At 32.0% G+C, this 72,089-nt stretch overlaps 1 protein-coding gene across 1 annotated transcript; it reads left to right on the top strand.

Moving 5' to 3' along the window:
• Positions 1-26,498: 26,498 nt before the first annotated feature.
• On the top strand, positions 26,499-48,860 carry LOC123703077 (Down syndrome cell adhesion molecule-like protein Dscam2). The gene is made up of 30 exons (XM_045650956.1): positions 26,499-26,543; positions 32,062-32,156; positions 32,392-32,483; positions 32,816-32,967; positions 34,092-34,182; positions 34,869-35,247; positions 35,999-36,134; positions 36,474-36,593; positions 36,925-37,101; positions 37,819-37,963; positions 38,355-38,503; positions 38,964-39,135; positions 39,915-40,054; positions 40,483-40,632; positions 40,901-40,991; positions 41,397-41,479; positions 42,154-42,288; positions 42,582-42,734; positions 42,994-43,120; positions 43,200-43,366; positions 43,734-43,913; positions 44,218-44,418; positions 44,862-45,062; positions 45,601-45,761; positions 46,150-46,327; positions 46,586-46,703; positions 46,894-47,063; positions 47,368-47,478; positions 48,129-48,206; positions 48,756-48,860. Exons 1-30 carry the CDS (start codon positions 26,528-26,530, stop codon positions 48,782-48,784), a joined length of 4,197 nt encoding a protein of 1,398 aa, XP_045506912.1. The 5' UTR covers positions 26,499-26,527; the 3' UTR covers positions 48,785-48,860.
• The last annotated feature ends 23,229 nt before the right edge of the window (positions 48,861-72,089 follow it).

The following is a 72,089-nucleotide window of genomic DNA, read 5'->3' as shown; positions in this document are numbered from 1 at the left end:
CAATAATTAGATATTATTTTTTTGTACAATCGTCCAAATGTAAATTAACATAACATTATTTTATTTTATGTGTCATTTCAAGTTACAATTAAATGTTCCTTTTTAATATCTACGTAGTAGGTCTTTAATTAATATGTACTTACGTGTGAAATTCACACCTATAATAATTACTTTATTCAACAATACTTGTATAATATTTTAAAAATATCACTCACGCGTACACTCGTTTACAAACACCCTACACATTATAATATGACGACTCTAATAAAAACATTCAACTATACTCTCTATATTCATATCTGTAAAGTCTACTATTGCTTGCACTATTTCTGACGTTAATGAGGAACAAGAGATGCCATGTGAACTGGTGTTCATTATTATGATGGATTTTATAATGAAAATAGAGAGAATAGTCGTATCACGTATTGTTGCTGTTTTCTAATTATTTTAATATTAATTAAGTGTAGTTTTAGTAACAGTTGTTTTTCGTTAATATTTTGACTCAAGTAGAAAACATAGGTTAGAATATTCGGCCTTGATATACGTCATATGAATCCATACTTAATATTATTATAAATGCGAAAGTAACTCTGTCTATCTGTCTGTTACTCAATCACGCCTAATTACTGAACCAATTATATATGAAATTTGGTATAGAGATATTTTGATACCGATACGAGAAAGGACATAGGCTACTTTTTACCCCGGTATATATAGGATATGTTTTATCCCGGAAATCCTACGTGAACGGGAACTATGCGGGTTTTTCTTTGACTGCGCAGGCGAAGCCGCGGGCGAAAAACTAGTTTAATATAAGTCTGTTAATCAGTTCCACTTACATTGATAAATTGCTGAACTGATATTGAAATAATTTACCATGGAGATTTGTTTTAATATTTGCAAAATTATTACGGATAAGAGAAAGGCGGGGATTTGAATTCTGCCTGACGATCAATTATTTTTACATTTTTAAACATATTTCAAATATAAGTTATAATTTCGGAGAGATAAAAAACACGAAGAAATAAGTCCTATATGTTACGTCTAGAGAAAATCAAATTGAGACTAATATAAATACAAGCTATTCTACTAATCGAAGTATTGAATAACTACCTATGTTATAATATTAATTCATTCTTTTATTTTTACAGATCCAAAAGTTGCTGTGTAGAAGGTAAGGTTAATTTTAACAAATAAATATTGTTAACAAAAAACACGCACTTTAATTGTAAATAAAATATATAATATCATAAATATAAATTATTGTTTCCTCACCGATCCTTCATAAGTGTACAAGGTTTGAATTAAATCTGTCCATTTAAAGTGGGTCAAAATCGAGTCAAAGTCATTACTCATAAACTGCAAACAGATAGATCAAAAGGAAATGTGTGCGTGTAGCAGTGTACACACGTAAGAAGTGAAACTTCTTTATGACCATATTTTTCAAAAAATAATTTACTATGTGCAACTTTACAGAAATACGTGTCGAATCACGCGTGGAATAGAAGGGATAAGAAAAGATGGCGCGTAACGGAAAATGTTACACTAAATTTTTTTCCAACCCCGATAAAGAAGTTTCACTTCAATAAAAACGTTAAAAATGAACGAAAAGAAAATGAATTTAAAACGACAACTAAATTCAGAGATAGACAAACATAATTAATCTCAAAGTGAAATTATTAAAACATAAACACGGTATGATTTTAATGAAAAACGAAAAGAATTTCCACTAGACACTGTGAATAATAAAAATTGAAAGGCAAATCTTTGATAACTTTGATTGCGTAAATTGAACCTTTCTCCCTCGTCTTATATTTAACGAATTTTTATTAAATTCCACAATGTTGAAGGTTCTCTAACTTGAGAATTGCGCGTTTTTAAGGGCTTGTTTGTTGAACGCCTTTTTGCTTTTTACACGGAATTTTCGAATTTGTAACATCTTAGGGATATTTTTTATCCGTATTTTGTGTACAGGTATTTATTAGAAATGAGCCAGTCAAAAATACTTTGGAATTGAATCTATACTAATATTATAAAGCTGAAAAGTTTGTTTGTTTGAACGCGCTAGTCTCGGGAACTACTAGGCCGATTTGAAAAATTCTTTCGGTGTTAGATAGCCCATTTATAGAGGAAGGTTATAGGCTATATATCATCACGCTACGACCAACAGGGGTGGAGCCACGGGGGTGAAACCGCGCGGAGCAGCTAGTGAAAGATAATCGGACTGTAACTATTGAAAATTTGTATACATCTTCATATCGAATTGAATCCTTTATATACTTAACTTATACTTTTATATACTTTTCAAATACTACTAACCTACTTTAAGGGGGGTTAGGCGGTCAGCGAAAATTCAGCTATTCGGGCCTGAGGTAAGCGGTGAGGGGGTCCGCGTTTAGTATGGAAACAACGTGCTCGAAACTAAAAATCGTAAGCGCCATTCACATTTTTATCAAAAAGTGAATGAAAATATTTAGTATTTTCTAAATCTAAAACAGTCACGAAATCGAGAAGGTAAATATCTATGTATTTGTGATTTTATACGAATTATTATCGTAAAGTACGGTTGTAATGAGCATTTATATGATATTTTAGAGGTAACTTCAGGATTTTTTTTTATCGAGCAAAATTTTTCCAATCGTGTTTTGGAAACAGTCATCCCATCACACATACGTTCTGTAATACGTATTAGAAATTTCAGTGCGAAAAAACTTCAATATTTTCAGTTATAGCTCATAGAAAACAGTCCATTTTGCCGAGTTCACCTACTAAGGGCCCTTAACTTTAATCAGTACATAGTGTTAACCTCAATAATTGTGCCCTAGAAGATGACGATAAGCTTTGTATAAATATTATAATAATATTATTGAGTATCTTTTTTCTAGAGAATTGAAGATGATTGATTAATTCAATGAATGAGAGAAAATTATGAAGGTGTTCATCAATTTATAACTGTATTAAAATTCCTTTTCATTACAAAATTGTGCTTATCATATTTACAAGATGGGTTATTAGGTGATATTCATTTTGATATTCTCGCCTATAACAAAATAATAAAAAAGAGCATGCGTGCCGAGCACACGTGTCAGAAGTGAAACTGAAACAAGATTCAAAGATACCAAAATCGTCGCCTTGACGTGACGGTATTGCCATGACGCAACCTTGAAATTTTATTCTCAACGAGCCTAAAGAAGATTCATTTCAAAAATATCGCTAATTACCACAGAAAATCGACAAATAATTACCAAAATGCAATAGAGCACATAATCCCATACCAACAACGCGCACCATAACAAAGCATTTCATAGAACCAATAATAATATTATCAATGGAATTTCGATCTTATTGTTCTAATGCATTCAGCGAATAAATCCGAGGCTGTGGCAAATGCGAGCGTAGAATCAACATGGCGATTGTTCGGGTTATCGTCATTTGCATATTAATTTGAGCTAAAATTAAACGTTGTTTTAATTTACGAGTAATTATTGTATCTATATAGAAAGCTGAAGAGTTTGGATGAACGCACTAATCTCTGGAATTACTGTTCCAAATTAAAAAAATGCTTTTTTGCTGTTATATAATATTATAGTCTTGATTATGGCTCTATTTTTAATTGACTTTATAAATCAGTAAAAATAGAAGAATATAAGAAGTTGCACGTATAAGCTAGTTATCTATAGCTAGTTTACAAACAAATATAAAAATCAGAATTACGTATGTTTGTCACTGAAATCCTCCTAAACAGCTGGACCAATTTAAATTATTGATTTTCTGACTCTCTTTTTATCAGAGAAAGGTTTACAGAGGATAAGTAAGATCACAGATAATATTATATTAATATACTAGTTTTACATTCATAATTCGAACCCAAGCAAAGTCATGGGTCCAGCGTGTATATTTCATACAAAACCATCAAACAAAACTAAAATCATAAGTCCAAACATATTTAGGTTTGAGGTTAATAAATAGAAACGGTACAGGGAACAGATACAGGCCAAAACGATAAATTTGAGGCTCAGACTGTCACAGTCAGCTTGTAAACTTAATCCCGGTTTAATGTCGTAGAATTTAATTATTTTAAGTGATAGTTGTTTTATAATAGTATAGAAATATGTTTTATTTGCAGAGAAGAGTATTTACTGATTATATTTATCATTCGCCTATCCAACTAATCCTATTAATATTATAAATGCGAAAGTTTGTGAGGATGGACGTGTGTGTGTATGTCTGTTACTCTTTCACGTAACTACTGAACCGATTAAGATGAAATTTAGCAATTTATAGCAAAGTTTTTATCCCGGAAATCCCACGGGAACGGGAACTATGCGGGCTTTTCATTGAAAACGCGGGCGAAGCCGCGGTCGGAAAGCCAGTGTAAAATAATTAGACTAATTTGCTTTCTATTTTAATATTTGCACACCCAATCGATGGGTAGAATGAAGCCACATAATATTGTAATTAAAAAATTCGTAATTCGTAACTACATTCTTGCAAATAAATATTATTTGAATTTTTTACGTTCCTACTGCTGGGAGACGATTGTATCACAATATATGGTCATATTGACTATATTTGTGTGGTGTCTCTCAATGTCAGAACGGCTTCTTCATTTTAACGCGGACGCGTGGGTGTACTGAAGGTTCACCCTGGTAGCGACATGCGCAAGGGCGTCCCCCCGCCACGTGGATCTCGATCCTCAGCTTGGGCTGTCGCTTGAGTGCAGGAGGCCGGAAGGGCCCTAGTCAGACGGGGTATTGACTATAGATGAAAAAGTTATGATCTACAGCTTTCTCTCTATATTTTATATCTCTAAATTAAGCACAATTTCGGCCATTCAGGACAAGCTAGTAATAAATAGTGATGAAACTATGATTTCACTCCGCCATAGTTTTCAATACACGTATTGCTGAATCTTCATGTATGTAATTCATGGTATGTTAAAGTCAATTCAAATACAAAGTGGATGGGATAAGAGTGTGGTACAAGTTGTAAGCTGTTGCGATTAATTGCCTTTTAAATGTATTGCTCAAAGATACAAAATGATTAATCACCAAAAATATTGCTTAGAACGCATTGCACTATTTAAATAGCCACATAGCGAAAATTTTGCTCTGGATCTAATGAAAACGCTATCAATGCGTTGTGGCAATGCGGATATGCCATGGCGTCTTCTGAATATTAACTGGTAAATTACTTAATGTACTGCAAAATGTAAATTATTTGATGATAATAAACAGCTGCAGCGTCGTCAAAACAATGTTTGTTTCACAATGTTTGTAAACCATCAAACTCTGTGACACAAATGACTAACCCATTTTTTTTTAATTAATAGTTGATAGTTCGTAATCAATTTTCAGACCCCTAGCAGAACAATGATATCTAGATCTGCGTGTTGCTACAAAATATTATATTATGAAACGTAGCTAAACTTGTAGCGCTACGAACGTAGAGTTACTACGCCAATAGCTACGTCGTAGATGCAAGCTCTACGATAGCTTCGCAGATGCATGAAATACGCAGTCTTCGTTGTAGATGCTAGATGGTTATTAATTTTCGAAGGGTATCATGCGATTCAAACGTTCAAATATACTTTATATCATACTATGTATATAGTATCAAAATACCACCTAGACTTCAATAGTGAATAAACAGAAATGAAGCTAATAAATATTTATAAAACTCTTGTACCTTGCACCACACAGTATACATAATTCATGTTCCACGATCTAATGTATTAGAGTCGCTAAATATTTATGATACACTCACAATTTCGTTTCTGAGTAATTGGGGTTCAGACATACGTAATGTTTGCTCGTAATTAGTGTTTGCTGTTTGTTTTATTGCTTATTTCGAAATTAGCTTCATAAAGTATGTAGGTAGTTACTAAGTAATATTCGATGCTAAAGTAACATTTGTGAAGATAAATATTTAATGTTATTAAAAAACGTGTATTGTTTGCACATTAACCAAGTTATTAAGGTGACTTATATTAATTTTATTCATAACACGTTTTTATTAGCTTCACCTGTATATTTTATGTACCTAATGTTTTAGTGTATTTAGTAACATTCAAATGCCGTAATCCTGTGGGTTATAGAGGTAGAACAAGTTATATTTAGCTTCAATTTGTTGAATTATTTGCGTTTAAAATTTCAATGTATTTTACAATTGGACAGGTTCTTTTATAAACGTTTTTACATTCAACCAGGCGAAGTGTATATGCCATTAGGATGAATACTAAAACGAATAAGTTAACTAACTACTCATTCTTTAAATATAATAAAAAAAAATATTACATCTTCTTTGTCCTAATAATAATAATATTAGATGCGTGGGTCGAGTTTTTTATGCCACACACTATCGAAGTGCCTTTTAGTCCAAATAGTTTTAGCAAATGGGTTCTAGAAAGTCGTTTTTACAATCTTATAGAAGCTTGTCTTCAACATATTTTCGTTTGATTTTACGCGAATATACATTTAGAAATATACTTTTAAAACTAAAATCAATACGATGCTCGCTGAAGACTGTCGTTTTTGTTGGGATAAATCTATAGTTAATAAATTGCTTTTATAATAGGTACGTAAATACTCTTTAATTTATTTTATTTCTTTGTATGTTTTTTATAAGATTATTATGGTACCATATTTAATCACTGATCATCATGGCGGCGAAAAGCTGAAGACCGAGCTCTATGGCGTGCCTTAGGAGAGGCCTTTTGTCCAACAGTGGACGGAAAAAGGCTGAACAGAGAGAGAGAGAGATCATTTAGTTATTCTTGCTGAAAATTATACTATTTTATAGTTTCAACTATTAAAGTGATTTATTAGATGTAAATTATTTTGTTACCTTTAAGCAGTTATGCAGTTTTTAAAATAAAACGTAACGACTAAACAAATAGGTAATCAAATCTTTTTGCAATTTAAAGTTTATGTTTTGATTGTGTAACAACAACTGTTGTAATAATACAAACATCATCAATTTATTACAATAATATAACTAAACATCTTATAATTATATTGATATAAAAGCAATATGAAAATAACGTGTCAGAAAATAAAGATTTATTACAAAACACAAAAACATTCCACAAATTACCTCTCTCCTCCAATAAAACCCTAACCAATCAGACCTAAAACGAAATACATGTCAAATCAATATAACTCTAATATTATAAGGTAACTATCCCAAATATTTCGCATGGTAATACAACTTTTTGCTCACGAGATGTATGAGACTTGTACGAAAAGTGACAGCTAGTTTGGAAAGGCATAAGTGGAAAGTTTTTGTGTAGGCTTTCGTATAGTATAATTTAGTTCATATTATGAAGGTTAAAGTGTGTTCGTTTGTTGTCTACAAACTGCATGTGACTAGCTTCCCGCCCGTCCCGCGTTTTCAAAGAAAAATCAGCATAGTTCCCGTTCTCGTGGGATTTCTGGGATAAAACCTATCCTCTGTGTTAATTCAAGTTACCCTCTATGTGTGCTAAATTTCATTGTAATCAGTTCAGTAGTATTTGCGTGAAGGAGTAACAAACATCCACAAATCCACCTTCACAAACTTTCGCATTTATAATATTAGAAGGAATGATAGGAATGATAGGATATTCATATACCTACTTAATTAACAATTGAAAACACATCAAGATACATTAAAAGATTCATTCATTTTAATGATTTTTCTACAGACTTGAATAAAAATTTGAATACGTCACAGGGATAAAAGCAATCTTTTCATTTTATCCTTACATTAGCATATCAAAGAGTAACCGAATTTCACTCATTTTGAAACTCTGTATTGAATTTATGATTACTTAGAAACCGATGCAGACGTTTTCATTGGGATGTTTTTGTTTATAATGTACCTATTTATAAATCTTTCTGAGTTTTATTTTAGTTTAGTTTCGTTTATTTCTTCTTTGTGGAAGCTGATAACTCAAAGACTCAATCGCTTTCGATAACTACTAGCTTTCCGCCCGCGGCTTCGCCCCCGTTTTCAAAGAGAAAGCAGCATAGTTCCCGTTCTCGTGGGATTTCCGGAATAAAACCTATCCTATGTCCCAGGGTAAAAAGTAGCCTAATATTTCCTTTCTCGGGTATCAAAATATCTCCATACCAAATTTCATGAAAATTGTTTCAGTAGTTTTGGCGTGATTGAGTAACAGACAGACAGACAGAGTTACTTTCGCATTTTTAATATTAGAAAAGATTTGGCGATGCGATGAATGCTTCTTCAAAGAAATCTAGTTGAACAAAAAATATTAAAGTTTCAGTGTAAGACTTTTTTGTATAATAACTATATTGTTTGGTACAAACATAAGTTGAATGCAATATCTACGAATTATTGGATTAATATCCAAAAAATAACGATTTTACACGTTGTCAGCAGTCTTACACTCTTACCTTTTTAATAATAACATATTAGATAATAAAAATTCAAAATATTGATATACAGGGTGTCCCACTATTGGTATACTAAGCGCGAAGGGACGTGTAGTTTTGCATACACTGATCACGTAAAAAATACTTAAACAACAAAATTACGTCAAAAATTTTTTACTAATTTTTTCCTGAAAATCCATGTTTTCTTGTCTAGCTTCGCGCAGCCAGCATATACCGCTTCGCTAATGTGAGCATTTTGTCTATGAAAATCTAATCTTAAACGATAGCTCTGTCTACACATAGAGTTTTTAGAATTCATTTATTTCAAAATAAAATGCGTCGGGGATTTTATAAGTTTTTTTTTTACGTACTTAGCGTATGCAAAACTATAACCTCCTTTGAGCTTAGTATACCAACAATGGGACACCCTGTATAGTGCAGTATTCGAAATTAACTTTTGTTTTGGAAACATTACAAATAATATATATAGTACAATCTTACAATATTAAAGTTGCTCTGAGAGAACAATACATATTTTAAAGCAAAAATACTAGAAAAATATTGACGCGTATTTTTTTCAGAACGTTTTTTCCTTAATACGTCCGTCATTATTATTTAATGTCACGTAGATACTTACGTAATATTGCCATCAGAATAATATCAATTCATATCACGTTGAAGCATTAAATTTAAAAATATTTATTGATCGTTTTTCCCGATGTATGAACAATTTTTATTACATTTCTAACTTTATCATCAGTTCAATTACTATTAAAATGATTGAACATAAATGTTATAACTTTAAAAAAAGACTAACTTCTTTTCTATTACATTAAAAGTAACTACAAAGCCTTCTCTAGGACGTGTAGTTAGTAATACATACATAAATAACGTTTTTTTATGAACTGTTCAGACATTACTTTAGTATGCATCGTTTGAAATTTAATTATCTTTTTGTTTACAGATATCGTTCAGAACGAAGTACCAACATTAAAACATCACAGTTCTCACAGGTAAGATTAATTTTAAAACTATTTTTGAGATAACGAAATAATATTAAATCAAAATATGCCTGAGACCAACCTTAGACTTAGTAATATTTCTTCAATAACCTATGACGACCATAAATTGAATTAATCGAAGCAAATGCATCTACTACGTCACAGGCTAAGTGCATCAACTCAGTTATGTAGCTGATTTTACTGAAGCAATACGTGAAGTGATAAATTATATTATTATTAATAATTTATAATGTTGAATAAAGCAGTTTTTCATGTGATTTCAGGCATTAAGTATTCAACAAATAAGCAATTTAATATTATAAAAAGTAGCTGATTTTAGTTCCAAATCGATCTATTTTACTCACGAACTGAATATTATATATCAAAGCCCTTCTGGATTTCTTCGGGAAAAACCAAAGAATAATCCTATGTTACACTTTCACGCATAAAATTGTTTTTAATGTTTTTATATTTTTTTTAATCCGGCAATATCACCTATGTCCTATTTGATATAAGGAAAAATGTCACAAAAATGATTACTTCAATAATGCGGTATGCCCTTGCACTACACTTGATAGCAAAGCATGAAATAAACGGACAGCACAGCATCTCAACCTATCCTAAAATGTCAACCTAACTAGTAACTACCAAAGCTCTTAAAACTCAGTATCTTTCTAGACAAAAGCTTTACAAAAACTACGAGCCGGTAAGGTTAATGTTCAATAACCCTGAGTGCTCCGCGGTTTATTGAAGCCCTCGTGCCGTGCGTGAAATTTTTTAGAAAGGTTTCACTGATGTAGGATATGCATTATGTAGGTGTATATAATATTTTATAATACTGAATTATGTATGTTTATTAATACGCTTTTTTGGGGATATTTTCAATGCTTTTAAGCTATCAGTTATTCTATTTTATGATATGTAGGTCATACTCGAACTCAGAAAACGATCATTCATCTTAATAAAAGCGGCTTGTTTCGTATTTCGTAAGAGTTTTAAAATGAGGTGTCGCTAGTGAAGTTGAAAATAATATAAAAAAAAACGAAATATTTTACAATATTTCAGCCTCTTTTGTTTATTATTAAATTAATATGACTCTACTCCAGACCTCTCACTCCTGACATTCACATCTATCACCAGTCGTGTATTTAATTCCATACCTACTTATATTATTGGAACGAAGTTCCTTATCGCTGTGAAAGGGGGCTAGACGGAAAAAATTCTTACGAAAAGTTGTCACGACACTTTGTGCGGTGTGCGGCGTGCGCGTGGTTATCTGTCTGTCTCTCTCTAACTTAACACTTCGTTCCCTCCGGATGTCCCTTGATATCGCTCAAGTTTTTCATTATTCACTTATTCATAATCCTTATAAAATTAAATCTACATAAATAAGATAATTCAAAACCCTTTCATTACAAATAAGCGAAAAGAAACACGGATAAAGGTTTATATTCTTGAGTTAAAAGCTATTAATGTCCTTAACAAATAGTTTATCACATTCAAATCTAATTTCAATTAACACAAAATTAATCTAAAGACCTCTCTTATCTTGCTAATGAAAAATACTCTCATATTTCAAAAAATTGAGCACAAAAGTTCCTCTGAAATACGGTTTTCATACATATAATGGACACAGAGTTTCGTTTTTATAATGACATTCATTCGTTGCTCGTGTTTTTTAAATGTGCTCGCGTTTTAAAGGATGTTTTCATATTTGTATGTAACATGAAAGGAACATACTGTATATTGGCTGTCGCTATTCATGAATGAACACCCCGTATATAAGTGTATTTCGTGCTCAAAGAAAGTATAAAGAATCCCTTGCTTATTAGATAGGTACCTATGCTTTTTGAAATTATGAGTGTGAATTTTTTTGGTAATGAACGAAGTAATCTATGCTAATATTATAAAGCTGAAGAGTTTGTTTGTTTGAACGCGCTAATCTCAGGAACTACTGGTCCGATTTGAACAATTCTTTACGATTAAGATAGCCCATTTATCGAGGAAGGCTATAGGCTATATATCATCACGCTAAGACCAACAGGAGCGGAGCAATGCGGGTGAAACCGCGGGGAACAGCTAGTGTTTATATAAAGGCAGTGTTTGAATGCGACTTTTTAAAAAGAAAACACACAGATATACGTTACCCCTTCACACAATTTAAAAACAAACACTTATAATATACTGGCTTTGTACTGTGGTTTTACCCGCATTGCTCCGCTCCAGTTGGTCTTAACGCGACGTGATGATATAGCCTTTCTCGACAAATGGGCTATCTAACACCGAAGGAATTTGTCAAATCGGCCCAGTAGTTCCTTAGATAAGCGCGTTCAAACAAACAAAAAAAACTCTTCAGCTTTATAATATAAGTATAGATTTCCTGTGTATTTCCGAAAAATGACGAGGCTTTCTACAATTTCAACACAAGTTTGAGGATACTACATATAAACATTTTATTCAAACAGAAAAAGAACAAATAAAAGTTCGGAATAAAAAGTATAATATCAATGGAGCAAATCAAACGAAAATAAGTTTTAAAAGTTGAATATAAATGTTAAGAAGTTCAAGATACTTTAAGAGTTGAAGCTGTTTTATCTTAGAAAAAGAAAGTTGAAATCTTACATAATATCTCTTAAAATAGGCACAGAATACGATATAATAGTAAGTAAAGGTATATATTGTGTGAACTCATGTTAAATCTATATACTCGAGGGAAATATTTAAATTTATGTACCTCTAACGAACTATGCAATGCGAGAATGTGCCATATTTAAGCAAATGTGGCATAATTTCAATGTTTGGATTATAATATTACACAAAGTGAGATAATGTTTTAAAGAGAATCAATTCTTTCATTTTGTAAAGTTTATTTTTAAGCTCATACAAACCTATGTTATTACGACTATTTTTTTTTTTCATTCAAGCCTAGCCTAATTGTAAACCAAGCAAAACTATTCAACGAAATGATATAAATTCACATAATATTGTGTGTAAAAATGTAAATCTAACAATATAGACAAAATGAATGCACGTTTCCAAACAAAATAATTTAAACAAAAACTAAATAGCCTATTTTTAACGTAATTTTTTACACCTACCCATACAAAATAATTACCTATTCTTTTACTTATTATTTGTTTTTTATAATATAACGCCTACACAACTAAACTTTGACCAGAGTAACCCTTCAATATAATAAAGTTAAATAATAATAAAACTTTATAAAAACCTTCACTTCATTGATTTACTGCAAACTAAGAACTTTAGCTAGAAAACTTCAGCACTGTATCACATCGTGGAGACTCCATGAATACTTTTAAAAGTTCGAAAGCGCTTAGTCTATGTGGCGTCATTTACAACTTTTCTTTTAAAATGCCTTCCTTGTTCAGTTTGATCTAAATCAAGTTTATAAAATACTCTTCGCTAACAGTTTTGCCCTTAAACTTAAAACCTATAACTTAACTTAACTTAAATTATGCACTAAAAGCTTCCTCTTAGTATCTATGAAAAAAAATCCCATCAAAATTTGATGTGTCATTTTTAAGAAGCATAATATAGAACACAGACAGTGAAAAGCGACGTTGTTGTATTCTACATATATGTCGTGACTAGATTTCCGCCCGCGGCTTCGCCCGCGTTTGCAAAGGAAAACCCGCATAGTTCCCGTTCCCGTGGGATTTCCGGGATAAAAACTATCCTATGTGTTAATCCAAGTTACCCTCTATATGTGTGCTAAATTTCATTGTAATCGGTTCAGTAGTTTTTACGTGAAAGAGTAACAAACATCCATACATCCATAGAAACTTTCGCCTTTATAATATTAGTAGGATTAGATTAGATTAGATATTAGCGCATAGATTTTGGTTGAGATTTTATTGCTATGAAAACTGCTTTAGTGTTTTTATTTTACTAAAAATAACACCATCTTGAAGTATGTACATACTACAATACCCGAATAATTCATATTATTAACACTTATTATTATAAACATGTTCTATACATACTCGATGATCCTACTTTTTGTCATAACGATTACTTTAAGTGTCGATAGGCATATACATACATAAGTAAGAATTATATAAAACATAGTGAACGGCAGTTTACAGATCTCCAGCCCCCCTTGTATGTATGAGATTGACGTAAGCTGTCGATACATTTATCTACAGCTTATGTCAATCTCATACATTCATAATCTATTCTATCAAACGTTACGCTAATAGAAAGCCACTTGTCTAACCCCCCAGATAATGTTAAAGTATTAAAAATGACATAGAACTAAGAAGAATAACCGACCATATTTTGAGCATATATCATACTTCCTTCACAAACTTGCATGCCTTTTCAATTTGTTTCTCTATTCAACCATACTCCTAGCTTTGCACATCCTTACGAATAATTAAAGCAGTCGTCTCTTACATCTATACTTATTAATGTTATAAAGCTGAACAGTTTGTATGTATGTTTGTTTGAACGCGCTTATCTCAAGAACTACTGGTCCGATTTAAAAAATTCATTCGGTGTTAGATAGCCCATTTATCGAGGAAGGCTATATATCATCTCGCTAAGACCAACAGGGGCGGAGCGCTACGGGTAAAACCGCGGAGCGCAGCTAGTTGTAAATAAAACATGCTATGAGCAGGAATTTCCGCGAAGTAACTAATGACTTACAGATATTCAGTGAGAAATACTTTTTCCTTATTTACGGAACATTGACGTTTCCTAATTGTATTGTTTCTGAAGTTAAATCGCTTTTGCAGTGAAAATTTCTATTGAATCTTTCTTGGTATTTATTTTGTAATCCCATTCAATATTACTGTGTTACTTTACAATGGAAAAGCTTGTTTTCATTGTAGGAATAATACATTTTTTTTAGATGAATTATACGTCTTAAAATATTTATAATTACGGATATACCTAAATATATCTAAGTAAAAAGTTACGTTTATATAATATATTTTATTTAGCGCCGATTTTTAATCCTTGGTTAAAATTTATCCGTCCGATAAAGTATTACACGAACATTTTAAAATGTCACCTGTAAACTGTTAAATACGGACAATGAAAATATATTTTTGAAATGGTAGTTTAATACGTTATTCGATGAATAAGTTTTAACCAAGGATTGAAAAATCAGCCCTTAGTAGATTTTTTAGATTCGTCTCAAATAGATCGTTTAAATCATCGTAGTATAAGTTTTAGTATTTTGAGCTATATGTGAATCTATCAAAAACAGCACAGCACTTTGCAATATCTCTGAGTCTTCTTTTGATTGAACTTGGCTTGACACGCCACGTTTTTAGATAAATAATAATTAATTAATCAAGAATCATTATTTTTCCACTTCAAGTTGTTTTATTTATAAGAATACTTTATTGTACAAAATAGATAGAACAAAGCAAAGGAACAATAGAAAAAAAACATTATTTGTACAAGTGGCGACCTTATTACTGAACAGCAATCTCTACCAGGCAACCTTGTAGGAAAGGAAATGTATGAAGTTCATGCGATAGTATAAAATAAATAAATTTATATACCTAATTCAATTATTCAAATGCACTTAGCAAAATACGTTATTTTAATACTTTCAAAAGCACTATAAAAGATGAGTTTAACAATAAAATGAAAAATGTCAATAGCACAGCGTTGCGCTCAGATTTTAATTTCCTCCGTATTTCCGTACGTTGTGTTCTCTGTATATCGATATTTATCTACCGTTCGATTATAGAAAACTAGTGGTCCGCAGGCCAAGATTTTTTTTATTACATAGATTTTTTATTAGATAATATACACTCTAAAATTAAAATGAAAATGGAAATGGAAATGAAAATGAAAATAAGTTTGTGTACGGTTTAATAAATAATCCGTTAGCAATTTGAAAGTTGTTCCCCGAATGCCTACACGTTCTCATTTGTGAACTCTGTTGGACAGGATTCTGGCACAAATCTGGTATTTATTTTACTAGAGTGTTCTGGAGATAGAACTGTCTGGTAGTAATTGGTACAATTCCTTAGAGCATTCCCCATAGCTTACGACACACAAACAGTTACATAGTAGCGTCGTAACAAACCTTTAAATTCAAAAGCACATACTTGATTTACAGAATTTATGAATTTGAAGTAGTTTAAACTGAATTGTGCGTGATATAATCGTGTAAATTGTAGTGTGATCGTGTAATTTTGAAAATTGAATTGTGTGTTCAAATAATTCGATTAATTAACTTTATATTTTAATATTTGCAAATTGCACAGCCAATCGATGGGTAGATGGGTAGAATGAATGAATGTAATTTGATAGGTATTTAGGTAGCTGAAGACCATGAATAACACAAACGTTACTTGTTATTCCGGAAATCCCACAGGAACGGGAACTATGCGAGGTTTCTCTTTGAAAACGCGAACGAAGCCGCGGTCGGAAATCTAGTTAACTAATATTATTAAGTGCGACCCACCCAAAACGGTCGCATATTTTTTTCGTAAAAAATGTACATTTTTAAAAAGTTTCCACGTCCAATCCCCTCCGATAACAGCTTTTGTAATTAAAACTGTTTTCGCCGCCATTTTGTGATGTGTCAATAGAATCGAGGTAATGAAAAGTTTCCTGTGATTTTTGGCGGGAATTAAATTGTTTACTTGCGTTTTAATATGTATGCGTTATTTGTGTGGTTTTGTGCGGCTTGATTAAAAGTTAATAAAAGAAGAGTAATGTTATTTTAATGTTTAAGTAAATAATGTTATGTGCTTATTTACATGTACACTAATATTATAAAGAGGAAAACTTTGTTTGTTTGATTGTAATGAATAAGCACATAAACTACTGGACCGATTTTAAAAATTCTTTCACCATTCGAAAGCTACATTATCCACGAGTAAAATAGGCTAGGTTTTATCCCGGAAATCCCATGGGAATGGGAACTATGCGGGTTTTTCTTTGAAAACGCGGGCGAAGCCGCAGGCGGAAAGCTAGTATCTAATAATATGAGGTAGATCTTCTTTGGTAGACAATGCTGAAATTAAAAGCAGTTTTTGCTTATATTATAAAGCAGAAAAGTTTGTTTGTTTAATTGAATGCGCTAATCCCAGGAACTTTTTGCTAATGTCAAGTACATTACAAAAATAATATATAGTCCTTACTCCTAAATACATATAACTACGACGGTTAACGTTGACCAAGATGTAAAAATTAAAAAATCTGACTTCCCAAAACAACTACTCTTTAAGCTTTTAAAAAATAGCACGCAACCACAAAGATAAATATTTATGAACAGTGCTGAAGAAAACATAAAGTCACAGTGTCCTCTCTCATTTATATGTAGATTTCATGTTTTAAGTCATAAATGTATATTTTCGTATGAGGCGAACAAACTATGAGAAAAATAATAATAAATATAAGTTTCGCAGAAATTTTATCTTTTGATGTTTCCAAATGGTAGGTACTGGTGGGTACTGTTGGTATATGGGCTGGGTAATAACTCAAAAATTCTTTAAGAGCCGATTTTTCAATCCTTGGTTAAAATTTATCCGTCCAATAAAGTATTACACGATTGCCCTAAGTTGATTTTCAGTAAAACTATTTCGTAACTCATAAATAAATATAATTTAAAATCAAAAAGTGGTGAATATTCCTCCAGAATAAAAATTATTCCTTCTTACTCAAAATAATCTTCAATTTCCTTAAAACGTAACAATACCTGCAAATGAAGAAAACTCTGGTTTATTTCAATTTAAATAAGTAATGTTAATGGAATTGTATCAAGATATCTTTGTAAGGCCAAGACACACGTACCTTATCTTATACCTATACACAATGTGTTCTAGCTCTTAAGTAATTGCCACTGTGACCTAAGAGATGCCTTGATAGGTCACAACAGAAATAGCTAAATGTAGGAAACCTATTTATTATTTGCTTTTAGTTTATGAAAGAAATAAATTTTCCATGATTTTATTAATTTGAAAGGAAATTTGGTTAGTTACTTACATTTTAACAGATAAACTCTTTTATTCCGATTGAAAAAATGTTATAGGTAAATTGAAATTGAATTCATTTATTAAAAAATTAATTTAGGGCTGATTTTAATTTAAAATTTCAATCCTTTCAAACTTATTCATCGAATAACGTATTAAACTACCATTTCCAAAATGTATTCTACTTTTCCGTATATGACAGTTTACAGGTGACATTTTAATTATGTTCGTGTAATACTTTATTGGATGGATAAATTTTAACCAAGGATTGAAAAATCGGCCCTTAGAGATACAACCTGATAAATGCTACTTTTTGACATGAAAATAAATTTCAAAAATATTTATAATGTATGGATAATATACTATGCAAGTGAATTCACGGGTAAACAGCTAGTTTATCATCATCATCATCATCATCATCAGCCCATATACGTTCCCACTGCTGGGACACGGGTCTAAGGGTACAAGCCATAATTATTCACCACGCTGGCCAAGTGCGGGTTGGCGAATAATCAACATAAAATCTTTATAAAAGACTAGCTTTCCATCCGCGGCATCGCCCGCGCAGTCAAAGAAAAACCCGCTTAGTTCCCGTTCCCGGGGATAAAACCTATCCTATGTCCTTACTCGGGTATCAAAATATCTCCATACTAAATTTCATGCAAATTGGTTCAGTAGTTAAGGCGTGATTGAGTAATAGATAGACAGACAGAGTTACTTTCGCATTTATAATAATATTAGTATGGATTATTATCGGGATCAACATCACAAGAAAAAGAATTATTATAACTCCAATTAATAAAGATTAGTTTTGTAATTATCCTGCCATTCCCAATCCAAAGAAAATAATATGTTACACGTGTAATTATTTTCCCAGTTTATTTCGGTTATTTTGTATGTGTCCTTCTCAATAAAATAACCTTACTAATCTAATTATTTTTATGTTCTTCCAAAGGCATATTGTATATTATTAAGCATTGAATAATGAATTCGATACATGATGCGTAATTGCCTTATTAAAAAAAACGAATTGCCTCACATAGTCTTCATGTAGATATCATATTCTTCATGAATTCTCGCTATATAGGTTTTATCCCAGATTTATCTAATTTATCCCGCAAATCCCACGGGAACGGGAACTATGCGGGTTTCCCTTTGGAAAAACGGGTGAAGCCGCGGGCGGAAAGCTTTATTCTAAGTTTTCGACAATGCAAGCGAAGCCGGGACAAGTGTTAGCATATCAAAATGTGCTTCTAGGTACTACTAGTTACAATTTATAATGTACCGCCCCAGTTCCACAGAGTTGCATAGTTAATGAGATTTGTTACAGACAGACAGATCTAGGTCATATGCCGTGGAATAGTTACCATCTGGCATGCTGAGTCCGTTTTTTTGAATGTTAAATTCCAATCTCCATTCTCTGATTGACTGGAGTTTCGAGAACTTTTGAATATGAACTTGTAAGTTGTAACAGCAGAAATAAAATAAACGATTAATGTATTAAAATTTATTATTATTTATGTTAAAAAAAAGAAGTTTTCAAATAATGGTGGATAGTCAGATATAGTGGAGAAAAACGAGGTTTAAAACCTAAAAAGACTATCAATGAATGAAATCTTATAGATCAAGGTAAGCAGAATATTTATAAAGGAAGTGTGACACAAATAAAATTTATTTAATAAAATAAATCATTTTATTGTAATGCATAATATTTATAACATATCCTTAGTCATTAGGTATAATTCATATGCCACGGATGAATTCTACACATACCCGTGGCCCTGTCGCTGATGCGGCTTGACGGAACACAGTGGGGTTTTGGTCGGTAAGAATCCGACATAACCCACGGCCTCTTCCCCGGAGGCCGTGGGTATCTATGCAAGATTTCCCCACTAAAAAAAAAGAAGGTATAATTCATATTATAACATAATCACTCCGACGCTAAAAAGTCAAAATTTTCGTCGCGCAATATTTTTTCAATACTGCGTTTGAACGAGATCGTATTTTATGTAACGAAAACCATCTAATCTTTTGTTTTAGCAATAGGTATTATTCTTACTATTATATTCATACATTCCCCGAAGTATTGGATACACGTGTAAACCAAGGTTTATCCTCTTGTACCTGTTACATAAATAACTAATCTTTTATTCATTTTCAATTCTAAAAGCAAAAGCTCTTTATTACGAATCTTGAGTAAGTTAAGTTTCTATGTGATATAGTTATGTGATAATATAGATAACTGAAAGTTTTTTGATAACAAAATATCGATTGTACATAATGAATTAATAAACAAAGGTTTATCCAAAGCTAATAAATAAACAGTTGCAATAAAAACAATTATAGCGTAGCTATTTTTAAATTCATTTTAACTGTATTTATATTTCGTTGTAAATAAATTTTTTACCTACTTTTTTCTATATATATTTTATATATTTTAACCCTTTATATAACAGAGACTCTTTCATACATTTTTGCTTGAAAAAGGAATTAAAACAAAAGCTGTCTGTTACAATTCATTCCGCCTGGCTCGAATGTGAGGGTTTGCAAAAATCATGTTGACGCGACCATCGGACCGTTCTCGTTTCAGGAATAATATTTATACTGCGCTTTTATTTTTAGTTTTTACTACTTACTAGCTGTGCCCCGCGGTTTCACCCGCGTGGCTACGCTTTAGCGTGATGATATAATATGGCCTATATAGCCTTCCTCGTTAAATAGGCTATCTCACACTGAAAGAATTTTTCAAATCGGACCGGTTGTTCCTGAGATTAGCGCGTTTAAACAAACAAACTCTTCAGCTTTATAAAATAAATTTATATAATGTTTTTAATGGAATTAACAGCGTTATCAGGGATAGCCAACATGACATTGTTTTTAGAAGACAAAGTCTTTTACGGATTTTAAACGGGATTTATTCAGCAAATAATGTAATTTCTAAATGTATGATACTCGCGTAAAATCAAACACAAAACAGACTTCTATACTCAACTTATCTCAACATCAACATACCCTTTAGAATTCTTTGTTTAAGCTATCACCATGGAGACATCTGCTTATCTGCTTAAATGAACTCCTCTGACTTCGGACAAAAACACCATCGAACTTCCATTTAGAAGTTATGGATAGACAAACACAAAAATCTGGATATCACTCACTTTTGCGGATTTTAGGAAGTAACCTACTTAATTAATTTATGTTTGATATTGGCCTACATTCTTTAATTGACCAATTTGCTTGGTTGGTTTTTTTTGTTGGTTTTTGACCAAGTTGCAGGGTCGTGGGTTCGATTTCGACCCGGGGAAAATATTTGTGTGATGAACATCGATGTTTGCTCTGTGTGTGGGTGTTAATTATCTACATAAGAATTTATTTAAAATTATATATGTATGTTTATCAGCCATCTGGTTTCCATAACACAAGAAAGCTTATATGGGATCAGATCGTGTGTGAAAAATGTATCCTGAAATATGCATATTCTTTAATTTCCATTAAAAATAAAGCTTTTACGTTTTAATTAAAAACAGTTTTAATTATTTCTATAAATAAGTCATTACGTACTTAGAATCGGCACGACGTAACTTAAATCGGGAAAGTTATATTGGACAAAGTTCTAATAAGTTTGTGTGTCGATGCTATCTTAGCTTAGCTGATATATAGCTTTTAGGTTTGGCAGATAGGAATAATTATAAAATGATAATAATTATATAATGTTTAAGATTCTGTATGAATATTTTTTTTTCTAAATAAAATAATGTTTTTGATACTTACTACAAAAATAAAGTATCAAAAACATTATGTTAAAGTGTAGGTTTAAAAATAATTCAATTTTATTTTTTAACTTTAATTAGCTCAAACGATTTCCATTATATTTGTCACAGATAAATAATATCCTGGTGCCGCTTCTACTCTTTATAAAAAAAAAAAAATAAGATGTTCAATGAATATGGCATAAAAACTTACTTTAAAGTGAAAACATGCGGCGACTGAGAGCGAAGATTTGTAAAGACTTTCCTTCACGTAAAGCTAAGATACCTATATATTAAACCTCTGCTTATATAGGATCTGATTTGTGCTATACAAAAGGTTATAGTATCATTTGTTATAGTATAGCATTCATTCTGTACGTACATATTTTATCGCGATACGTGAAGTGAAACGTAAAACCGTTAGAGTAAGAAGATCGAATTTCAGCGAACGTAGTCAGTATATCTATACTAATATTATAAAGCTGAAGAGTTTGTTTGTTTGTTTGAACGCGCTAATCTCAGGAACTACTAGTCCGATTTGAAAAATTCTTTCGGTGTTAGATAGCCCATTCATTCAGGAAGGCTATCTATTATTATCACGCTAAGAATAACGGAGCTAAGCGGGTGAAACCGCGGAGTGCAGCTAGTTATAAATAAGTGCACTATGTTAAAGTATAAACATTAATTTATAACCTACTTATAAATGCGAAAGTTTGTGAGGAAGGCTGGATGGATGTTTGTTACTTTATCACGCAAATACTACTGAACCGATTATTACAAAATTTGGTATGTAGGTAGCTGAAGACCGAGAATAACATATAGGCTACTTTTCATGCCGGAACTCTCACAGCAACGAGAAAAATGCGGGTTTTTCTTTGCAAACGCGGGTGAAGTCGCGAGCGGAAATCTAGTAGGTCGTTTATTATAATAAACACCCAGAATAGTACACATAAATACAAACATCATAATAAACACTAAATATTTTTATATTTTCATACAAAATATAATATTATAAAACACAGAAATACCAGCATTTTTATCTCCAAGACTCCCATAAAATCTTAGAGTGGAACGCGAGAGTAAAACCGGCAAATTTTAATGAAAATAAATCTAAATCTCAGGTCACAGCTATCTGCTACAGTTTTCCGGTTCAGTGAGCTGTTAGCTGGATGTTTGTGAGTATGTTTTTGTAATAGTTGGGACTGAAATTTATTTATTTATTTTACCATACTAATTGTATATACCGTACAAATATTATATAGAATGTAGTATGTTCTTGCTACGCGAGTAATATAAATTTGGTAGTTATTTGAATTGTGATTTATTCATTTAAATACGACCCGACGTTTCGAGCAGCAAGCGTGGTCACAGGAAGACTAGGTACGATATTACATGTATTGAAGGTCAATCAAATTTAACAAGTGTGTGCAGAGTGGAATTATTAAATAACAAATAGTAACTTTATCAATGGTAAATAGGAACAAAGTGGAGCGAAAATATCATAATAAGTGAAAACATTACCAATGACTTACTTATATAGTATTATAATAGTATCACCATAATATATAAAAAAATATTAATATGTGAGAGTGTGGCAATGACGCGGTATAATTATCTATCTTATATTTATTTAACGTTGTCTTGTTCACAGGAAAACATCTCAATGTTTCGCACTTGACCTAAACTCAAAAATAAATTCGTAATACACGAAAAGCATTTTAATTACTAATACCCATAGACATTAAAGTTTTTAAACGCGATTTATTCATTTTATTATTATCCTGACGTTTCTTAGTCTCGCTGCAAAGTGTGCGAAACGTCTGGATAATAATTAATAATATGTATACTCACGTAAAATCAAACACTAGAAAATATTGCTAATACCTATACTTATAAATATTCATATTAAATAATACAAGAAACACTATTTCTACTTCTCCCAAAAATAGCTAAAACCATACTCAACCTACACTTAAGTGCGCTACCACGCAGTAGCATTCCCTAACTCATTTCTAGCTATTTTATTTATAAAACACACATGATATTTCAGCTGCAGACTGTGCATTTATTTTCCTTAAGATATTGTGAACAAATAACTTGTTTGTGTTTAAAAACGTGCATTGCGAATGACACTTCGGTTTTAAAATAATGAATATGGAATCAAAGGCCTTTGTCAGAGATTTTACGAGTCTTTTTTTAAAACTCTGCTGTTGTAAGTTGTTGATTTTAAAATGTGGAAGGAGTGTATGTTTTTGATGTTTCGATATACTGCATAATCTTTTGAGCATATAGTATATTAAATATCTAAAATTATGCTCTTTAGTGTCAAAACATTTGTGTATGAAAATGAATTAATGCATAGATACGCCAAAGGTTTTGAAATTTCGCTATTAGCATACACCAACAATTAATAATTTTAAAACAGAAAAAAATCTAAATCGTTCAAATTGTTTCATTACCAAGTGCTGACATATCTTTTATACGTGGGTACATGGCAGGTACAAACAACTTTACATAGTAACTTTAACATTAATCGCTTTCTCATAAACTAAAACACAAAATTGTGTTTTAATTGTAATTTTACAAAATTAAAAAAAAAGACTGCCTATACCTGCATGTAGGTATATTCATCCCCCTAAGGACATTTTAATTTATCCTATATTTCAGTTCCAAACAATTTCGCTTATTTATCGTTAGCCAACACATTAAATATATAAATCATAATGAACGTCAGAGCAGCTCCTGTTTCGTCATCATAAAGTTTTGGCTCACAAACTTTGTAAATTTGAAACTCGGAGGGACTTGAACATACCTCGCTAAGTTTGAATTTAAAATTTTGAATATAAAGTATGAGTTATGATTGAATTTAAAAATTACCGGGAATACAATGGCTTCTTAGATTTTGTTTCTTGATTCTAGATAAATAACAATTTTCAAGTTTTTCCAAGAATGTTAATAATCTTAAGGAAAAATAAAACAAAAATGTTGTCAAAAAGGATTTCAATATAATTTATAAGAGATACAGAGGTTACTAAGAATTAAATGAATAGATACTTTATACATTTTATTTCCATCGAAATAACAAAAATACTGATTTAAAAAAGAGGAAGTAATACGAAGAAAGATGATTTATCGAATTCTAAATCGTTCACAAAAATATAACATTTTTCCTAGTAATATCACGTAATATAAGATTCAGTTACAAAAACAACAGAAACAATATGAAGACCATAAATACACGGGGTGTTACCATGGTGTCTTATAGCAGTATTGTTACCATTGAGGGAAAGTGATGGCGCTATACATCTATATAGCGCTGTCCTTTTTCCACACAAATAATTGTGTGTCTTCATATTAATATATAAACATTATTTGGTCTTCACTTCTAAACATTGTTAAACAGTTAAACCGAAATTGTCATTATATAAATACGAATTACGAACTTCACTATAAACCTCAGTGGTTTTTTAAGTCACAACTGTACACTTATGTTTGTAAACCTTATTGTTTCTGATAATAAATAAAAAATAAAAAAATACTGTTATAATATATCTTGGTAATCCCTCGGGTATTTATATGTTTCAAAATAGCATGGTACGTGAACTCCCATGTTCCCTAGTGGGGTAAGGGGCAGATGCATTATACATCTGTTTCACTGATTTTCTTTAGGGACAAGTAGGTGATCAGCCTTCTGTGTCCTACCAGACTAAGACATTTTTTTATTCGCCTCCACCGGGAATCGATCCCAGGACCCTCGGTGTTACGCTTACGCGTCAACCACTGTACCAAGGAGGCGGTCAAAATATCATGGTACGGGGGAAAAAATGAAGAAAAAAACAATCAGAAAAGCCATACATTATTACGTATTATATTTTCCTATATTATAAACATCAAGGCGACGTTAAAGTCCCTGCAGCTGACTTTGTACGTTGGAATTATGCAAATTCCGACTTACTGACTTTACCACGTGGATCTAAAGGTGGATTATGAATAATTCAACGCGCTTCAGTTTTTACTTGTATTAAAAATATTTCTGTGTTGAAAATCGTAATTCTTATTAAGATCTATTTAGAAGAGTCTAGAGATATTATTGCTCTGTTATAAAGCATTCGATTTCGAGTTGAAATTTGGTAGAGATGATAATAATTTTATTTTAAGATATATTATTAAACATTAAACTAAACTGAAAAATATAATATTCTAACCGTTTATTTCGAATTGACGTGGCATCACTACATTAGTATAAAACAAAATCACTTTCTCTGTCCCTATGTCCCTTTGTATGCTTATATCTTTCAAACTACGCAACGGATTTTGATGCGGTTTTTTTAAAAGATAGAGTGATTCAAGAGGAAGGTTTTAGTATATACCTAATTTATTAGGTTTTACTCAAAGTGGGCGAAGCCGCGGGCGGTAAGCTAGTAAATAATAAACCTCAGGTTACAGTAAAGAATGCATAAGATCGGTCGATTAGTTTGATTTAAATTGTGAGCCAAATGTGTGTAATATTTAAATATTAAAAAGGTATAGATTCTAACCCTAATAAGATATTATTATCACAATGTTGTGTGTCGTCTTTTCGTAGATATTTATTTAAAGAGTTCCCTCAACGAAAATACAAAATAATTTAATGTTTTTATATTACCTACAATGTGGTTTTGTCAAATGCTTCAGCACAATACGTGTAATTAGAATAATTACAGTGTAGTTAAAATCATTAATTAAAACTTAAAAGCCACCGCTATATATAACATCTTAGTTTATGACTATTATACACGCCCCGGCTTCGCCTGTAGTACATATTTCGCAATAAAAGGTAGCCTATGTTCTTTCTCAGGGTCTAAAAATTGATTGTGCCAAATTTAATCAAAATCGGTTGAGAGGTTTAAGCGGGATAGCGTAACAGACAGACGGACAGAGTTACTTTCGCATTTATAATATGAATAATATATGTATTATAATATATAGTAGGGATCTCTACTTATGATCTCTATTCCCTACTAAGTATAATATTATTAATGCGAAAGTAACTCTGTCTGTTTGTCTCTTCTTCACATCTAAACCACTGAACCGATTTTGACGAAATTTGGTGCAAGGATAGTTTGAGATCTTAGAAAGGACATAGGATAGCTTTTATCTCGGAAATCCCATGACAACGGAAACTATGTAGGCTTTCCTTAATAACGCAGGTGAAGCCGCGGAAAGCTAGTAGATTAAAATATTTATAAGTGACATATAAAATAGTGAATAGTCAGTACTAATAAAAATATATTTTTAAATCTAAGATCTAATTAAAGTTGACCTATTTCTCTCAATATGATTATGGAAAATTTTAGAACTTAACGACTTCAGAATTTTTACCTTTGATTCCAGTAGATATTTCAATGACCTATTTTTGTTACAGGTCAACCGATGAAGCCCTTAAAAGTGCTCAATGGATGAAGTATCATAATGGTAAGGAAAATAATTAATTGTGTCACAATTATTTTTGCTAGATTCTAAATTAATGAAATGATAATTTTGTATTTTAATTTATACAATAGACTCTTGTTTTCAATAGAATTTAAAAAGTAAATACTGTTATAATCATTATGTTCTAATGCTATTTGTAACAATTACTGAACAATAAAAAGAGATATATATTTTTCTTTGTACAATAATTTTACGAATTTGCATTTTGGACTGAGTTACTTTATTACCACAATTTATACTGTGTGCATGTTGGTATATATTCATGTGTATTTAGTGGCTTATGCTTTTTTACTTTATATTCAGCTAAAAAAGTATCGCTTTATATAAAACTAGCTGCGCTCCGCGGTTTCACTCACGTGGCTCCACTTTTGTTGGTCTTAGCGTGATGATAATATTAGCCTTCCTTGATAAATGGGCTATCCAACACTGAAATAATTTTTCGAATCGGACCATTACTTCTTGAGATTATTAAACTAACAAATTAACAAACTCTTCAGTTTTATAATATTAGTGTTGATAAGCCGCTTTCTTATACAATTTTTATTTGAAAGTTACATACGATTGTCGCGATAACTTGATTTTATAAACATTTTGTAGCCAATGTGCTTCAAAATATCAGTTATGTAGCGTAATATGTATACTCAACGAAGATAAAGAGTTTCATCAAAATAATATGTTCTACACTTTTTGCGTTACGAAGGAGCAAATTGTTTATTTTTTATTAATTTTAACTATTGGAGTAACACATATTATTATATTCTAAATGCATGACACTAAAAAATCTAAAGGTGGTACTCTACAAAAATTTTCACAAACAAATTAGGTTTTACTATAATTATTAATAATTAAACTCTAGTACTTCATAAGGTAACAATTAATTAGACTACATTCACAATACGTTACACTCGATCTAAACAAGTAGCCGGCCATTGAGGTCTGCGGTCTAACTAAGGTCTAACAAGTTACAAGTACCATGTAACAAGCATTTCTGTACTCCAAATAATTGTATTCCCTATTTATAGATAAAATGTATAGTGCAAGATATTTCATAATAAATAGTTTTCAAAATATATCTATACTTTTTATATTATAAAGCTTAAGAGTTTGTTTGTTTGAATGCGCTGATCTCAGGAACTACTGGGCCGAAAAATTCTTTCGGTGTTAGATAGCCAATTTATCGAGGAAGGCAGGCTATATATCATTACACTAAGACTAACAGGAGCGGAGCCACGCGGGTGAAACCGCGAAGCGAAGCTTATGTATATTAAGTTATGTATATAGGTACTTGATATAAAAAGTTTCACTTCATAATATAAAAACAAAGTTTGCTGCCGCGTTTGTTTAGTTACGTCGTGTTATTCTATATTCTAAAAATTATATAATTTATGTAAAAGCATCTTTAAAGTGTTTCTTAAATATTTTTCAGCAAACTATTAGGTATTTTAACAATTGGTTATTGCAATTTGAATTTAAAGCAAATTTATTGCATTGCACTTTTGCATTCATTTTTAGGAGCTACATTTTCCTTGGATGAAAATATGAATACGAGCATTATGAAACTCTGGTATTTTCATTCCTTTCAAGGTAATATTCCCGGTTGTTATTTTTCAATTAGACTTAGTCGCTCGTCAAAATTTTCGTACCAACACCTAACAACCAATCAAGGCTGTTGATTGCAATCAGGCTGCGAAATTACAACCTTCATAAATGGGTAGGGTGGCCATTTTTTGTGATAATTTTGTATTAATTTTAAGTAGTTATTTTTCTACTACAAGTATGATCTTGAAGTATGCTCTTGAAGTAAATTCTGTACGTCTGGGTATTTAGTAAAACATATTATGTTTTTATTATGTTATTGTTTAGAATAATATCAATTTCCTTTCATGAGTTACAGTAGTAACTTAAAAAACAATTTTTTAATTTGTTATATACCATTTTCACTTTTATTCAATAACATGTTTTTACAGAATTTCCAATGAATTCTACACTTATAATATGATTTTTTATTAATATAGTATTTTATATGCTAATAGCTGTCTCGCTAAACGTTTTTCTGCCTCACCCTTATCATCAGGGTATGAAAAATAGATGTTGTTCGAATCTCAGACTTACCTGAAATGCACATAAAATTTCACGAGAATTAGTCGAGCCGTTTCACATGAGTATAACTTCCAATACCGTTACAAGAATATTTCATACATTATGTATTAGATAAAAGCGTTTATCTTTATTTTTTTTGTCCATAAATCTCCAAAATCATGCATTATTAAAATACATGGTCACACAGCACCCTAATGAGAATCAGCGGTCATTTAGTTAGCACCGACAGCTTGGCTGAATCACATTTGCTTTAAATTCGCTCATTTCCTGGATTTAAGAACTTTTGGCTAATCTAATATCTAATATATATTATAAAGGCGAAAGTTTGTAAGTATGGATGTATGGATGTATGGATGTTTGTTACTCTTACGCGTAAAAACTACTGAACCGATTACAATGAAATTTAGCACACATATAGAGGGTAACTTGGATTAATACATAGGATAGTTTTTATCCCGGAAATCCCACGGGAACGATGCGGGTTTTCCTTTGCAAACGCGGGCGAAGCCGCGGGCGGAAATCTATAGTGATGTAATACACACACCGGCACAATTAGCGGAACAGAAACCGATGCGCGAGAAAACCGTCTGGGATTTGAACGAATGGCAGCAGGTTCTCTTTACTGATGAGTGCAGAGTTCTTTTAAAACAGATCGATGGGAGACAGCTTATATGGAGACGCAAAGGAGAACGCCACTTACAGTCTAATTTTGAACACACAGTGGCTTATGGTGGCGGCTCGATTATGGTTTGGGGAGGGATATGTTTGGGAGTTCGCACGGAGTTAGTGATAGTCACAGGAGGGACCATGACAGCAGATCGATACATCAGAGACATTTTAGAAGAACATGTTGTACCATTTGCCCCATTTATTGGTGACGACTTTATTCTAATGCAAGATAATGCTCGTGCTCATAGTGCACAATCGGTACAGGCATATCTGAGCCACGTAGGTATACCGGTGATACAGCAGCCAGCAAATTCCCCCAATATGAATCCGATAGAGCATGTCTGGGACTTGCTAAAAAGAAGGGTTAAACCACCACCCCCCAATAATCTGAATGAACTTGGAAACGCATAACTTGAGGAGTCGGAGCAGTTGCCTCAAGAAATCATCGATAACATAATCTGTAGCATGCCCAGACGAATGGAAACCGTAATCAGAGCAAGAGGGGGAAACACTCGTTATAAATTTTGCTTTAATTTTATTGTTAAATCATTTAATGCTTACTTTTTTTATTTTTTGTGATGGTGAATAATCATCTTAAAATTTCGTAGTATTAGTAAGAACGAAGACTTTTCAAAGTCGTTGTTAAAAGATGTTAATCAATTTGTTATTTTGTGTCTAATCCCATTTTCGTCAAATATATGCGTTATTATCTCATAGTCTTACTTTTTTTTCTGTTCCGCTAATTGTGCCGGTGTGTATATATGAGAAGCTTGTATAATATTAATTGTAATAATTTATAAGAAAACTAGCTTACCGCCCGCGGCTTCGCCCGCTTTCTCTAAAACGATTTGAGATTTAAACTATCCTATCTCTCAAGTTGGATCGAACTGCACATGGTGTGCGAATTTCATTATAATCGGTTAAGTGGTTTAGGAGTCCATTGAGGACAAACATTGTGACACGAGATTTATATATATTAAGATTGTGATTAATAAACTACTGAACCGATTACAGTGAACATTTAGCACAGATAATATAACTAACTTGGATTAACACATAATATGATAGATTTTATCCCGGAAATCCCACGGGAACGGGAACGATGTGGGTTTTTCTTTGAAAATGCAGGCGAAGCCGCGGGCGGAAAGCTAGTACTTTATATTTTACTTAAATACCGTAACAACAAACATGAACCTAATAAATTTTAATATTTAGGTACCTGCCTACGATATATCATGTTATGTAAAAGGTTAACACGACGTGCGAAAACTTTTACATACTTCATCAATTAGGGAATGTATTTCTTCCCTTACCAAAAGTTGTTACAGTATGTTATGTTATGTATCTTTATTTATGTTGTTTCGGTAATTAGAGCTATGTCTTTGTAGTAATGTTTTGTCTAATGTATACAGGATGTAGTTGTAAGAGAATTATTATATTATAAACTAGCTTACCGCCCGCGGCTTCGCCCGCTTTGTCTAAAACCTAATAAATTATATACTAAAACCTTCCTCTTGAATCACTCTATCAAAAAAACTGCATCAAAATCCATTGCGTAGTTTAAAAGATTTAAGCATACAAAGGGACATAGGGGCAGAGAAACCGACTTTGTTTTATACTATGTAGTGATGATAAATTAATAAACAAATTATTATATTGTGTAATATGACTTTAACTGGAAAATGAAGTTATTAAAATCTGTAGAATATGGAGTAAAGTAATAAAATAAACCTAAACCTATTACGCTGATATGTTGTCTTCTTTTTTTGTTTCTGTGTACACTATCTTCCCAATTTTGTAATTGTATTAACTTTCTGCTTTTATTTTTTGGTTGCTTGGAAGAAATTGCTGTTAAGCAATAAAGCCGCCAATTGCTTAGTATAATATCCTGATTTTGTCAAACTTTGTGTGTGCAATAAAGAGTATATAAATAAATAAATAAATAAATAAAGTAATACTATGCTGTAGAACCTTTACGGCGATTCAAAATATATTTTATCAAATTGTTTAGAATGTACTATCAATTGATTCAGCTAGTAAAACAAATAAAGGTTGGTTGATAATAGCTTGAAATGATATAAAATCTACTGCTGATGAAAATAATTTTATTTAATTATGTAAAACTGTGTTTCACTAAATTATGTAAAACTATGTATCAAAAATTGTGTATCACTCTTAAGTGTGCCTTCTGTGCTGTTTTTCTTTTAGAATAAGTTTTGTTTGTATTTTATGTATTTTAACGCACACAATAAAGAGTTTAAACAAGAAGCTTATATCTAATACACTGGAGATTTCAGTATGAACATTTAACTTGTAACAAGACAAGTGATAACTGCGTTAAAAACAACCGACTTCAAACTTGCACTTGCAAAATTTACAAATACCTACAGACAAAAATGCTCATAAAATAAAAACTACTGGGCCTATCCGAATAAAATTTTTATGGGACCAATTCGACACCATCCCGCATCGAACAAAAAAAGAATCACGTAAATCGGTTCAGAAACCTCGGAGTAATCGGTGTACATACATAAAAAAAAAAAAAAATATACCGGCCGAATTGATAACCTCCTCCTTTTTTTTGAAGTCGGTTAAAAATATGACATTGAATGACGCCTGTATGTTTTTTATCCCTTTCACACCTAACTTGGTAACCCCCACAGAAATATATTGTGTAGTGTATTAGATATAAGCTTCTTGAGTTTAAATAAAAAATAAACAAAACTTTTAGATGCAAAGAGAAGAATCTTCAAACGAAGCCTGACAGATGGGAGAGTGATGATGACTCAGCACTTTACTGAAAGAACATTGACTCCAGGTGGTGATGTAAGTAAAACGTTTTAATTTAAAATAAATTATTATATGTGTTCATTTTTATGAAAAATAATGTAGGCTTGCCAAATTTTATCTTCCTTCATTTTTAAAGTTTCGTCTTTCCCTGATTCAATAACAACTAATTTAACATTAACGCCTTTATTTAATTAATTAATTGTACTATTATTATGACAGCTTAAAAAAATACCCTCATTTATGAAAATCTATTAAATTGTGCTGATTATAGATCAGTATGCAATGTGCAGCAACAGCAGACAGACCACCACAGTTCGTTTGGCAGCGAGATGGCCTTACTGTGTCCACTAGCACTGACCCAAGGTAATGTGGTCCTTATTTATTTGCACATTTCAGTCATATTCGAAAAGCTTAAATTATTTTTTAAACAATACATTTAAGTAAAATTTAACTGAGTCATAAAAGTTATTTCAAAATACTCCAACAATAGACCTAAGAAAGATCCTGAAATTTTATTGATCGATAAAATAAATCTAAATCTAAATAACAGATAAAATGAAATAACTAGTCATCAATTTAAATTCAAATTTTAAATCGTAGATGTTAACAATATGTAATGACGATTCGAAAGTGCTTCTAAAAGAAGTCTAATTGAATAGATAAATGTTTAAGTTTGAGTTTGAATTTCTCTATAGATATTCATTAGGACAAGTCATGAGAGCTGATGGTACCGTACTGGCTCAACTAAATATATCAAGAGTGAGGGTAGAAGATGGTGGACTATACTCTTGTATAGCGAAGGAAGGTGAACATGTGGCTGTTCATGAGAATCGACTGGATATATATGGTAAGACTGACAATCTTAACAAAGTAGACAGAGTAAAAAAAAGTGACTAAAGTATTAAAAAGGTAAATGTACGGAGAATTAAATGCAGTCACAATTTAAATAAAAGAATATAGAAAGAAAGAAGAAATACATTTATTTCAACCTAAGATTTCAACACACAACAAAGTATCAAAAAGCAATAAAGATATTAAAAAACAGTAAATATATTATAAATAAGATATTCTGGGCAGGATGGTACCATTAAAAATTACTGACTGTAATATTTCCTTGAATTTAAGATACCCAATGTAGTAGGAGTTCATTTGTTATACTTTTGCCATAATATTTCCTCGATTTTGAAATCAATCTGCTATTAATACAATGCTTCTTAGTTATAGATGTTTTACTCTACAATTCATACAAATTTCGGAATAAGATCGTAATTATCTTTCTCTGAATTTTCAATTCTCGTCCTATAAGACCCTCCACTTTAAGATTCAAGGATAATTATTAGTAGGTACAAAAAAGCTTCGTACTTCTGAAAACAATATTTCAAATTGATTGCGATTATCACATTGTAAGCGTTCCAAACAAAAACAACCATTAATTAAGGGTGCTATTAATAAATCAATTAAATCTACGAAAAACAACGAGCAAATTTCTTTGAATAGGTCCATTATTAGCTTATAATGAGGTTGCTTTCTTTATATTTTCTTTTATGAACAAAAATATATTTATTTGGGGTTCACCTGATGATAATTCATGAGCATTTATGTATTAACATTGTTAAAACCATTAAGTGTTTTAAAAAGGTCGGGATATTGAAGAATTTACAAGAAAAGTCAATGACAATGAGGTGCCTCTACCAATACTTAAAAATATAAAACATTATTATATCCCTTAGGGCTGATTTTTCAATCCTTGGTTAAAACTTACTGTATTTGACAGTGTACAATTAGTGACATTTTAATATTATCGTGTAATACTTTATTGGACGGATGAGTTTTAACCAAGGATTGAAAAATCGGCCCTTAGTAGCATTTACAATTTACATGTTAGTATTTGTCTGTAGGTTATACTTAGTATAGTGCGGTTTTGGCTCATTCGTCGAAGTGTGCTCGACTTATAATGTTAATTGGTTTTAGGTCCACCATACATAAGAGCGCTACCTTCAATTAAGGTACAGAGTGGGGAAACGGTAAATCTAAGATGTCCGTATTATGGATATCCTATAAGGTAAAGATATTATTGATGCTTTAATGCATATAACTAACTAATAAAATTATGACATAATATTATAGTAAAATGCTAAAATATGTAAACTCTAACAGTCGTTAAATATTTTCTGTGCTTTCGACTTTATTTTGTTGAATATTCGCGTGCTCTTAAGTTTTAGTATTTCTGTAATTTTGGGCATTTTCTAATGTTTCTCTTTCATAAAATCTTTTTCCTGTACACAATATAAAAATTAGTTACATCAGTCCACACATGCCGTGACCAAGAGAAATAGGGTTTCATTTCATATAGAGATTATTTCCTTTTGTCACGTTTTCATTATATCGAGTTTCGTTGCCACGATGGTTCAATGAATTCACATTTGCACTCCACTCACACTTTGCTAGGCCGCAGAAAATTGAATTTATGCGTGACAAAATGCCTATGTCACGCTCCAGTATATTTGCGTTAAACAAGTTTGGGAAGTATATTAAAATTCATGTCGCTTTATTTTCAATTATAATGGTATTGCCCTATCTATTTAACGTTAGTTTTATTGAAAAGGATGTATCATTATTTTAAATTTTTAATACCTGTACCGACCGACCTACATTGTGTTAGCTATTTTTCGTCCCTTTAAAAGAAATAAAAACGTTTAATATAACAGTAATTTTGTTTAATGGTTTCATCCATAAAATATGTTACAGTAAAATAGACTGGGAATTCAAAGGCAAAACAATAAGTTCGGACAATCTTTTCCAAAACCGTTACAAGCGCAGCCAACATAAGAAAAAGAAAACGCGCCGCAGTGTTACCAACATACACGGAATTTTGAACATTCCAGAAGTGAATAAAGAAGAAAACGAAGCTTCTTACACATGTATAGTGACTAGTCCTTCAGGTGAAATGGCTAGACGTACATTTGATATACAGGTTATAGAAGCTCCTGTATTAGAGGACCTTTTATTTGGGAATAATCTTCAAGAAGGACAAATTGTGAATATCTATTGCAATGTGAGAAGTGGTGACTTGCCTATACATTTTGAATGGCTTAAAGATGGGAAACGAATTCCTAGTAGTTTAAAGGTAAGCAATAATTAAAGTAGATAATATTCATTTTAATACAAAAAAAGACGTGTGTCACTCGGGGACTGGGGCGGTTGCGCTATTGCATGCTATGCCTTCAAGCCACACCTCCGCCCGTCGGAGTGGGGAGCGTGAGGTTTTTTCGTTACGGAATTTCTCGATTCGGTCCCCGCGCTCAAGGCCCGCGATAGAAGCTATGCAATAGCTTAAAAATCTTGGTTCGTGAACGTTTATTACGTAGAATGCAAGAAAATTAGTATTAAAAACAATTCAGTATCAATAACCGTTGGAATAATTTTCTGGAATGAATTGTACCTTATAATAAACAGCTATAAGCAATTTATTCTACGATAGTTTGAGACTGCTGAAGCCAAAGTTTACTATGCCGCGTTTTTCTTCTAATTGCTTTAGCTATATACAATAAGTTTGTTAAATTGAAGTATTGTGTGGCTTTATTACGGTGTATAGGTAATTGAAGAGTGTTTTTTCCGGTGGTTTTCCCTAAAAAATAAAAAATACCTTATTTTTATGGTAATTATGTTCTTCTTGACCGAAATTCGGCCTTCACATTTGTCAATTCCAACTGCATTTTTCTACACATATCGCGATGAAACATACCTACTCTCTTACACTATTCCGCTATGTAATGTGGAAACAATAATTTAGTGTGTAGAAGGCGCATTATGTATAATATTATTTTAACGAAAAGATGACCTACTGCCTAGTAACAAAGATAATAATTTTTCAACAGGTGGTTGAACGCAGTTCTGAGCTCTTCAGTGCTCTAGTGATAAAACGGGTGTCTTTAGAACATTGTGGTACTTATACATGTGTTGCCACTAATCATGTTGCTACTGTTAATAAAACTACGGAATTATATATTAAAGGTAAGCTAAATACGATAAATTAGATATAGGAATTCAAAAATACAGACGAATAGAAACAATTCTTAGGACCAATTTTCTCTACTTTATATTTATAGATTTTATTCTCTATTCTTGTTAAAAGTGAGACAGTAATTTATAAATGCAAGCGTTTTCCAGTATCATATCATCATGTTTGATGATATAGGTATTTGAAATTTGGTTTATTTGATTCTTTTGCTGGCATTATTATATGGCGAAGAACTTGGTCAAATTCCACATAATAATCCATGTTTTCTACTCTTTGTAATTTTTATAAAATGTTTTATATCATTAGGTACATTATAATTTTCCTTTATACAGTGGCACCAAAATGGTTAGAAGAGCCGTCCAATTCCTCATTGCTTCTGGGCAGACGAGGCACCGTCTCTTGCAGCGCGAGCGGTTACCCTAAACCTCAAGTGCATTGGATGAAGAAAGATGGTAAGAATACCATGTTTCCTTAAATTTATTACCCGTGGCAATATTGTGTGTGTAAAATTAAAATTAAAATTGAAATCGAAATAAAAAACACTTTCGTAGGATATAAAGGACATTTAGTAATTGCATAGAAAAAAAACAAGTTTTAATCATAATATATCTTTACTTCACAATTTGATCAGGAAACAGGAATTAACGGTCTTAACAAATTTAGTAACAAAGCCGTTAATATTATTTTTGTTAATTTGTTAGATACCTTTATAAAACTAATTTAAAGAACAAAATACGTAATCAGGTATGTACGTTTTTCTGAAGATTGATTTTGTGTTTCTAGCTATTCTGGGAACATGGCAGCCAGTACTAGAATTGGCTGGTGGTGGGATACTAAGTCTAGCAAATGGGACTCTAGTTATAGATGAAGTGTCGCTGTCAGACGAAGGGTTATACTCTTGTAACATCGAAAATGGCGTCGGCACACCGCTCAGCAAGACCATTTGGATCTCTGTGAATAGTTGGTATTAATCTTCTTAAATTTTAATAATTATTATTTATTAAACAACACAAAAAATGTACCTTCTATATTAATATTTAAAAAAATTGAAGAATAATGAATGTCAGAATTAAGTTATAATTAATAACTCGAAAAGTTTACGAAGGAAAGGAGATCTTGAATTTAATATGTTGTTTAAACAATAATCGTTCTAACATGTAGTGAAATCCGTTATCATTATTTATTCAGCAGTTTTAACTGCTTACCTAAATCATTAATTAATTTTCTTTATTATTTTTCAATTTTCCTTGAATATTTTGTTATATTGTTCTATACTACTTCTTATCTCAAGCATTACTAAAACTTAATGAAGCAGCACATTTCACTGAATCATTGGTATAAAATTGACTAATTCCACCCTTTTTTTTAATTCTTTTTTTTTCAAGGGACTTTGTCGCTTAGTGACCACGTCGTCCCGTAAATTTTATTAACAATCAACACTTAAATATAAAAAATATAAATACAAACTACAGTAAACAATACAATCAATTTTGTAATCCAACATCGGTCAGTCTGACCAGCACCCGTACCTCTGCCGACGAGAATGAGAATGCTGTTCACACAACCGACATTGTTAATACAGCGGAAGATATCATTTTGTTGTCTAAATTGCGCGTTCCGAACACACTCCTGAAAATTCCACCTACCTCCAATCATAAGGCTAATCTTCTTCTCTAGAACCTGTTCATTTCGCTGCCCCATCATCAAATATCACCTCTCGTTTGGGACAGTCAGCAAGCATCGAATGTAACGCTCTGGGTGATCATCCTGTAACAATTCAGTGGATTAGACATGGACATACAATGGATTTACATTCTCTTAGGTAAGGTTTTACCAGACATGTAAATCAAAGATCCTTTAATAAAAAGGATATAAATGTGGCAGTTCAGAAATTGATTGCAGTATCCAGAAATTAATAAAGAGGAAAATATTAAGGGAAAATAATGAAACCAATAAAAAAATATGATATAAAATGGTGTTTTAAAAACTTTGGCCAAGTTTCGGCGAAGAATGCGTTTATCCCGTCTTGTAAAACTGATAATTAAAATTTTTGTATAAGATATTGCTCTTATTTCTGAAGATGAATTTATTTTAAAATGATAATGATAATTAATTAATGTACTGTACTAACATAGTAATTAATAAATTAATAACAAGTGGATAAATGAATTTGAAAAGCTTTAACAGCGGAATTATTTGTAACTATCCTATAGGTGGAAGCTATCAGAAATAAAAACAAACTCTGGATTGTCGAGCACAATCAATATTCAATATGCTGAAGCCAGCGATGGGGGCTTATACCAGTGCAGAGCAAGTAATCCCTTTGGCGCAGGCACTTATAACGTATACCTCACTATTTTAGGTAAGACCCTTGAGTAATTATAAGTTACTATTTCATATAGAAAACTGGTAAAATTATTTTTGTACACTTTATATCTTTGAATTATTGGCACGTGATAATAAAAGGAAGTGACTCATATTTGTTTATAAATGTTATGTTGGAATAATATGAAATCTTTTCATATCTATTTCGTGTTTATCCGGCAATTCCGGACTAAAGAAAGATCTTTTTAAGCGTGTAAGTATTTTTGTATATCCACCTCTATCTATACCTACTTAATATTATAAAGCTGAAGAGTTTGTTTGTTTGAACGCGCTGATCTCACGAACAACTAGTCCGATTCGAAAATTATTTCGGTGTTAGATAGCCCATTCATCGAGGAAGGCTTTCTCATTTATCACGCTAAGATCAACAGGAGCGAAGCAATGCGGGTAAAACCGCGGAGCACAGCTAGTCTGTTCTAAAATTCAAAACCTTCCAGAACCACCCACCCCTCCATCAGAACTACGAGTGGATTCCGTCCAGTCCCGGACCGCCACGATATCATGGAGACCAAACGATCGAATCGCCGCACACCAGTATACAATACAGTATGCGCTTGCGCATACTGCTGATGTTAGATGGGAGCTTGGTAGCACGTTTAATATTTCTAGGTAAGTCTTTTTAAAACATTTCTTCTCCATTTTTTTAAATCTATAAGGCATAACCACAAAAACATAAAAGGTTAGCCGTTAAAGCCAGCCATTTTAAAAGCTTATCTTTTTATAAATCGATTTTCATGATGTGCAGTTCAGTATGATAAGCTTTCTATGCTATAATTCGCTTCATGTTTTGTATTTGACTGCAACGAAAAAAGAATTGAAATGCTGTAATACTCTAAGTTCACGTTTTAGCTATTGTAACACACTGTCAACAAATATTGAAGTCCTTACGTGGTTAAAAGTGTAATACTGTCTTTATTTTGTACATAATAATATTCTATTTATATTTTTGTAGAATTTTTGAGAAATCTGTTCTTAAAATAAACTATATAACTTGATCCCTAAATGGGCGTTGAGATTAATAAAATTAAGACGTTGCCTAAAAACCAAAGATTAACCCCGTTTCTATGCCTACGCTTTCTTCGAAACTATTTTTAAACTTTTTTGGTATCTTATTATATTATCTATTTCTTCCATTGCCCTTTGTTATTATAGGTAGGCGTTATATTATTATTAGTACCTAGTATTATATTATCTGTGACAACACTGAAATAAATTTTCAAATAGCGTTTCTTGGTTTATTTTATCTAATATTCATCTACCTATAATACTTATCTAGTCACTCGCTTCGTCTTCGTTCGGTGTTTAATTGACTAATTTCCAAAAACTAATTTATTTAAATAACGGAATAAAAATGTGATAGAAAGCAGTAAAACGTTCTATTAACACAGTAAGGAAAACGAGCTTCGCCAGTCTTTCGACCTACAAAATCTCCGACCAGCAAGTGGGTACGCCGTCAGAGTGGCCACCGTCAACCAGGTTGCTGTCAGCAGATTCACTGAACCAGTGCATTTGACTACACAGGAAGAACGTAAGATAATTTATATGTAGATACAGAAATATACGTAAAACATTGTATTTGTCCTTTTACTCAGCGTTGGACCTTGCCAATCCATTCAAAACATTGAGGAGTAAATTGAAGAGATTTCGGCTTCCATACATAATTTTTAAACGCTGTATAAACCGGTCTGAACTTATATCAATTGTAAAACTTGATTCTACAAGTTTCCTTTTCAATTTCATTGTTACGCACTTTCCGTAATTGACACAATAGACAATTAAATTAATCCGTATAATATCCAAAGTATATAACCAAATTAAATCCACACCATGATTTGTTTTGAATGAAAAAATAAATATTTACTCTTTATACTAATAGCCATTTTAAAAGCACCTACAAATCCAACAAATTTTCGTTTTACTATGACGTTAACAAACTAATTTATTATTACTAAACAGCACCATCAGCTCCACCACAACACATTCGAGTCACACAGACAGATGAGCCAGGTGGTCTACATGTATTGTGGGCGGCACCAGATATTCTGTCACAAAACGGTCACATCACTGGGTATCATGTTAAGGCAGTGCCGCAGAATCTGGGACCAAGTAGGTTTAATTTCTATTGAGACGCTAATCCAGTAAATTTATTGCAATGAGTAATTTAGATACCAATGCAACCTTTTTAATTTTCAAATACTTGTCCATTTTGTACCAAATACATAAATTATTTTCCTAATTCTGTAGAACATTTTGAAAAATAGAAGAAGAATAAAAAATGGCATTTTTATTAGACTTTTCAAAATAATTCGAAACATATTATACTGATTTTATACCGAGGGTAGTGATAATACACTAATTGAAATATTTATTATAGTAATTGAAGAAACAGACACTAGAGTAATAAAGGTTTCCCACCAAAATGGAAGACAAGAAACTACAATAAGCGGATTATTGAAAAATACAAGGTAAGCCCAATGTATTTTAACTAAGCTTTACAAAATGATCATTCTAAATTTTACTCTGGCATCTAAATCTCTAATTTCAGTCCGTATTTAATTTACTTTCATTAAATTATCAAAAAATTATTCTATTCTTTTAAAAATATCTCATTATATCGACCTATAAATATGTCATGTCATGTCAAATTAAAGAAAACTTCGTTAGTTCTAATGTGGTTCTAAGAGCTAGTGCGCAAGAGTAACTTTTGTCTCCGCAACTATTTTGTCTCTCCCATCAACTCTATGGGCTAGTAAGAAAGTGCGCGCACGTAGCGACGCAACTCCCCGTACAGTTGATGGGAGAGACTTTAATAGTTGCGGAGACAAAATTTGCTCTTGCGCGCTATGTCTTAGTTAATCGATTAATTTCAGATACGCTGTTTCAATATCAGCATTCAACAGCGCTGGAGCAGGACCATTCTCTTCACCCGTATTCCAAGAAACTAGAGAAGGAGGTCAGTTATATATTATCAATTAAATATTTCCTGGAAAATCGTACCTCATTTATTTGGAGAGTGTAATATTATCCTTGCCCGAAAGACCTATAAAAAAGTATCTTTGGCATAAATGTTATTCATCGAAACTTTTCCCTTTTATCAATCGATTAAATTTTTTATTAAATTGATTAAAGATAAAAAAGTACAATATTATTTATTTATTTATTTATAATTAAACGGTATTAACACAAACAAGTGATAACTGCGTTAAAAACAACCGACTTCAAACTTGCACTTGCAACATTTACAAAATACAGACAAAAATTGCTCATAAAATAAAAACTACTTGGCCTATCCGAATAAAATTTTTATGGGACCAATTCGACACCATCCCGCGTCGAACAAAAAAAGAATCACGTAAATCGGTTCAGAAACCTCGGAGTAATCGGTGTACATACATAAAAAAAAACATACCGGCCGAATTGATAACCTCTTTTTGAAGTCGGTTAATTACATTAATTATAGCACATCACATAAATTATATTACATAACGTGAACAAAAAAAAAATCAAATAATGTACAATTTATAAATAACAATAATCGATTGCTAGTAATAATAAAAATACTATATATATTTCCTTCATTTTACTCTATTGTTCCATCATCAATAGTATTTATTATTCTTTTATTAGCTCCCGAAAGTGCACCATCTTCAGTAGAATGTACTGCAGTGTCTTCAACATCATTACGAGTTGGTTGGCAGCCGATCAGTACTCCACGACACGGGACTGAAATAGCAGGATATACCATTATTTATGGTACTGAAGGTACGTGGTTTTTTTGACTCTGAATAAGGAGTTTTATTTTTTGCAGTGTTCGATTTTACGGGAGAAATAAGCGATAAGCAACAATTAAAGTATCTTTACGAATTTTCTCGTCGCTTAGTGTTCGAAACGCTGGGATTAATAAAATATTTAAAAAAATGTCTGTAGTTGGGATGGGATAATTGTTTAAAAATACGTGTAAAGTAAAGTAAAGTAATTGAGATTTTTCTTACATTTTAAAAATCAAGACACAAACATATTTCTCTTCACCAGATAAACTAAGATCTTTGTTTCAGATACCGATTGGCAGAATCAAACTTCTTTACACACGGAGCAATATATTCAGAATCTGTTAAAATATACAAACTATACAATCAAAGTTGCAGGATTTTCTAGTTATGGTGTTGGACCGTTTTCATATCCTATTGTATGCACTACGTTACAGGATGGTAATTAATTCCTTCTTAACTACAATTGTTTTCCGTAAATAATTTGATATTATGATGATTTTTGCTTTCAAACTATTAAAATTAATCAAATGTAACCGTTCTTTATTCAAAATACCTATTCATTTTGGTGATATGTAAATAAGTTACTCAAATTTTTTGAAAGTTTTTTCACTTTGGTATTCCACAAGGATCAGTATTTGGTCCACTATTATTTCCTAGCTTGTCTATATTCATAAAAAATCTTTCTTATTTTATACAGTACCAAGTCCTCCAGCAGATATAAAAGTTCTAGTACTTTCACCGACATCACTGCTTATAAGTTGGAAGCCACCGGATCGTCCAAATGGTGAAATTATATACTACACTGTTTATGTGAAGCCCGTAGGGTAAGTTATATGTATAAATTAAAAAAAATACCTATTGTGCGACCATTGATAGAATTATAATTTTTATTGTTGTATTTAGGGGTTCCGGTGAAGCAGTAATGACACAGAAAGTAGAAGCAAATCGCAACACAGCTGAAGTGAAAGACTTAAGTACTGGACGTACTTATGAAGCCTGGGTATGTGCCTCCACACACGTTGGAGAAGGGAGGGCTAGTAAACGACTCACACAAACACCAACGCATAGAGGTAAGATTAAAAGCAAAATAAATTGAGTAACTACATGCAATATGGGAAAATATGAGAAATAAAATAAGAAAGGAAATCTTTAAAAAATCATTCCTAGACCTTTACATATTCTTTATTCACATGCTACAACGTTAAAGAAATAAGATAAAGATTCCTACATTTTTTATATCTTCTTCCTTACCTGTCAATTTATCTGAAACATTGAAGTGGTGTAGTAATTTTCATAAAATTAAGCATTCAGAAGCCGCGGGGTACATAAAAAAAGATTATTATCTTTTAGCAATCTTAATAAATAAATATAATTATGAATTTGAATAAAAATAAATTATTTCATTTGCTAGTTCTAAAGCCATTGTTATCAATACAGTTGTCGCGGGAGTATCATCATTAGGAGGCACGGTATCAGTAGGCGCCGGTTCGTCCCTCCTGTTGCGGTGCGCGTGTGTGGGCTCGCCCGCCGCGCGCACCGTGTGGTACCACAACCACAACATCATCACGCACCATCCCAGGTTCACCAGGAACCATGATGATACTCTGCTTATTAACAGTAAGTGTATAGTTGTCTTTATTTAGTATCGCTTATTATATTTTTGTTATATTTATTCTTTAGTCAATAAATTCATCGTTAGCAGGTATTTGATGCTTTAAGATTGAATAATCAACTTCTCTGACTTAATAATTATTGTCTTTAAATTTTGATAAAATGATATTGTGTACTTGTTAGCTTGTGTCATAGGTGTTCTGTCTTTTCTTCTTTTTTAGCATATACAATCTTATAAAACATTATAAAATAAAATAACTAGATTTCGAAGAAACTTTAAACAAACTTATTGATGATATCATTGTTACAGATATAGACGAATCTCTAAGTGGTAATTATACATGTCTAGCAAAGAATTTGTACGGCTCAGATTCTGTTAAATACACAGTTGTAGTTCAGCCATTACCAGACTCTCCTATACTTAGAGCTACACCATACAAAGACTCTATTTTAGTTGAATGGGAACAACCGCACTATCCGACTATGAATAGAACTTCGATACAGAAAATATGTGAGTAAATTTGATATTACGTTTTCATTTCATTTTGTGGTAGTCAGATAAACTTTAACGCCCACTCTTTTTCCAAATGGCTCGTGAAACGATACATTATATTTTATAGTACAAGATCCCACCGTGATTCTTGCGTTCATAGTTTTTTTGATGAAACGATTCCAAAAAATCGATGTGAAAAATTTCAATTAAACGTGCTTGTGGCCAAATTTTGACCGGTAATCTAGTCGATATAATATATTATCCTAATGATAAATATACAAACAATTTTGATTTCATCAAAAAAACTATGAACACATTAATCCTGCGGTGGGATCTTAGACTATTAACATACTATAGTCAGTTTCATTATTAATAATTAAAAATAATTTCTAATTATTATCCTACAAACCACTTATATTTGCTACTTAATAAATTTCAATTTTATGATGTTTTATTTGTAGCCTATAGTCTAACATGGAAGGAAGCGAATGGTCCATGGCAAGAAGCCTGGGCGCATAATGAGTTACCAAACTTATCTAATACACAAAAGCACACATTATCCGGGCTTAAATGTGGAACCAAATATTCTGTAAGGATAACTGCGACGAATAAAGTTGGCACATCACAGCCTGCTTATATGGATGTAAATACTTTGGGTAGTGGTAAGTATTTATTTTGTACTTTTAAAAATGTATTAGATTTAAACCAACGTACTTATTTGTGTGGTTATTAAGTTCTGAATTTGATTTCATAGTCTCCAATAGTATGGAATCGAAACAATGAGTCTTTTTTTTTTCTTATAATTATTCGAATCAGAAAGCAAAATGGATTTGACCCGCGTTACACGTTTATCCGTGGCGACATTTTGATCCTTAAGTCGCTTACGAACCCACGTCATTTGGAATTTATTCTAATCGGCTCACACTTCTAACTCGGATTTACCACAATGATAATAATTATATTACTACGGACAAATTCCAAGTTTTAGGAACTTTTTTCTTATTATCTAACACCCGCATAGTTCCCATTTCCGTGGGAACTATGTAAAGAAATCCTATCCTTTTTCAATTCTTAAACTATCAGTACAACAAATTTCATCTAGATCACTTCAGTGGTTCAGGCGTGAAGAAGAGACAGACAGAAAAATTATTTTCGCATTTATAATATTAAGTAGGGATTAAATCATCACACGTTTTACAGTACCAATACCACCATCGTCAAACGAATGGTTATGGAGTAACAGTTCCCATATTTACATTCAATTGGCTGGTTGGGAGGACGGTGGTTGTGACATGCGCGCTTGGGACGTTGAATATCGTACCCTTGGGTCGCGGTTGTGGAGTAGAGCTAGGAATACACTGGTAACTGTATATTGATAGTACCCTGAGAAATTTATGAATTGTAGTATATTATTGTTTTTTTAATTATTGTAGCTACTATTAGGCCAAAAAATAGTTATTATTAAGTATTTTGAACTATTATTTCTCTTCACGTTGACAAAAAATACATCAAAATATCTTTGGTAATTGACTTTTATTTCTGAAATCATCAGAGAAAAAATATTATGTAACATATTTTAAACGATTTTATTGTTATTCTGGATATAATATGTTCTATTTAAATTACTGCAACTCAACTTAGGACGTCCAGAATACCTGAATTCACATTTTCACCCAAAATTGAAAATTTGATAAGTCTTAAGGATTTACGACTCCACCGTCTCAATTCAAAGTAACCTTATTTCGACAGACGTATGCGGATACAAGTTGGAATCTGCCCCTGTACCAAGCTCCTAGCTACCGGTCCAGTTCGTTTGCGATATCGGATCTGTTGCCTGGAACGTGGTACCAGATCCGTATTATTGCTTCGAATGAAGCTGGCAGTGTTAGCAGCATTTATAATTATGCTACCAAAAACTTGGATGGCAGTAAGTATTTTCTTCTCTTTGTCTTTTTTCAACGTATCTATTTTGTCAATGAATTCAGTTTCAAGGTCAGTTTGATTGTTGATTGATGATTTTTTGAGAATTTAATTTTGTTTGAGTTTGATTGTTGAATTGTTAATTCGATTGATTTGATTTGACTAGATATTAATATAAGATATCTTCGGATTGTACTCTTTGTCTTGTAGATTTTGTTTGATCAAAAATAATAATTATTATTAAATGGAGTTAAATCTATTTTAGGTGAAGTCGGTCCACCATCAGAGATGTTTGACTTGAATATGTTTGTAATAATATTCAGCTCTGTGCTGCTATTGGTATGCCTTGTTTGCTGTGTGTATATTCTATTGAAGAGACAGAGGTATGAAAACATTTTAATAATTATGATTTATGATATTTACGTAATAAAGAAGGAAGTAACAATAAGAGAATGTTAATAATGTTGCTATAACGTGTTATGTCTGTGTCACAATAGTGCCCAGTGACTGATAAAAATGTGATTTTCTTTTTATTTCCTTTTTCAAGTAGTAAAATCAAGAATTTCTTCGCAGAAACGGTAACTTCACTCAATACAGGGATTCAATAACAATAGACAATAAATCAGAAAGTAACATTACCACCAATAATTCTCATGGCAATTTAGCTGCGAAAGAAAATGCTCTGAACGCACAAAATAGGATCTACAGCACACCAATACCAGTTAGAAATAATAGTAAACATGGTAAGTTTTTTGCTTTTCTAACATCATTTTCAACCTCGATGTAATCATCATCCTCAACTTCATCGGTAACCTCGTCCCCGTCGTTGTCATCATCATCAACCCCTTCATCTTTGTCCTTAACCACAGTATTACTCTCTTCATCAGCTTTATGGTCATTATCATCAATTCTTATTCTTGTGTTGTATCAACATCGTGAATATCATTATTATTTTACATTCATTTATTAACGAGTTTTAACGAGAATTATGTTTTTTCTTTATTAATGCTAGTACCTTATCAAATGTTGGTGTTATCTTGAATACAGAACTATACGAAATAAGTCCATACGCCCAGTTCGCGGTTGGCTTCAGAACTTTTGGACATGTCGACAACCAGGATCCACCGAACAGCCACAAACACAAATACTGTGATACAGGTATAAAAGGCTTAATAATTAACACGCTCTTATTAGTTTCACTTGTATGTTTGTATGTAACATCAGTCATTCATTTACTGTCATACACATGACTGCTCGAGCAGTCGAGACCGATTCAAGCCGTCAACTGCGCGGTTGGTAGTGACAGCTCAAGCAGTCAACGACCGACCGCTCGAGCAGTCCGTGAACGTCGCTCAGCCGTTACCTGCTCGAGCTGCAGGTGTACAACCGCTGTATAGTTCACCGCGCAGTCGTGGCTACAAGCAGTCGGTCTCAACTGCTTGAAGCAGTCGTGTACGGCCGCTTTGACTCGATTTTGATCCACTTTATGGGCTTCTATTTGTTTTTGTTGTTTCTGTTGTTTTTTATGGAGATTTATTTCAAACTTTATACACTTATCAAGGATCGGTGATAATACAAAAGTTTGTTTAAAGAAGTTTTGTTGAAAGCAAAGTAGGAATTTCTTTCCTGAAAGTTTGATATTTTATGATCTTTGTGCAGATAGATGGTGAGACTATTTGATTTGACTTCAATGTATATTTGTTCTGTGGCTTTGTCTGTTATTTTATTTAAAAATCTGAATATTTACAAAGTTCTTGATATATGATAACTATAACTATTTAGATTTAAGTAATACATGTTTTTTACAGAAACGAGTTTTCAAATGTGTTCAGAGTGTGAAGATAGTGATACCATATCAAAATACAGTGGAAGTAAATGTTCCAGAGGTAAAGAATAAATAAAGTTTATTTAAATAGTATCTCTATATATTTTTAATGCATATGTAAATTTTAAAATAAATTGGAAACATTAATGTTGAATCACATTATAGGATAAACAAATTTTAAATTTTATTTTGTGTGAAATATAAAGTACCTGATGTCTGATTTCCACCGTACATTGTATAAAAGAAGATATTGTTTTTCCAGTTTATTTAAAAACTTTTACTCTTTTGATTTGATTTTAAAATTATTAGATACTAGCTTTTCGCCTGCGGCCTCGCCCGCGTTTTCAAAGAAAAACCCGCATAGTTCCCGTTCCTGTGGGATTTCCGGGATAAAACCTATCCTATGTCCCGGGGTAAAAAGTAGCCTATGTCCTTTCTCAGGTATCAAAATATCTCTATACCAAATTTCATGCAAATTGGTTCAGTAGTTAAGGCGTGATTGAGTAACAGACAGACAGACAGAGTTACTTTCGCATTTATAATATTAAGTATGGATTATCTTTTCTCTATATTACCCCATTCTTCTGAAAAATAACCTTTTTACTTACAGAGACGTGTAGAACCCCACATCATAGGTAGCTAAGCGAGAAAATACCAAAAATTATGAATAGGAGGAAAAACTGAACATAAACCTACTTATTCTGTAAATCAAGGTAAACTATACACTAGAAACTTCTTACAATTTTTTCAATAGCCATTTTCATTTAATGTAATCAATATTAATTTGTACGAATGTTTAAATTAATTTAAAATAAATGTATGCCTACAAAGTCTCTACCGGTAATAAAGAAATCGTAAAAAACCCCATATTAAAAAATGTTTTCGAGTAAGGTAAAGCCAAAATCAAGCGTTTTTTAATCTGCAAGAAATCTCTTTTGCATTTTATTCGAAAAAAACATCTTCGTCAGTACAAATTTTATTCAAATTTGATTTTATTACAGGTTTCACTGCGGACATAATAAATAGATTGATCAAATAGGTATTCATCTAAATTACTAAATTTTATGTGGAAATATAATAAATCATAGTATTGTGAATGAAATAATTTGCTCAGTATTGATAAAAGGGGTTTGGAATTATGCTCATAGATGCTCAAAAGTATTAGAAATATGTTTTAATCCATCTCAATATTTTTTAGTTCTATATCTATACTGTAAATAGTGTTGTTATTGTAATATTTATTAAGTGGAACTTAATTTAAAACATGTTTTGAGTTTCGTAATCTCAAACTTTTCTAAAAAATGAGGTAAACTTTCATGAACTTTTTTATCAGAAGTATATCGATAAGTGAAGAAAGAAAATGGAAATTGAGTAGAAGAAATTGCACACAATAGTGTTATACAAACAAATATTTTAAACTCAGTTTAAATAAATTAGCTTAGCATTTGGATATAAAGCGAGGTCTCGATAAACTGAATTAAAAAAACCGGTTGAAGTGCGAGTCGGACTCGCGCGCGAAGAGTTCCGTGCTATAATAGAATATCATTCATTGTATGGGGACCCCCGTCAATATTTTATTTTATAGCAGCAACGGAAATGCATAATTTGTGAAAATTTCAGCTTTCTAGCTCTCACGATTTATGAGATACAGCCTGGAGACATACGTTATGTTATAGGGTCCCGTTTTACCCTTTGGGTATGGAACCAAATAATATCTAGAAAAATAAAGGAGCATTGTAAAAATAAAAAGCTTAAAACCGATATCAAGTGAGACTATGTAGCAAATATATGCTGAATATTTTCGGAGTATAGATTCAGGCTATAAAATACGTACATTATTAGGGTTTCAGATTATCGAGGCCCTGTTATTCATTTGTAAATAACTTCCATGTTGTAGCATTTCACATTTATATAAAAATCCAAATAAAAAAGGTAAATTGTAAATGCCAAAATGCATGGCCGAGTTTAAAAAATTTTTGCTCTGATATAATTATTGATTTTTAAAGAGTTCATTTGTTAAAATAAATGCCTTTTTTAAAGCTAATTTTCATTGAAAATTTCAATCAGTCAAGGACTCTATCATCAAGAGGACCATCATTACTATAATAATAGTGTTACTTAGTAAACATTCAGGCTGGTTGCAGAGCTTGACCGACCATCAGTGCGTACGTCAGTCGCGCTTGTCATATGTATGGAAATTCATAAAACCGTTCATAGCTAGACCGACCATACGCACGCGTATTGTCATGCGCATTAGTGTCATAGTCATACAATTGTTGATGCGTATCGTCAGGACCGACGCGGACGGTACGCACTGCTCGGTCAAGCTCTGCAACCAGCCTTACTGTTCAAGTGTTCTTTGTTGTAATTATTAACTGTTAAATAATTTTAGAACAATTTTGTTAAATTATGTAACCGATATAGCGTATAACGTATGTAATGTATGTGTTTGTAATTTGTATATTACTTTAATTATGATTACCATGCATCGATCGTTTTATAACTATGTATAAACAAACATACACATTAATAACTATTATGCGCATCACACACGGTGAAGATACTATAATATTTTATGTTAAGATTCTCTAATATAAAACGTTTTAGTATCTTAAGATATCCGGTATCAGCGCTCTGACCATCAAAATTTCGGGTCATTTGTAACAGGATGGCGGTTCTACAGGGGTCTTAGTACGCAATGACAAAAAGAAAAATGATGGTCAGAACGCTGATACCGGATACCTTAAGATACTAAAACGTTTTATATTAGAGAATCTTAACATAAAATATTATAGTATAGTATCTTCACCGTGTGTGACGCGCTTTACGGTTTGTTTATGTTTTATTTTTATTTTAAGTAGTAATTATCAAATAATAATTGTAAATATGAATTGATCTCATTAGATATATTATTAATAATGTGCCAATTGTTTATTAATTTATTAGAATGTATAGACCTGTTATAATAGTTAACATTTAAGATACGTTTTAAATTATTATTATGAAATTTTATCTTACAAAAGACTGATGTATTAGTTTTTATTGTAATCGTTTATCGATAATAAATTTAAGAGATTAATTGTGGTTTTTTTTCTGTATCACCTAAATTACGAACTCTACAGCCGGAGTCCCCAAAAGAAAGTCCAATGTACTTTTTAAAACTACATTTAATTAAAATTTAACTATATATGTTCGATGCAGACCGGAGTTCTGGATTAATTATATAATTTTAATAATAGAAACCTTATAAACTAACACAGCAAAAACCATACTCGCATTCCGTTCCCGTGCTGCAGTTTGCTGTGAAGCCCGGGCGTCGCCTATAAAAATTATAACATTTGCCTACGTTATTAGTTATCGTATTTTTACAAAAATTATTTGATTGGTTCTATTATTTGCTGATCATGTTTCCAATATAATTTTATATATTACTAGCTTTCCACCCGCGGCATTGCCCGCGCAGTCAAAGAAAAACCCGCATAGTTCCCGTTCCCGTAGGATTTCCGGGATAAAACCTATACTATGTCCATTCTCGGGTATCAAAATATCTCTATACCAAATTTCATGCAAATTGGTTCAGTAGTTAAGGCGTGATTGAGTAACAGACAGACAGACAGAGTTACTTTCGCATTTATAATATTAGTATGGATTTTTTATAAGGCCCCAGCTGATCCCACCTTCGGTCTGCTTCTGACAAAGTGAAGATGATTTAGCTTTTTTATTAACCGGGACCAATTAGAATAATAAATAGGAAAAACAATTGTTTTTAATGAATTCCCATGAAAACCACTGTACCAAGGAGGGTTCAATGAAACAAACGGTTAAACATACTCAAATCAAAACAACCACAAACCTCCATACATAAACGGAAACATTCGAATGCCAACAAAACAATTAAACTACACCCTCTAGAGCAATTATTATTAGTTTCGACTCAGTTCGTAACTTCAATATGCAAAGATGGGCTTGACTGGTTTGTTTTGGTAACGAAAGGTCACATTATCAGCACTATGCTTATTGATTCCAAAGGTAAGGTTGGTACAAGTCCTGGGTTCAGCCTTAGTTAGTATTGTAGGTACCTATATGATACTAATATTTGATATAATGTACCAATTTATACTGTAATATTTTAATTAGTAATATTATAAAGCTGAAGAGTTTGTATGTTTGTTTGAACGCGTTAATCTCAAGAACTACTGGTCCGATTTAAAAACTTCTTTCGGTGTAATATAGCTCATTTATTGAGGAAGGCTATATATCATCACGCTAAGATCAACAGGAGCAGAGCCACGTGGGTGAATCCGCGGGGCACAACTAGTATATGATAACATAACTAGTCTAGATTGTTTTTAGATAAAACCTAAAGTAATAAATAACGTAAGCATGCTACAAAAACATATTAAAACTACATTACAAATACCACAACTTGAAAACGTGAGTGTAGCTTTTTTTAAATAATAATGTGTAATACTGTGTAATATCATGAAAATAGAAACACTTTCACTAAGATCATTTATATATACCTATTTTTTAAGTTAGCCTACATTATATCCCTTTATATTATTGTCATAGTAAGCGGACTTTGCTAAGGTCTATTTGTGACGAAAATAGATCAGTAAAATATATGAAATGTATTTGCCCCATACCTCTAGGGGATTAGACGATTTTCTGCACATCATGCCTAAGGCCGGTTGCAGAGCTTCACCGACCGTCAGTGCGTACGTCAATCGCGCTTGTCATATGTATGGAAATTCATAAAACCGTTCATAGCTAGACCGACCATACGCACGCGTATTGTCATACGTAGTGTCATATTATTGAAGATATAGCTTTAAAATTTATAAAAAAAAATGTGTGAATCTAGTTTAACGTCGTATTTTGATCATAAATGGGTTTAATTGCACGTATGATGATTGCTGATCGAATGAATTTGAACCATATCTTTCTAATGAATTTCATTTCACTGCACATACATATTATTGTTAGTTCAATAAAATATTATACATAGGTACTACAACTCTACATGAAAAATACTAGGACAAAGCACTCCAAAATACGTACAAAAAGACTGTAGACATAAATAAGAACCTACTGCAGAAATAAATTTAAAATATCCCAAACATAAATCAATACTATAACAGTGCAAACGACATAAGCGTCTATTAATGTTAAAGACACTCCACACTCCCGGTGTCAGGAGCAGATTGTTTATTGACGTTATTTACGTGGGTGTGTTCTCGGCTCGTGTGAAGTGACCGCTATAAATTTATATATTATAGTCGTAGAGTATGGTAATAATAAAATGGTTTGGAAAATAAATAACAAAATATGTTGGATGGAATAAGATTAAAAATAGACCTAATTGATAAAATTATTGAGGTACAAAGGTATTGTACAAAGGTATTGTTAGGAAAAGATAATGTTTTAATTAATAAGTTTTTCCAAATTTACATATTTTAAAACATTTAAATTAAATAATAATAGAAAACACAAATTACCATGATAATAAAAATTCAAATTTGAATCCAAAACCATCCCATTTTAAGCATGTTTGGTCAAGAACAAAGAAAAACAAATGAACCTTTTTCCGTATTTATATACGTCGAGCAATCATTATCTTAAGCACACAGAAGCCCCAGTAAACTGAATAGGTCAGTAGCGAAACTCTCTGAAAAATGTTCCAAACAGCTCACATAAACATACACACCGGCGAATCATTAAAAAAAATGATATTGTACCTAAGTAAAAAGATATGTTAAAAACGGCACACTCACGCATAAATAGTCCTCAAAGTAAATTCCACTATCGTGCGCGAAAATAAGACAACTGAAGTCAAAAGTGGCTGATTAGACACATTTCAACGTGCCAGTTCCAAAGCGCTTATAACCTATCTACACCTTATTACTTATTGTAATATTATGGGTCGCTTAGGATACGTCGATACAAGTCGATGCATATTATGTGAATGAGACGTTTCAAACGTTTTATATAAAGTTTTGCTACTGTTTGTATCTGTTTACTATACACATACGACTCGAACCTAATTTACGGAGTTAGCGAAATCCAATATAACTTTTCTGATTAAAGTTATATGTCGTTAATAAGTACGTGGAACTTTGTGATTGCTAGATAGCTTCAAATGACATTCATTTCATGAGAACGGTCGAGCTAATTGTTGTTTTTAATCTAAGATATAATAGATTAATTATCAACAGAGAACAGAGATTTTGCTACGAACTAGTTCTACGAAAAATAATATTATAAGCAATCGATAATATAAACGTGACTATAATTTATTTTTCTACAAAAGAATGGAATGGTTTATATTATTTATTAATTTTCACAAAATGGTTTTTCCGAAATTATTTCAGGAAGGATATATTTACACTTGAATGAAGCTACAACCAGAAAGATAATTATTTAAAAAATTAGATACCTATATCATTCTATTCTTATGAGGATTGAGGAAATAGTATCTTTGTTATAAAAGTGTAAATTTATCAGATTTGATGTTTTCTTTTACAAAGATAACTGCAACCATCTATGTAAAAATTGGCACGTAAACAAATTACATTTTGTTTTACCTCGTGATTTTCACTTAAATACTAGGGGAATGAAGCCGTGGGTCGTCTAGCATAAAATAAATAACTAAATCTCAATTTAGTGCGGCGTTAAACGTACTGTACCGAAAAGTACGATGTGACAGGACATCGCGTCTGTACTTTATAAATTATTTTTGACTTAAATGTTTTACATTTTTATATGGGTATATTTTAGTTTCCTTTCGAATGATTAATTTATCGAGAGGAATATAATACAAATTTTATCTTGAACCTACTTCATATAATACTGCACGCTAGATTACGAAACATTTTGTACTTTGAACTATGATTATAAATATTATGTTCCTTGATTAAACTTTTTAATCTTCTCGCAAATTGTTACAAAATATGTATAAAGGTAAAATAGATAATTATCAGCTTATCCAACGTAACAATTTTTATAGTTTCTAGTCAAATATATACACAAACAAAGTCTAATACCAAACATAGTATCGTGCGGGTGAAGCCGCACATTATCACTAGTTAATAATTGTATGTACATGTATTATGTAAACAATATTCGAAAGTACAAGAGCATAAGTTGCCCCAATTCTGTCTGTCTGTAAATCTTGTGAAGCTTTGTGACGTAAATTTAGGCCAGCCGTAATGTACGAATGTGGCTTCTGCTAGTCTGAGCGTTGCTACATTATGTTAAAAGGAATAGTTTTTATAGCCTCTAGGTTTTATTTAATATTGTTCAATGTTATCATATTAAAACCCGAAATATAAACTGTAACATATTAGTAAGTAATAAAAAATACTTATATTATGTTACAAGCTTTACGCTCACGACTTCATCCGCTTTGCTAAAACCTAACAAATTATAATATACTAAAACCACTTCCTCAAAAACTATCTATTGGAAAACCCGCATCAAAATCTGTTCCATAATATTAAAGACCTAAGCATACATAATACAAAGATGGCAGGAAGTCTCAAACTATAATTGTATCAAATTTCATCCAAATCAGTTAAGAGTTTTAAGCGTGAAGTGAAGACAGACAGACAGATAGAGTTACTTTCGCATTTATAAATAGTATTAGAGATTCGACATTTCGAATAGTCGATTACTTAATAAATCACTAGGTACATCCTGTAGTTCGTAACACTGGCGATAAAAAACCTTACCGTTTATTATTAACCTATTGAACTGTATAACATACCAAATACACAGTACACAACCGTAGAACCCTAAACTGTTGTTTCACCAATTACCTACAAACCTCTAACGTCAAGACATTTATCACGGTACAAATGTACGAAAAGCACTTACGGCTATGAATTTTTCAAAGCCTACTTCCGAGAACTTTGCACCTGCCTTGGAAAGTTAAAGAGGTACATTTATTATAATAAATATTAAAAAAAGTTCTTGAAAGTGCTTTTACTTTCGCGTTCGATACATTTTTCAAGCGATCACGAGAAATAACTAATCTGTACGTAAATTCAGCTTATTTTTTTTCAAGGCCTAATAAACTTGTAAAAAAAACAGTCATTTTTTACAATGAAATATTGTTTGTTTTTGTTTTGTTCAATCGATTATTCAATCGATTATATAGATATACCGAGCCAGCGCGCACGAGCAACTTTGTCTCCGCAACTATTTTGTCTCTCCCATCAATTGTATGGGGAGTTGCGTCGCTATGTGCGCGCACTTTCATACTAGCCCATGGGTGAGAGAGACAAAATAGTTGCGGAGACAAAGTTGCTCGTGCGCGCTGGCTCTTAGTGATTCTAATAATAAATTAAATTATTTGCATGTTGAATTTTGTGGAAGTATTGATGAAGTACATGTGATTCCCTCAAATTAAAACTTTTACACATGAAGTTTTAATCTATAGATACTAATATTATAAAGCTGAAGAGTTTGTTATTTGAACGCTAATCTAAGGAACTATTGTTCCGATTTGAAAAATTATTTCGGTGTTAGATAGCCCATTTATCGAAGAAGGCTATAAGGCTTACATATTATATTATAACGCTAACAGCAGGAGCGGAGCCACGCGGGTGAAACCGCGAAGCGCAGCTAATTATGAATAATATTATGATTCTTAGCGCCGATTTTTTAATCCTTGGTTAAAACTAATTCATCGAATATCGTATTATACAACCATTTCAAAAATATATCACTTGTCCGATTTTTGGCATTTTACAGGTAACATCTGTGTTTTATTGTGTAATGTTTCATTGGACGGATAAGATTTAACTATGGATTGAAAAATCAGCCCTTATTTTAATTTATTCAGAAAAAGTATTCCTACAACACATCAAAATATGTCGTTGGCCTAATATTATATGCAGTTACATTTTAATTTAAAACACATCAAAATAGAACCATCTGTTCAAATTACTTTTCTACAAGGTAAAGTCGCTCAGTATTAGGCTATCATTTCAAGAGGTCCACAGAGATTAAACAAAGGGACTGAATTGAGTCTGTGAGAAAAACACCGTGTTTGCGTTACCCTTGCTGCTAACGAGACGTGTACACTGCCTGTCGAAAAAATTGGAACAAACAAACGTACAATATTTTATGCTAGTTCATATCCATATGAAACTTATTTAATTACGTTATCATTTATCTAGATAATATAATATATGTTTTCAAATATTTTTATTATTATTTTAGATAGCTGCTCAATTGGCACGATAGCGATATGCAGTGGCGTCCTACAATTAATCTCCGGAATAATTTGCGACTCGCGATGTATCCGAACAATTACAACATTGAGACTTCAAGAAAAGACACTCCATGGCCGGTGAACTTGCTAACTACTCAATGCATCTTCTAGATACTTTTAACTGACTTTCTTGAAAAAGTGATAACTTAAAATACAATCTGTGTTTTATTTCTTGTTTAAAATAAACATGTATAAAATAATACTCTGTTGTTTTATTTCAACCTATCATATTCATATTTATTTTATTGATAGTAAGTAGTATTGAAAGTTGGATAAAGATGAGAAAAATGAAAACTGTAGACATGTAAGTTAATGTCAGTAAAAATATATTACTTATTGTACCAACTTTTATGCACGTCACTGTACTGTGACAATTTCAGTTCTCGTTTGTGTGTCTAGTGACAATTTGAGTTGAAGATAAAGGATTGTTAGAGATATAGGGAGATGCGAATATCTAAACAGGAAAATTTATTATTTATAGCTTAGCTTTTTCGTACTTTGACTGTAAATATTAAATTAGGTTTTTTGAAGATTCAAAGAGATAATAAGAATTCGTTGAATTAATAATTTTGGATGATCCTAAGGCGCTTCTAAAAGTCTAGTTATGAATAAATGTTTGAGTTTAAATTTGACTTACGGTGCATTTACATCAAACGACATAGAGCTAGAGCTAGAGCAAGAGCATTATTTCGTCGACTTTTAGTGTGAACGAAAATTCGTATTCAAATTCAAATTCAAATTCAAATTTCATTTATTTACAAGAATGTAGTTACAAAAAAGGTGTTATTACAATATACAAAGGCGCTGATACATTCTACCCACTATTTGGGTGTGCAAATATTTAGTATTCAGTATTGTTCAGTATTAGTACATTGCATATAAACTTTTCGAACGCACTAAGAACAACGTTAGAATGCTCTACGCCTTACACTCAAAGAAGTTTTCATCGTTGTGTCAGAATGAGCATTCGCTCGTTTGATGTAAATGCACTGTTATATGATAACGTAGTTAAAACTTGACCGAAAGCTCCTAAATTAAATTATTTACTATGGCAAAAACAAAGCTATATTAAGCAGTTATTTGCTCATTAAACAAAAAAAAAGACGTGTGGCACTCGGGGACTGCCGCGGTAAAGCTATTGCATGCTATGCCTTCAAGCCACATCTCCGCCCGTCGGAGTGGGGAGCGTGAGGTTTTTTCGTTACGGAATGTCTCGATTCGGTCCCCGCGCTCAAGGCCCGCGATAGAAGCTATGCAATAGTTTAATAAATTTAATGCATATTCCCCATACCGCAGGGAACAGGGGACTTGACTTTTACTACAAGACATTTACGACATAACACACAACATTAAACTAGTAACAATGTAACTTAAGTATTTGTACAACAATTCGCTAGAAACTACAAGACCTTCCGAGTACATAAGAATTATCCATAAAAATTCACTAGGTTATACGTTTTGTTATAGCTAAAGTTTTTACTGAGTTTACTTACAATAAGGAAAGAAAGTAAAATCTTTTATTAAAGTTCCAATCTTTCAGATCTAAACAATTTTGCCTGCTTGTCCGTCCACAATATAATTTCCTTACTTGTATGTATTTAGTAGAGGAAGAGACATTGCTTATTTTGAAACAATCCATACTAATATTATAAATTCGAAAGTAACTCTGTCTGTCTGTCTGTTACTCAATCACGCCTTAACTACTGACCCAATTTGCATAAAATTTGGTATAGAGATATTTTGATACCCGAGAAAGGATATAGGCTACTTTTTATCCCGTGAAAATGACGCAGTCCCGGAAATCCCACGGGAACGGGAACTATGCGGGTTTTTCTTTGACTGCGCGGGCGAAGCCGCAGGTGGAAAGCTAGTATGTAATAAAGCAGTCTTCGAATTGAAATAATAAAAATCATCTGCTTAAAATTATTGTTCTCTCTGTACGGACAAATGTTTTACGTATGTAACTCTACCTCAAGCCAAGTGCGTCTTGTTAGATGTTACAATATGGTCTCAAACTTTTCTAATTTAATCTAATCTAACACGTTACTTTAACTATATTTTCCTGCCTTGATAGTGGTGGTGATGAAAATGATCTATATTTATAATCTATACTAATATTATAAAGCTGAAGAGTTTGTTTGTTTGTTTGAACGCGGTAATCTTAGGAACTACTGGTCCGATTTGAAAAAATATCGGTGTTAGATAGCCTATTTATCGAGGATGGCTATATGATATATTATATCATCACGCAAAGACCAACTGGAGCGTAGCCACGTGGCTAAAAATTTTTTTTTTAAATCCTACCACTGAGCAAGAGCTCAGTTTAATATTCGATCGCTTTAAAAATACTTCATAATTTTTTGCCAAAAAGACCTCGTATATTACTAAGAGTATAATACATTATTATTAAACCACTTATCATTTTCGACATAAATATTAGATTTGTAGACGCAAAACTTATGCCAACTTTGGCAATTATCGCGGAGTTCCCTGCATTAATTGTTAATCACTTCCTGGCTGTGACTTCTATTATTTATGGATTAAGTTTAGTATAGAATTGAGTTAAAAATGAATTTGTGATTTTTTTCTCGAACGGGATTTACAACTTCGTACCTTAAAATTTTAGTACAAGAGTGCTTTTTGGAATGAATTAAAATGTTTATATACTTACATTGATTTTGCATTTATTAAGATATAGATATCGTGAACAGCTTTACTAAAAGAAATGTATTCGTTTCTCTTAAGTTATACTGTATTAGAATTTATACATAAATATATGAAATTATTTTGGCAAATGGCATCCCATTTATTGTTGCATGATAAACATATTTTTATGTTAAAAAGCTCTACGTCTATACTATGTAACCACTCTTATGGGTCAATTGTTGCATACACAAGTTGGTTTTATATTAAATGGAAACAAACAAACATGCAAACAAAATATATTTGCTCTTTATAATAATAATATAACTACACAATATCGCATCTATGTAATCTACGCTTACACCATACATCTTAAGTGTGATATATTTGCGAATAATCAATCAACTTGGCACATTGACACCTCTTAACCCTTATTTTCGTAAAGGGTTTTGTTATCTAACGTTATTTGACAAAATTAATGTGTTAACACGATCTTCTAATTTATATTACACTACAAAAAAGCTTAAAGTATCTACTATTTATTCTGTACTAGAGGTCCGCCCCGGCTTCGCCCGTGATACATATTTCGCAATAAAAGGTAGCCTATGTCCTTTCTCGGGTATCAAAATATCTCCATGCCAAATTTCATGCAAATTAGTTCAGTAGTTTAGGCGTGATTGAGTAACAGACAGACAGACAGAGCATTCGCATTTATAATATTAGTATGGATGTACGGTTTGACTTAATAAAAAAACTTCATAACTTAGTAATACAGACGAAGCTAATAATTGACATACGCAATACGCATTATCGTAGTGATATACACACACAAGCGCAGTGGTGGCTCAGTGGTGAGACCTCGGACTTCGAATCGATAAGTCCGTGGTTCGAGACCAGGCGAGCGCGCAGGAAATAAATTGATTTTTCAATTTATCTGCGCATGTTGTAACATCACCACTGCTCGAACGGTGAAGGAAAACATCGTGAGGAAACCGACATGTCGAAGATTTAAAAAGTTCGACGACATGTGTCATCCGCCAACCCGCACTTGGCCAGCGTGGTGGATTATGGCCTGTACCCCCATAGGAGGCCCGTGTCCCAGCAGTGGGAACGTATATGGGCTGATGATGATGATACACACACAGTATAAAACAAAGTCGCTTTCTCTGTCCGTATATACCTATGTCCCTATGTATGCTTATTTTAATTAAGTAGAGTTTATTTCTTTTTAATAGAGAAAGGTTCCTCGAGGAATGTTTTAGTATTTAAATTACTAGTTTTTAAAGAAAAACCCTACAGTAGGAACTATTCACAGTATTAATTCGAGTCTTTATTTTTAAATTGTTATACAACAAAACTTATATTTTAATATTTAGTCTTATAATATTCGAACGCTTTAAAAATACTTCAAAATTTTTTGCCAAAAAGACCTCGTAATCGATTATTTTCTATTCTAATAAAAGAAAGACTTCTAATGTTAAACCTACGAATCTCTACGTTAGATATTAGATGCCAGAATATAAAGCAGAGCTTACAAACCGCGCTGACCAAACTCCATATAAAACAAGCAACGTATTTAGAATTTTCAGTAATGTACTTAAAATATATCCGTAGTCACTAAGGTATTTTCTTACGGTGCATTTAAATCAAATGAACATAGAGCTAGACTTAGAGCAAGATTATTTCGTGATCTTTTAGTAAACGAAAACTTGTACTTATAACATTGCGTAGAATCTTTTCGAACGCACTAAGAATAACGAAAGAATGCTCTACGTCTGTTTACACTAATAGAATTTGACAAAGTGGGGTTTGAAAGCGCTCGCTCGTTTGATGTTAATGCACCATTACACAATTTCGAGCAGATTATTTTGAGTAAATACTCAAAATAATCTGCTCGAAATTGTGTTAAATTAAATAAATTAAATAAATTGAAATTTTTAAATAAGCTATATCCAACCAATTTATTTTATTTTTTTTGCTTTCAAATCTATTACTATTCAGTACCAAACTGTAATAAAATTATCCAAATGGAAAAAAATTACTTTCACATTCCCCTCACGAGTCGAATCAAATAAAAAACCTCACTTTATTCGGCAAAAATTTCACAAATAATACAACCTTGATCCCATATCTATAACAAAGGGAATTCCATCGAAAATTAATAGCTGAAGTAATGTATCTTTGGAACGTTCAATTTACTTGACGTATTGAAACATCTTCGTTGAGACGACAATAAAATGAGAATGAGCGTTTTTGTGAAAAGAATTCTTTTTCGAGTTAAAATATTATGGAAACTCAGCTATTCCTGGATAAATTCTACGAAAGTATTTAGAGGATAAGTACTATATATAATTTATGCCATAATAAGAATTTATCTGTGATATCCAATGCTGTCTTATGTGCTTTTGTATTGAATTCTTATAGTATACTAGCGGTCCGCCCCGGCTTCGCCCGTGGTACATATTAACGTTTTCTCTACATAAGAACCATCCTCGTACTTCAAGGAATATAATAAAAAAAGAATTATCGAAATCGGTTCAGCCGTTCTCGAGTTATGGAATTACAACGAAAAGTGGCATTGATTTTTATATATTAGATTGGCTATCAAACACACATTTTTAACTGAGCGGTCGCACTCTATCTCTCTATAATACAGATGAATAATTATTAATTACTAATAGGCTGGTATTATTATTTACTAGCGGTCCGCCCCGGCTTCGCCCGTGGTACATGTTTACGTTTTCTCTCCATAAGAACCATCCTCGTTCTTCAAGGAATATAATAAAAAATAATTATCGAAATCGGTTCAGCCGTTCTCGAGTTATGCGCTTACCAACACATTTTGCGATTCATTTTTATATTATAGATTCACAAGAAATTTGTTGTCTCATTCAGTTTATCGGAGAATATATGGAACTGTAATTCTATCAATATTACTACTTACTTACTCACGCAAAAAACTGTTGAATGGATTTTCATAAAATTTAGCGCACACATGACTACCTAACTTGGATTGACACAGAATAGTTTTTATCCCAAAGACTCCTCTACGTAGGCGAAGCTGCGGGCGAAAAGCTAGTTCATTTATTAATAGAATATACTTTTATATTTTAAGATGACTACTCAAAGCTTTTAAAATATCACCAACATATTTTATATCGTACTTCATCACATAAGCAGTTTAACCTACTCAAACACAATTAAAATTCCTTCACAACTTCGCTACTATCTCCCTTATGAAGTAAATCTATCTAGAACCTTCGAGAACAAAAAGTACACCCAATAACATTAAAACAACATTATTTGTTACCAATGTTGAACCCAGTGGGGAATGAATCCCAGAGCAATATGTTCTGATGTAATTTCGGTCTTCAATGAACAATGTTATTTTGTATTGTGATATATTTATACTGAGTTACATCTATGTTTTACGTATACATATTTTGTTGCTATGAAAATAAAAACTAGTAGTCCTTTATGACTTTACCGTACTTTACCTATAGCCTCTTACATAATATTTTAGCGTATAACACTCAAACATCCTTTATTTATAGTTCCTGGTTTTATGCGTTCAATCAGACAAACAGACCAACTCTTCCGCTTTGTATATTAAAGATTAACATTTTCCCGCGACGCGGACGTAATTACCGTCTTGCTAGAGGACTTTTAGAGTATAAACATTTGGAGTACCAAATAGATACTAGAGTATAGCTTGATATTTATATAATAGATAGAAGACAAGTCGTGTTGGTTAACACCAGTTAGAACTCAATTACCTACGTCTGAATCGATTTAAATGAATTTTAGTTCGTTGGATTTGTCGCCGCATGCCTATAATAACTGTAAAAAAATCAAAACACACATACTTTAGTTCTAATAAAGACAATTGAACATAAATGAACTATTTGCCAAATTTTATTAAGATTAAAATGATTCTGTCATTAAATGAATGATAGATTTGTTGCCATCAATTATTCGAAACAGGGAAAAGTTTTGTTAACTTTATTGTTTGACGTTTGAATAATAATTACAGTTAAAATTGATAATGCTCTTAACGGGATTGTTGTAAAGTTTATATTTGTTTCACAAATTAATATTGGAAAGCGTATTTATATAAAAACTAGGTTTCCACCCGCGGCTTCGCCCGCGTAGTCAAAAAAAACCCGCATAGTTCCCGTTCCCGTGGGATTTCCGGGATTGCGTCATTTTGGGATGAAAAGTAGCTTATGTCCTTTCTCGGGTATGAAAATATCTCCATACTTAATTTCCTGAAAATTGGTTCAGTAGTTTAGGCGTGATTAAGTAACAGACAGACAGACAAAGTTACTTTCGCATTTATAATATTAAAGTATGGATAATATGGATAAGAAGACTAGTAAGGAATATACCAAGTTTATCAATATAATCTATAATATAAAAATGTTCCGTTCCCTTAAAAATGTCGACATGTCTAAAAATTTGTACGAAATTATTTCACAAATTGTGTACAAAGCTTTGTCAAAAGCTCTTGTGAAAGCATTCGTCTATGTACAGTTTAATGATGCCGTATCTGCACTTTTTTCAGTACAATTATTTTGAAGATATTTTTTTGTAATTTTCAAAAAGGATACACGGATTCAAGGTTATCTACCTAGATTTTTTATTTTATGTGTTACTTTAATACGTCTTATGTCTCTTAATAGTAAACTTGTAAATCTATAATATAAAAATGAATCCCAAAATGTGTTGGTAAGCGCATAACTTGAGAACGGCTGAACCGATTTCGTTAATTCTTTTTTTATTATATTCTTTAAAGTACGAGGATATTTCTTATGGAGAGAAATCGTAAACATGTACCACGGGCGAAGCCGGGGCGGACCGTTACTTTTAATATTTTTTAATGTGTTATGTCTCTTAATAGTAAACTTGTAAATCTATAATATAAAAATGAATCCCAAAATGATGAGAGAAAGCGTAAACATGTACCACGGGCGAAGCCGGGGCGGACCGCTAGTATATAATATACTTAATATTATATTGTGAATTTGTTTTGCGCTATCCTGTCGATTACTTAAATTTACTTAACTAACAGGTTGTCTGAAAGAAATGACTGTTTAGCAATAAGGCCGCTCTTCTGTACAAAAGATAACTTTTGTAACTGTGTCATTTTTTATCAATTTGTTTCTACAATTAGTAAAATCAATAAATTGGTAGCCTTCCAATTCTAAAAATCGAGTTCAAATTCAAGATATACATAAAAAGTTATGAAATAAATGTATTTTATAGATAACAAAAGCTGAAACCTAAATATAAAGAATGTTTGCTAACAAAAATATTAAATTTTGCCTCATTACATGACAGACTCAAGCATCGGATTATAACGACATCTCTTACGATGTGTATCTCTTTTTACTAATTATGTTGGATTTAGAAGTTACTTTATAAGTATACAAATTACCATCAAATTACAGACTAAAAATAATGGTTTACATTATTTGTCTAGAGTCGAGTGTCTAGACTCTAGACCATTAAATTACTTCTAAATCATAAACTAATGAACATATTCGTCCACAAAGAATGTTGTATGTAAATTAAGCAACATTGACAACTGTTTATATTGTAAATTGCGTTTGTAATTATTTATTATAATCATTTTTTTTGTAAAACAAAGCACTGTAAATCATAATTTTAAGTAAATGAAAGAAAACGCACATGAGATTAAAATAGGTAAACAAGCAAAAAAGTGCTAGAAATTGATTATTTTATAGAAAATAATATTAATGTAAATCACGATATGTAAATTCACTTCACTTCACCGAGAGCTGCGGTCATATAAAAAGTCCTAAAAATATAAAGAGATCGTAAATACCGACTTACTTTTATAACCGTTTTTAGCATTATACAGGGTGTCCCACTATTGGTATACTAAGCGCGAAGGGACTTGTAGTTTTGCATACTCACGTAAAAAATACTTAAACAACAAAATTACGTAAAACATTTTTTGCTAAATTTTTCGAAAATTCATGTTTTCTTGCGGTATTGTTAAAAAATATTACATTTCTGTTTTATTAAGTAACTATTAAAAGACAATTCCTTCTCCTATTCCTTCTTCTAATAACTTTTAACAAAACCTATGAAAACATTAAATCCACTTTACTCTACATTCTTATAAAAATCCGATCTCAACCGCAAAGCCATTCGATCAAACATATCACAATATGGTTGTGTGCGAATGTGTTTGTTTGTGGACAGCTGAGCAAGATTAATTGTCGAGTCATCAATATACCCACGTCAGGGTTTAATTTACCCACTGTGGTATCGATATCGAAGGTATAGCTGTACGAGCGTGTGTGCCGAGCACACGTGTCAGAAGTGAAACTTCTTTGGCAAGATTCAAAGATACCAAAATCATCACCTTACTCAAATGACGTGACGGTATTGCCATGATGTGACCCTGAAATTTACTCTCAACTCTATAAAATACTTCTAACTGTAGGTATAGATGTAATGAGAATTTGAATAGAATGAGATAACTGGGTAAGGACATTGCAAAAAAATTATGGACTAAACTTCATGTTCAAGATCTTCATGGACAAAAGTAATTAATTGTGCTCTTTACCTATGCTTGTATTATTTGTGCCTGCAGACTGCAGTAAACTATTTGAATACGCGAAAAAAATCACATCGTTAGTTCTGTAATGCTATGTAGAGCTAATTTTATTTTTCTCATTACTAATGGTACATTTTTTATGTAGCAGTAAGATCTGTGTATACCGTACCTATCCTATCCTTCTAATACTATAAATACGAAAGTTTGTGAAGATGGATGTGTGTGTGTATGTTTGTTACGCTTTTACGCTATACTGAAACTACTGAACCGATTACAATGAAATTTTGCAAACACATAGAGGATATCTTGGATATACATAGGATAGGTTTTATCCCGGAAATCCCACAGGAACGAGAACTATGCGGCTTTTTCTTTGGAAACGCGGGCGAAAGCTAGTCTTAGATACTTAACTATTACAATACACGTGAACAATCTATCTATCACCTAAGTCCCTTACACACACATTACTATCCAACGGCCTTACTAATAAAAAGTTATACAATGGATAAATTTCTAACATTTTCAACCATAGCTGTGTCCTGCTCTTGCTCACATGAAACGTCAATCATAAAAACAAGACAGGTTATTGCAATAACTATAGTCGAGCCAATTTAATAGGCAACATTTGACGTCTATCAATTTTATCTTCGAAGAGATGTAACTTGTATAAAAAAATCGATTAAAGTGAATTAATCGATACGGATTTGAAACATTTGTCAATCGAATTTATTAATTTATGATGATTTTTATTCACAAGTAATCAATGCATTCGATTCTAGATGACAGATTTCGATTTTTAGAGTAACATCTCTGGTATTTAAAAAGAAAAAAGGTTTATTGACACAAAATTGTAGCGACGTCAGTTCTTCAATTCAGAAATTGTTTATTATGTTTAGAATGGTTTATCAGTAAAATGAAATCTTAAAATTACTTGTATTGGTTATTATTATTATAAATATGTAATCATAATTGAAAAAAGTTAAGCAAATGTGCAGTTCTAACAAAACGAAATATCATGTTATTCTATGTCGTCGTTACTAGGTTACGTTGTTGAATTTTGTTGAACTGTCAAATGTTGCCTATTAAAATGGCTCTACTATAATCCACTGCATAGCGAATGGGTAACATTTTATTAGTCAGACCGTAATACTTTATCCCCCTTTATACCCCGCACAGTGCGTAAACCTAATAGTAATTAGCGGTGTCAGGTCACCACGTGACGTTTATCTTTGATCGGATATCGCTCTAATGACAGTATCGGAAGCAGTTAGTACCGTATGGGTAGGATTGAGCTCTTAAATAGGTTAGAAATATTGTCGTGCCCCGTCGTTTCACCCAAGGTCACTAGAGCCTTCCCTAATAAAGGGACTATTCAATACAAAAATAATTTTTCAATTCGGACCAGTTGTTGCTGGGATGAGCGTGTTCAAACAAACAAACTTTTCAGCTAAAGCTATATTATAATATAAATATTATTTATACTTTAATCGACTCATTTATTTATACTTGTAGCTGACCAAGCAAACGCTCTGCAAGACAGTAAACATCATTATCACTTTTACTTATATAAAAAAAAGAAATTCGGTCAATATGTTTCCTAGGAGTTTGCTTACATACATTATGAAGTAACTATTTTAAATAGATACCTCTTGCAATTGACCATAGAAATCTAAATTGCAATGGTCTTGACGTACCTGTACATAGATTATTATTCTTCTATGCCTTGTTCTATGCTTTAAAAGAAATGTGATCTTAAATAAATAGGCCCTAATATCAACGTTATCATGAAGAGATTCCAATTGGATTATATATTTATTCATTCATAATTTATGCAACATTATATTTTATTATAATGTATTCAGATGTATTAAGAGCAGTGGTGGCTCAGTGGTGAGACCTCGGACTTCGAATCGATAAGTCCGAGGTTCGAGACCAGGCGAGCGCGCAGGAAATAAATTGATTTTTCAATTTATCTGCGCATGTTGTAACATCACCACTGCTCGAACGGTGAAGGAAAACATCGTGAGGAAACCGACATGTCGAAGAATTAAAAAGTTCGACGACATGTGTCATCCGCCAACACGCACTTGGCCAGCGCGGTGGATTATGGCCTGTACCCTCATAGGAGGCCCGTGTCCCAGCAGTGGGAACGTATAATATGGGCTGATGATGATGATGATGATGATGATGATAATGTATTCACTTCTTAAACCAGGCAATTTAGAACTTTATTCAATGTTTTAACATCAACATACCACCTTTATTTCATTTTTAACACAAAAAAGGTTTCCTCTAACAGATTTTAATCCGCTTTTTTCCACTTGGTAGTTTTGTCTTAAGTAGACTGCGGAAAGAAGTTGCATTACGGTTGACAATTTTTAAAATCATAAACACTGTCAATGAAGAAAAATACTTAAGAGAAACTAGATTACTTTTAGTTGAAATTTAACTTTCTTATCTTAGCGACTCTGGCCCGTTTTCCACGACATGTATGATAAAATCTACATTAAAAAACCTGCATTGCAATCCTACCCTTGATGCAGATGTCATGAATATTCATGATAGTAGGTACGTTCTGAAGGTAGAGATAGAGGTAGAATACAAGGTTCCTTACAACTACGTATAAATAATAATAATAATTTTATTTATTTAATTATAATTCTTTAATGTGCAAAATATGAGCAAACAATAGTATACAAAAGGAAGAGGTACAAAAGCATAATTTGCCCAAAAGGCGGCCTTTTTGCTAAACAGCAATCTCTACCAGGCAACCTGGCGGGAGAGGAAATGCAAGAAGATTATGGGATAGTGCAAAAATACAAACAAAGTATTAATGCAAAAAATAGATGCATAAACAAAAATTAAGAATCGTAAACTATGTATTTAATCATGATCAGCAATGTTATGCATGAGCACAGGAAATATTCTGAGTTTGCGCTACCAATCTTCGACAGTGTACAGACAAACCCTGGATGAACACTTAGTATATATAATTAATTATATAATATTATATAATCATTGTTTCCTTTTTACACGCTTTATATTAGCTTCACCTGTATGTTTGTATGTTTGTAACCGACTTCTTTGTTAAAACTTTTGACTTTCTTTTTTAAAATTTTCTATTTTTTAGTTCGGTTTTCTATAAAAAGCGTGTTTTTTAGTTTTTTTAAACTATTTTTTACTATACTTTATTGATCATGGAATAACATTAAACATATTCTTACTGTATTGTGTGAAAGGAGCCAAGAAATAGTTCAGTACAATATTCTACCAATATAACAGTAGGTAAGTAAATAATAACTATAATTGATATCTCTAACTAAAACAATATTAACAAACTATTAAGAGTAAAGAACTAGTAAGATCAATCTTGTGAATTATACTTCAGTTACTTTTGTTTTCCTTTTAACGACCCTTTGATTAGTTTCCTTATCTTGGAAGTTTTTACTTATTTGTCCAGTTGTTAACTCAAACTTAACTCGAGCTCAAACTCAAGTATTTATAATTTAAGTAGGATTACTCAGTATGATTTTTTAAATAACTTTTTTGAAAATTATAGAGCAATTAGGTCACTTCGAAAATATGTTTTAGAATAATATGTTTTAGTTTGTTCGAAACAAAAGGTTAGCCTATGTTCTTTCTCAGGGTCTAAAGATTGTCTGTGCCAAATTTAATCAAAATCGGTCCTGTAGTTTATGTGTTAAAACCATACATACATGATACATATATAATTAAAAACCTTTCCTCTTTATAATATTAGTATATAAAAACCCTTATATAAAAACCCTTCCCATTACAAATGTATATACCTAAGGCAAAAGTGTTACGTAATCTTAAGATTTACGAACTCTACAAACAACAACTTAGTTATAAAGTTAAATTTCAACGCCTCACCTCAAACATTTATCTAAAAAGTAAAATAAATAATAGTCTGAAAACTGGAGCTAAGGAAAACAGACAAACGAGGACGGAAAATGCAAAACCCGAAATAAATCTAACGCCAAGACGCTGGATCGCCTTCTGTTGATTTAAAATTCCACCACGATTCTTACCTTATCTCGGATACTACTATCGGTAGTTTTCTCGAAGAGTTTTATTTATTTATATCATTATTTTATACTTACATTTTATTTCCAACAAAAACTCAACGAAACTTCCTTCAAGTAACATAATAACATACATAATACAAAATTAATAAAGTTGTACAAACTTAAAATTATTTATATTTTATTATGACGTGTGGTATGTACATAGACGCGATTAAACATAAATGAATTATTTTATTAAACCTTAATAATATGACCATAGAAGAGCGGAGAGTAAAATTGTAATCTGACAAAAGATATCTTTGAAAACCATTCATTATCACATATTCATTTACCACATGAAGTATACAACAGACACCTTTAGATAGACAAGCCTTTATATCCTACTAAATCGAGACATTCTTAGTCTAGTTGATTCGAGATCGACTTTATATCGAGTCGAGTATCCATAGTAGAGGCATTTGAATCACTTGAAATCCAACTGCAATTTGAATTGTAAATTTTACAGCGTTTAATCTGAATCGAGTCTGGATATTGTCGGACTGTGCCGTTATCCTCCTAATTAACGGCTTATAGATGCAGATGGTGAAATAATTCGTATATTTAATGAATTAAAATATTGATGGTTTTGGATTTGATTTTGATTTCTCCTAATTTCGATAGATATATGGAGATGCTTGTAAAGAGCTTATAGGAAAGGAATTGCTTCGGAGTTTATTTATATTGATAAATGATAACAATAACATGAGTATATCCGTACATGGCGTGAATAGGTTGACAAGTCGAAAATGCATACTTTACAGGGCAGCCTTTTGAAGTTTACTTTTTTATTGGTAAATCCATTTTTTTGTATTTTTGTTTTTTTTTCATTGCATTATATTTTATAAGAATCGACGTTTCAGATTATTACATAGAATTTAATTATTTTGATTTTTATCATAACAAAAACAGACATATCAAGTCGTTCACCGACGACTTGTCAATGTATTCACCGTCGCAAAAATCGGTTGTATCGCGCTTTCTTCGGAAATATCTCATTTCCTATGGGTTTTTTGCTATTCGTATTTATAATCAATATTGTAGAATAGAAAATTCTCTACAAATTTTGTTTGAAATTTTTTTTTATACGGTGAACCGTTTTTGAGATAGAGGGCGGAGAGCGCGCGGTCACAGCATCATTTCAGGTCAACCGGTGCCTCCGGTCGAAAATGCAATTTTCTGCAACTGCAAGAGTGGTTGTGGTTCGCGATGCGGATGCAGGAAAGCGGGCTTGCAATGCTCTTTAGCTTGTGGCCAATGTAATGAGCAAGCTTGTCTCAATGCTCTACCATAATAAATCAGAGCGACATTAACGAAGATGGAACCTTTGACTCCGAAATCATGGAAGAA

Source organism: Colias croceus, chromosome 25 (assembly GCF_905220415.1).
Source record: "Colias croceus chromosome 25, ilColCroc2.1".
In the NCBI taxonomy this organism is placed as follows: Eukaryota; Metazoa; Arthropoda; class Insecta; order Lepidoptera; family Pieridae; genus Colias; species Colias croceus.
The sequence above is the reverse complement of the archived record's forward strand: the minus strand, read 5'-3'. Positions and strand labels throughout refer to the sequence as shown.

Coding starts and splice junctions, on each gene's coding strand:
- LOC123703077 (XM_045650956.1), top strand. Junction 40,055..40,482: donor TTTGACTACACAGGAAGAAC/GTAAGATAATTT, acceptor ATTACTAAACAG/CACCATCAGCTCCACCACAA. Junction 44,419..44,861: donor AACTTCGATACAGAAAATAT/GTGAGTAAATTT, acceptor TTTTATTTGTAG/CCTATAGTCTAACATGGAAG.